Source organism: Equus quagga, chromosome 14 (genome assembly GCF_021613505.1).
Source record: "Equus quagga isolate Etosha38 chromosome 14, UCLA_HA_Equagga_1.0, whole genome shotgun sequence".
Lineage (NCBI taxonomy): Eukaryota > Metazoa > Chordata > Mammalia > Perissodactyla > Equidae > Equus > Equus quagga.
The window spans coordinates 25,698,657-25,770,745 of record NC_060280.1 but is presented as its reverse complement, the minus strand read 5'-3'; the positions used below and the strand labels follow the sequence as shown (position 1 = coordinate 25,770,745).

The window sequence follows — 72,089 nt, the reverse complement described above, 5'->3', positions numbered from 1 at the left end:
TCAAAAAAACGTGCTGACTCTTTAGCTGAATTAATAAATAAACTTACTGGAGAAATACACACAATATATGCTTAGACATTTTCTTTCTCGTTCCAAATATCAGTGAAATTAACAGACAGTGTCGTTAACTCACTGTCTACTTGAAGGTCAGATTGACTTGTGTGCAATGTTCCTCAGCTTCTGCTTTGACCATAGTCAGTGGTCCCTACATTATTCATCAAAGTGAATCAGAAGAGTCATAATAAACTTACCTGTCAGAAACAGGCTAGCTACATGGTGAGTAACAATATAGGGGCCAGCCCCATGGCTGATTGGTTAAGTTCACACTCTTCGCTTTGGCAGCCCAGGGTTTTGCTGGTTGAGATCCTGGGCGCAGACATGGCACCATTCATCAGGCCATGCTGAGGCGGCATCCCACCTGGCACAACCAGAGGGACCTGCAGCTAGAGTATACAACTATGTACTGGGGGACTTTGGGGAGAAGAAGAAGGAAAAAAAAAAGGAAGATTGGCAACAGATGTTAGCTCAGGTGCCAACCTTTAAAAAAGAAATAAAAATATAACATGAAACCTAAAGTAGAAAAATTTTTTGATATGAAAATGAAGTAGGATTATGAAAAAGAAAGAACTGTAATACCTAATGTACATCTGCTGTTTGTCATTCACTGTACCTGGAATATTGCAAAAGAAAAAGCATTTAGACCTCAGAAAAGCCTTGCAACTTAACATTATTACCTCAAATTGCAAATGAGGAGAGAGAGCCTGAGAGAATGTGCTAATGTGCCTTAAGTAATACTGCCAATCACTGGCAGAGCTAGAATTCAAACTTACATCTCTGGAGCTCCAAGACACATTGGAAAATTTGGAAACATTTAGGTTAACAAATCCAGGCAGTTTTTTTAAGTTGGAACAGCCTAAATGGGGTAGAGATTCAATGACAAATGGTGGAGAGAAATATCAGAAAGTCTTTGGTCCCCATCTTTTTGTAGCTATCAGCTTAAGAGAGATTCTCTTTGGAATCAGAGCTTGAACTTCACATTTTAAGGGAGCAGGGGAGAATGGAAATTGGAGAGAGACAATTATCAGGATAAGTTGAAGGAGGGGACATGGACATAATAGAAAATCCAGAATAGTAAAGCCAGGAGAATCTGCTTGGGAATGATCACCTTAACCTGTTGGCCAGAGAGATCTTAGTCAGAAAACTATTCTAAAGGCTTGTTATTTAAAAGTCTTCAGAGTGTCCATTGTCAGGTTTGGAGAGGATTTCACTGTTCCTGACCAGCACAAAACACAGTTATCCAGGATAGAGTGGAGTGGGAGGTTTAACAAATGGCCTTTCTGCCACGAGTTGCTGTGCTTAGAGAACACTTCCTACAGAGACCTGAGCGACTTCAATGACTGCTTCCAATTCTGTTACTCATACTTTGTAGTCACTCAGGAAAATATCCTTTTATGTCACAGACAAGATTTTCTCCCAGAGGATCGTATTACTTCCTACCCTTCTATGTTTTTTTCTTAAAAATAACTCCTGATTCTGCTAACTGTGTCTGAGGCTAAGGGGTAGAAACCGAGCCTATAATAGCTGAGCTCATCGCATCCCTGCACCTCAATTTTTCCTGCCTAACTTGCCTGTGTCCCTGGGTCTCAGCAACATTCCTACTGTTATCATGTAGGAAGAAACTCTCTGACCAGGAAACTGAGGAAGTTAACAGATGTGAGAAAGCTCTTGTCTCCTTTCTGAGCTAGTTCTACCTAGATCAGGGATCCCATGAAGTAAGCAAGATCTGACGGCAGGGGTCACCACTTTCAGGAGGCACTCTCTGCAGGCTTTCTTGTATCTCAAAGTCCCTTCTCTCCTTCTCCAAAGCTCGGGCTAAGCTTTCTGGGACATCTTCTTGGCTCCACATCTTAGCACCAAACACCTGCCCACTATATTAACTCCTCACCCACCATGGTTAGATCCAGAGGCTCCAGTCTTTACAATGAGCGATAAGGAAGGCTAAAACAAGAGGCTCTGAAGGGTACGTAGAGACTAGAAGGTGGATGTTTAACTGCCTGATTTTTATGAAACTACCTGAGGTCCACACTGTACTGTACCAGGACTGGTTCCCTGGACCTTATTATCTCAGACCCTGGGGAGAAGAGAGTGATCCTGTGAGATGTCTACATGGGAAGCAGAGAATGGCATGCACTGTAGCAACTTTTTAAAGATCTGAGGAAAGCTTTGAACAACCCCCACACCTTCAGGAAAGCGGAGTGGGTGTTGTTAATAGTGTTTCATGTATTATGTATCACAACTGTATAGTTTGTGCACACAGGATGTGACAGTGTGCATGTTGGGTATATATAATCATATGTAACATTAAAAGGGCTTTTTAATTAAATGCATTTCCCATCACTAAAGGGGAAGAAAGAAGTCAGGCCAAGTTCTTGTGAATATTGTAATAGTGTGGATGCTTACTCTTGGTGACCCAGGTAGTCCTATATGCTCCTGACTCCTGTCTACACTCAGGGACTCCGTCTCCTTGTCCTGTCTTTGATCCACTCAGAATTCAGCCCTTTGTTTTCAGATCTCAAGGAGCTAATTGGATAAACTAATCTATTTTTATAACTTTGTGGGCAACATGAGCCTCTGCAAAGGCTCCTTAAACCTGACAAGGTGTTTCATATGTTAATACAGGGATATGAAGAGTTAATCATCCATTTTGGGTCTCATAAAGCTGACAGAGAAGCACTTTAGAGATAGCAATGGAGGCCCATTTCAGTTTTCATTACCTACCTAATTAGTACCCAGCTATTTGGATCCCTTTTGGGAGTATAAATGTATAGATATTAAAGAATGTTTCAGAATCCCCAAACCAATCATAAGAGGTTATTCCAGTTCCTTGGCCTGACTGATTCCTGTGAATGTGGTGGGCTTCTTCACGTGGCGATAATCCATTAATTTTTGGTCAAACACATTGTAGACACGTTTGAGTGTTATGAAGCAGTGTTTTTCAAATGATAGTCCCCAGATAATCAGGATCAGAATCAGCTGTAATATTTGTTAATGCAGATTTCTGGGCTTGACCTGTCGTGCAGAATCAGAAACTGATCATTTGTGACAACCACAAAGGTTTAGGAATTTTCATATATTCTTGTCTTTATCATTTGTTTTCAACTCTGTTTCCAGAATTTTTTATTCCCTCTATAATTAAAAATGCTTCTTTACTTTTAACATGGATTTCATTCCAAAACACAATCATCTCTTCTATTAGTTTTCCAGGGCTACCATAACAAAAGACCAGACTGGGTGGCTTTCACAACAGAAATTTATTTTCTCACAGTTCTGGAAGCTAGCAAAGTCCAAGATCAAGGTGTTGACAGGTATGGTTTCTTCTGAGACCTCTCCCCTTGGCTTGTAGATGGCCATTTTCTTGCTGTGTCCTACATGGCCTTTCCTCTGTATGTGAGTATACTTAGTGTCTCCTCCTCGTCTTATAAGGATGCCAGTCCTATTGGAGTAAGGCCCACACTAAAGGCCTCATTTTAACTTAATTACCTCTTTAAAGACCTTATTTCCAAATACAATTACATTCTGAGGTATTGGTGTTTGGGCCTTCAACATAACAATTGGGGTCAGGAGGACCCATTCAGCCCATAATATCCGTTTATAATACATTCTATCACCCAGTTTTTCATCTATTTAACAAATATTTTATAACAGAAATAGTATCCCCCTCAACAGACACACAAGTAAAGTTATTCACAGTCTCTGAGTCCAAGCACTGGGAAGAGAGAGGTACTATTAGATATGTTCTTGCAGAAGTTAGATCTGAATCTCAGATGTTATACAGAGAAAGAAAGAGAGAGAGAGAGACTGGATGACTGGATTAATTTTTCAACAGCTTTGACTAGAAGGAACATAAAGTTTGATTGTATTATAGGGAAGATAATCCTGTCATCTTTAATCTTAGCTATTCACCTTGTGTAAGGGAAAACAGGATATGATGCAGGCAGAGACAGAACAAAACTCCCTATCTTCTAGCCCAGAAACAGGTGGGGAAGAGAAACAAGGAACAGAGAGAAAAGGCAGGATGCAAGGGAATGTCTCGTACACAAAGATGATGCCTTGAGAAGAGACAGAACTGGGAAAGAACGAAAAGATCCTAAAGGGAATATTACTGGACTGAACTGAGACAAACTGAGGCTAAGACGAGTGTTTTTAAAATTTCAGTATTGTTTTTTATTTCTTGTTATTTCAACTTTTTCATGAAAATTAGTTGGTAGAAATTTGAGGAAGACAAATGACTTAGAAAGAAAACAAGTAACAGTTTTTCCCCTGCACGTTCTCATTGTAGAGTGAGTAAAGTTGTTGCCCATCTATGTTCACCTAATGCCTGAAGTGCGTAGTTCCCAGCAACACGCCATGCTGTCTTACTTCTCTTCATCTCTACATCTCTATTGCTGCAGTAATAGATGCCCATTAATCCAAAATGTTAGCATATGTGGGAAACTAGAGTTCAGAAATTCTCAACAGCTCAAGGTCAAAAGTTCAGGTTTTGAGATCAGACAGATCTGACTGTGGCTCCAGGCTTTTCATTTGTCAGGCATGTGATATTGGTTACAGTAACTTATCTCATTGAACCTCCTATCTAAAAAGGTTACATGAGAATTGAAGAGGAAATTGACTATTTTATGATAGTAAGATGACAGTGAATAAAAATAGTTTAAGAACGTTTAAATTTTAACAAAATGACTGATGTTCGATGTCGTACAAACATTTTGACTATTTAAAAATGTATGTTATAATCACACTTTTCAATTAACATTCCAAAGTTTTTATAAGGCATATCTTTTTAATTCCTGCATGGTTTCCCTACCCTACTTAAGTAGGCCTTTCTCAGAGGCCTTTCTCTACAAATAAGCACAGGCAATTTTTAGACTGGATTCTATATTATAGTTCTATATAAGAGAAAGCTTATAACTTTGATGTACCAAGTCTTAAGTAATCACAGTATGGCAGTCACCTAGCTGCTAGCTGGAGAACTCATTTTCGTAACCGGCAAAAATCTTATTTTAAAATTTTGACTCTGCTATCTTAATTTCCAAAGGAGAGTAAAATTGAATATTTCATGTAAGTGTTTTGAGACATTTTGTAGCATATAATAAATGCTCAATAATTGTTAGGTGTTATTGCCATTATCATCACTGTTATTTTTTATTGTTATTTCCCAGCTAATCAGTAAGAAATATGGAGGTGGGGAGGGGAAGATACAGGATCTTGTATTTCTTTTGGAAGTTAAAATGCATAAATATTGAGAATGCTCCCAAACCCCCAAACCCTCCAAGGTCCTTTGACAGAATTTGACAGACAGTAAAAGAGTTATTTTCTATCCATTCTGGGTGAAAGTTACCCCCATGCTGCCTTCTGAAATTTAATTTTGTAAGAACTCTTCAATGGTTGTTAGTTCAAGTGTGGTATAAGTCTCAGGTTCTGGAAGAACATCTTCAATTTCAACTGGCTGAGGTTTAGAGGAGGACGAATCTGAGGTCCAGAGAGTGTGAGTTTCACACAGAAATAGGCTTCATTTGACGTCACAGTTCCTACTTGCTAATTGGTTCCTTTAAGGTACTAGATCAAAATGTGGGGTAGATTTGATAAAACAAAAAACTTGCTTTGAGTAGCGTGTTAGTTGGGATCCAATTAGGCGACAGAAACCACATAGTAATTTTTACAGAGAAGTTTAATAGAAAGATTTATTAACAAGAGATTATAGTAACAGGGAACCAAGTAAAAGTGGGAAAGAAAGAACTCTAAGTGATACCGCAGGGCTGAGAGGGAGTCTCCAAGGAAGGAACAACTTTTCAGGAGGAGAATCCTCCCAAGGCTGGCATTTGGATGTTGTTGGAGAGAGTGTGGTTGAAGCCCACTGAATGGCAGAGTTTACTACGTGCTTCGGGGTCAAAGCTGGTCCACAATTAGTAGGTTAAAGCTTGTGGGTAGAGAACCACTTGCTGGAAGACTGATGAACTTTTCCACGAAGCTGCCCATGGCCGGTTGCTGTTGACTTTCTAGAGAGCTGGCTGGGCGCAAGCTGGAATCATCAGAAAGTTTCCAGAAGATGCTTGAGGAGTGGGTCTGCTGTTGACTCATTGGAATGTCATCACTGAGAAACCTCCTGGGAATGAGCTGGGGCACCCCCAGTAGTCATCAGTTGCCCTTGGGAGTGCAGCTGAAACTGGGGCCCAAAGAAATACATGTGAGGTGTTGTTTGCTGCTGGCCACCAGTCACTGCTGGAAAGAGCCATGTACGCTGCAGGAACACAATTAGATGAACATAGTGGAACCAGGAAGAGAACACACCATCCTCTTCCAGTGTTCCTCCAGTGTCCTTTACTGAAGACTTATCATGAAGGCTGGCAAGAAAGAAATATTTCCAAGGCTCAGTTCTATTATACAGATCAGCAAAAATAAATTTGGAGGTAAGAGGCAATAAACTGATAGCTGGTGCAGGTAATGTGGATCAAATATTTAGACTTGCTTCAATTAAGTGTGATAGATGCTCACACATTTACACCGAAATGTTATTTTATCATAAAATAAGAAAAATATAGGGGCTAGCCCTGTGGCTGAGTGGTTAAGTTTGTGCGCTCCACTGCAGGTGGCCCAGTGTTTCATTGGTTCGAATCCTGGGCACGGACATGGCACTGCTCATCAAGCCACACTGAGGCAGCATCCCACATGCCACGACTAGAAGGACTCACAACGAAGAATATACAACTATGTAGTGGGGGGTTTTGGGAAGAAAAAGGAAAAAAGAAAAGAAAAGAAAAGAAAAATATAAATAAGTCAATGGTGTTTTAAAATTGATTAGGCTAGTCAGAGAAATAAAGTGTAGCAATAGTCAATATATGCAGAACCTAATCATGATGAACTATCTCTCTTTCTAAAATTTTTTTTAATCAGAACATACTTGCATCTCTATTATCACAGACTATATTATAACATAAGCCTGAATTTTATTTAAGATCCTAGATAAAATGGATGACAGTATTGGCTTGAGTTTTGGTGCGCTTTGAGAAGCCCATATTTTAATGTTTTCTAAATGAGTTTTAGAAAAAAGAATCTCAACGTTTTTCTCTTAACAGTCACAATCCACTCCCATGAGAAAAATAATAATTATTTGTAAAGCTTCTCTGATGATCAGTTACAGGAAGTGGTTCCTCCAAATGGGAATGTTTCTGACTATCTGCATACCTGGGGTTGTAGGATGGGCAGGTGTGCTTTATCTCTGTGGGAAATATTTCCTTCACCTCTGAGATTCAGTGTTCCTAAAATACTCTTAAATTTCCAAATTCTGCATAGTTAACTGATCTTTCCTACTGAGACATTGACCAAAGAATTGATACCTTGCTAACACATTTTTATAATTAATTATTTATTTATTTATTTATTTTTGCTGAGGAAGATTCGCCCTGAGCTAATATCTGTGCTAATTTTCCTCTATTTTGCATGTGGGTCACTGCCACAGCATGGCTGAAGTTGAGTGGTGTAGGTCTGCACCTGGGAACTGAACCTGGGCTGTTGAAACAGAGTGTGCTGAACTTCACAACTAGGCCTTGGGACCGACTCCTGAGGAACTTATTTTTAGTGTAATATAATATAATCCTTTGGTTAATGTTCAGTAGTAACATATCTAATATAGATGTGTTTCTATTATTTTATTGTGTATTATATACTGTAATTATGAATATTAATTTATCTTAACTTATACATATTACTGCTATTATTTTGTCCTAATGATTATCACCGATATTGTTGGTATTAATTAACTGACCTTTTATTTACTTTGGTACTTTCACATTGTTTACAAAAGAAACAATGAATCTGGCATATGCTGAGTTTATAAAGAAATATATCATAAAGAGATGATTGTCTCTAACAGTTTAAAATGCATTTAATCATCAGCATGGATGTGGAACTTCTTCACAACTGAATCAGTGACTTTAATGTTTTTAGTGGGACTATTCCTACCAAAAGGTGGAGAATTAGAGCCACTGCTAACACAATCTGGTTCATAATTCACTCGTTTGAGTGATCCTTACCATGCTTGGGCAGAAATGCTTCTTTGAGATACATTGGATTAGTCAGGGACGTATAGAATGCACGCCAGGTCCCTAGATTGAAAATCCAGGTAAAAACTGACACTTGAAAAAAAATGATTATACCAGTAATGAGTCAGTGGAATTGAAATTTAAAAAGGACCCATAATAGTCAACATAATATTGAAGGAGAAGAACAAATCTTGTATAAAACATTTTGTTACTATAAAGCTACAGTAATCAAGACAGTGTGGTATTGGTGAAAGAATAGACAAATAGATCAATGAAACTGAATAGAAAGCCCAGAAATAGACCCAAATAAATTTAGTCAGTTGAATTTTGACAGAGGAATAAAGACCACATAATGGAGCCAAGGCAGTCTTTCCAACAAATAACGCTAGAACAACTGAACATATGCATACAAAAAAACAAACAGGATCTAGACACAGGCTTTATACTCTTCAAAAAATTGACTTGAAATGGATCGTAGAACAAAATGCAAAATGCAAAATTAGAAAACTCCTAGAAGATAACGAAGAGAAAACTTAGATAACCTTGGGTATGGCATTGGTTTTCTTTTGATACAATACCAAAGTCATGATCCATTAAATAAATAATTGATATGCTGGAGTTCATTAAAATTGAAAACTTCTGCTCTATGAAAGATATTAAGAGAATTAGAAGACAAGCCATAGACTGGGAGACAACATTTTCAAAAGACACATCTTATAAGAAAGACACATCATTCAATGTATATCAAAGAACTCTAAAACTCAACAATGAGAAAACAATCAGAATAAAAAATGTCCCAAAGATCTTAACAGACACTTCACCAAAGAAGACATACAGACAAGTAGATGACAAAATGCTCCACATCATGTATCATCAGGGAAATTCAAATTAAAACAATGACATACCACTATATACCTATTTCAATGGCCAAAAGCAGAAACACTGACAACACCAAATTCTGGTGAGGATGGGTAGCAATAGGAACTCTCATACAGTGCTGGTAGGAATATGAAATGGTACAAAGATTTTGGAACCTAGTTTGTCATTTCTTGCAATACTAAACATACTCTTAGCATAAGATCTAGCCATTGAGCTCCTTGGTATTTACCCAAAGGAGTTGAAGAGTTATGTTTACACAAAAATCTGCACACAAATGTTTACAGCAGCTTTATTGATACTTGCCAAAACTTGGAAGCAACCAAGATGTTTTTCAGTAGGTAAATGGACAAATAAAATATGGCACATCCAGAAAATTTAATGTTATTTAACATTAAAAATAAATGAGCTATTAAGCCATGAAGAAAAAAATGGAGGAAACTTAAATGCACATTACTAAGTGAAAGAAGCCAATCTGAAAAGACTACGCACTGTATGATTCCGAATATATGACACTCTGGCAAAGGCAAAACTAGAAACAGTAAAAAGATCAGTGGTTTCCAGAGGTTGGGATTGAGGGGAGGGATGAATAGGCAGAACACAGAGGAATTTTAGAACAGTGAAAATACCCTGAAGGATATTGAAGGATACAAGAATAGTGGATACATGCAGTTACACATTTGTCCAAACTCATAAAAGGTACAACACAAGAATGGACCCTTAGGTAAACTATGGTCTTTGGGTGATTATGATGTGTTAGAGCAGATTCATCAGATGTAACAAATATACCACTCTGGGGGATGTCGATAATGGGGAGGCCAAGCATGTGTGGAGCTAGAGGGTGTATGGAAAATCTCAGTAGGTTTCTTTCATTTGTGTAAACCTAAACCTGTTCTGAAAAAACTTCTTATAAATGAAAACAGAGCCATTTAAAACAAATTTGCATGTGTTGTGGGGAAGGCATTAATGAATCAGATTATTCGGGGAATGAAAAAGAGATTTTCTGATGAGGACAAGCCTTACCTCCAGCTTCCCATAATAGTCAGGCAAACTCTCTGGATGCAGACAAGCAGCATCTACTTTTGACACATGCTTTTAGCAGAGACAGGGTTGGTGAGATAAGATGAGGGAGATATTGAGGAATAGACAAGTCAGATTGTGGAGTCAGAGAATGTGGAAATCAAAGATGACCCCAAAAGACCAGGATAGGCTTTGGAATGCATCATTAGATCCAAAGAATGACAGACCTTGCTAAAGAATCAAGTTAAAAAAGGAATAGTGCTACTTTTTGGCAGTAGAACCCTTTTTTCTTTGAAATATCACGTAAAATATGGATACAGTGATCTAATTGAAGAAAGCTCCAAAGCCCCATTAATTGTAACATCGATCACACTCACCTGCCCACCCACTATTGCTGTTAAAACCCTTCCCTGTGGTCCCAGAATATCCTGGAAAAGAGTTTTAAAAATCAATGGGCTAGGGAAACAGTTTCACTGAGGTTGGGATGGCTAAAAGTTATGGGACCTCCTTTATGAAGTAAACAATGAGGAGGACCAGGGGAAGCAAAATAAATGGTTGAAAATTTTCAGTGAGTGACTCTATAATCAAACCAGTGAGGATGTTCCTCCCACAGGGACATTTAATTCAGAATGAGAACTGGACAGGTACTTCATATGGAACGGTCACTCAGTAAATGTTTTCAGATTTGATTTTGTTATCATAAAATGTAAAAAATGGAAGAATTTTCACTTCATACTCTTGCACTCAGAATAACCCAGTATCGGGGGAGACAATCAAGATATGCTGTGCCTGGGGTGGCACCAAGGATCAGAGGGTGTACACAGGTAGCATTATCTGATTTTGAGGCCACTGGCTGACTGACCCTTGAGTGAAGGAACATAGATTCAGTGTCCAGGAATGGAGTCTACAAACATAATGGCTTCAATTTCAGTGGAAGGACTCCTGTGTATGACATGGATAGGTGAAAGTGAGAAGAAACAGGGCAAGTCAAGCTCTATAGGAACAGAAAAACTGTGTTACTTTTCCCCTTTATGGCACTCATCTTCAATGAAAGATTACGTTCAAATGGAGAAATAGTCGTTCCATAGAAAATCTGTCTGATAAAGAGGTTGCTCTGGAAGTGTTTTAGAAATGCAAAAGATCTGTCTAGATCAATCTGTCTAGAACCAATCAGCACATTCAAATGCATTTTTTGGTAACAACAAGCATTGGTGAGATGCAGAGAAACTGAACCATCATACATTGTTGGCGAGAATGTAAAATGGAATGTGATATGGAGTCTACTGCACACGCGCACACACACAGATAAACATACAAATGAGAACAAGTAAAAGTGGAAAAATCTGAAAAAGATTGGTAGATGTATCAACGTCAGTATTCTGGTTGTGATAGTATACTGTGGTTTTGTAAAATGTTCCCACTGGGGAGAAACTGGAAAAAGCATACAAAGGATCTCTCTGCATTATGTCTTATAATGGCATCTCAATTTCTACAATTATCTAATAAAAGTTTAAATAAAAATGTATTTTTGTGAAGTCTAGTGACAGAATCAGCTTTCTTTGATGTTATTTTTAAAAATCTTATTATTTATGAATTTAATTCCAGTAGCTTTTCTATGACAGCTACAAAATCAATACACGTTGAGAAAAAAGGCAATTATGGGAAATATCTACTTTCTCAGGAACTGCGTTCCCTCTTCATGGAATAATATTGTACCTTTTCCTAGGAATTCTTCATTTCCACTCAGGAGCTTATCTACACTGCTTGCAAATAGCATTGGTCTATTGCATCCTTTTAAGATTCAGGCTGATGTGACACTATAAACTATGGGATTGAACAGAGGAAGCCCCCGGCAGCCACATACCCCAGAACCAGGTGCATTACAAGAGACACCATTCTTCCAAATAGTGCAGAGCTGACAGTCCCTCTAGGAGATACAGAAGATAAGAACAGTGCAGAGGTGAGAAACACGTGCCCAGTGCCCATAGTCAGCTCCCAGGTACTCTCAGGCAGGCCACTGAATGCAAGATAAGGGCGTAAGCGGTGAGAATGAGGATAGTATCCATGTTTAAGCATGAAACCAGTTTCATTAGGCCATAAATGTAATTGATAGTTATACCAGAACAGGCCAGGTTCATTTTATTCTGATTCAGACAGAAGGATGGGTCAGAGTCTTAACCCACAATAAACAAACCATCTTAGGAGGAAGGTCAGGGGTAGGATGAGAGTCAGGTTCCTGGCCCCAAACAGCAGTTCTACCTGTTGGGCTCTGGAGACACTGAACCATGAGGTGTATCTCAGTGAGAAAGAAATGACATCCTAGTGGCCAAGGCCATGGTAAGAACTGAAGGCTCCAAGAAGGAGAAGGTATAGATGAAGAAGAGCTGATCAAATGAGTAGGTGTAGCAACATTACAGTGATTGAACCATAAGACAGTCAAGACACCAAGGAGGGTGGAAGACGTCAAACCCAACTCAGGGGAAGCCAACAGGGCCAATAGTTGGTACATGGGCTCACACAGGTGACAGTCATACCTAATAATGTATACTATCATTGAGTTGCCCATGGAAGAGAGAAGATAGGGCTGACAAGACAGGCATACAACTTATCTGGACTTCCCACTAGAATGAAAATTGTGGGTTATGTACCGCCATTCATGGAGGACTCCATGATTTTGGCTCTGGAGAGAAATCTCAGAACTATTAGCTCAACAGATGGAAGCATTGTCTGGATTTCTTCACTGGAGCATTATAATGAAGAAATGGGAAATTGAACGAAATGAAAAAACAGTCTGGAAAAAAAAGTTATACATATGTAATATTCTGTCTTTACAATCATGAACATTGTTAGCTCCTCCTTCAGAACAGATTTCCTGCCCGCTTCTGACCACCCTAATCACTCTGCTGTTTGTTTTCCTCATCAGTTCTGGGTGTTTGTTACTATGACATTCTTATTTCCTTTATAGTACTAGAATTTATACAGTCTTAGCCCATTCAGGCTGCTATAGCAGAACACCATAGACTGAGTGGCTTAAAGAAAATTTATTTCTCACAGTTCAGAAGGTCGAGAAGTCCAACTTAGGTGCCAGCTGATTGGGTTCTTGGTGAGGGCTCTCTTTCTGGTTTGCAGACAGCTATCTTCTCTCTGTGTCCTCACATGTTGAAGAGAGAGAGATCATCTCTCTTGTGGTTCTTCTTATAAGGACACTAATCCTATTCATGAGAGCTCTACCTTCATTAATTATCTCCAAAGTCTTCACTTCAACATACCATCACACTGGAGATTAGACTTCAATATATGAATTTTGGGGGGACACCTTCAGTCCATAGCATGGACTTTTATTTTTCTTCCGTGTTCTGGCAGTTGCTTGTCCTACATCTTGCTTGATGTTGTAGGAAAGAGACAATAATGAAGAGAAGAACACAAAATGAAGAGAAACTATCTCTTCTCTTCAAGGAAAAATCTTAGCTAGGAAGATAAGACTGTATCCATTAATTTATCCATTGGTTCCCAAATGTGTTGATTTATTCAAACTATTTATGTTAAACCACTTTAAGCAAATCTCTCTATATATGTATTCCTTTACATGTGTGTATGTATGCGTGTGTGTTGTTCAATATGGCTGGACACAGATATGAGAGAAACATCTTGCAAAAAATATAAAATATGCATGCTTTTCTCTCTCTTTTTTAACCTAGTAATATACAGAATAACCAAAGAAAGAAATCAACTCCCTTGACTAGTTACTCAGATGGCGAGTGATTACTCTAAACCTCAATTACCTCTTTTGAGGCTTAGCTATGATTATTGTTGTGAAGTTTTTCCAACTGAATACCTTCCCTCAAACTTCTGGGGGCATCTTCTCCTTTTCTTAACTTTGTAGCTATGTGCTTAGGAAGCACTCTCATGAAAAGTCATTAACTGGGGTGTGGGTGTGTGCATGTGTAAATCTAGAAAAATGATAATTATAATAAAGTAACATAAAATAAATAAATTTAAAAAATGTAAATCACTGATCAGATTCCACTGCCCAGAGGAATGAAAGATGAAACTTGTGTACTCTTGAATTTTTTCAAATAATAATAGTTAATATTTGCTGAGAATTGTTATGAGTCAAGCACTGTGTAAGAGATTTACATGAATTATCTCATTTAATCTTCACAATATCCCTATGAGGAAGGTGTTTTAATTATTTCCATACTCGTTCTGCAATTGAGGAAACTAAAGAACAGAGAAGTAGGTAATCTTTACCAAGGTCACACATGAAATATGTTGCATAGTTAATTGCTTTTTTGTTGATAGTTAGGAGTTTATTATTTTGCACAGCATGGCTGAAACCAAAAATATCTATGGGCTTTATGCCCAAAACTTCCTCCCTTCACCTTAAACTAATCCTGCCAAAAACACCTAAGTGATTTTATAAACTCAAACTTCTTAACGATGCGTTGGCGGATTTGCTTGGTCTTGATGCTGTAGACAATGGGGTTCATGAGAGGTGGTACCAGCAGATACACATAAGACATGAGGATGTGTACAATGTGGGGCAGATGTTCACCAAAGCGGTGCACAAGAGACAAGCCAATCATGGGGATGTAGAAGAGTAACACAGCACAGATGTGGGAGACACAGGTGTTGAGGGCCCGAAGTCGCTCCTGGCGGGAGGCAATGCTTAGTACGGTGCGGAGGATAAGAGCATAGGAGAGGAAGATGAGCAGTGAGTCCACACCTACAGTGCAGGCCACAACAAAGAGCCCATAGATGTGATTGACAATGATGCTAGAGCAGGCCAGCTTCATGATCTCTAGGTGCAGACAATATGCATGGGCCAGCACATGGGAGCGGCAGTACCGAAAACGCTTAAGAAGGAATGGCAGGGGGAGGATGAGCAGGGCACTTCTAAGCACTGAACTCAGTCCCATCTTGACAATACGTGTAGGTGTCAAGACTGTGGAGTAACGCAGTGGGTTGCAGATGGCCACATAGCGGTCAATGGACATGGACAATAGAACTGAAGACTCCACTAGAGACAAGGTATGGATGAAGAAGAGCTGAGTGAAGCAGGCAGGGATGCCAATCTCTCTGGCATCAAACCAGAAGATGCCTAGCACGGTGGGCAGTGTAGAAAGGCAAAGGCCCAAATCTGTGAGGGCCAACATGGCCAAGAAATAGTACATGGGTTCATGGAGGGTGACATCAGTACGGATGACATGAAGGATAGTAAGATTTCCTACAATAACTGTCAAGTAGATGGAGCAGAAGGGGATAGAGATCCAGCCATGGAGATCTTGAAGACCTTGAAAGCCCGTCAGGAAGAAAGTAGCTTTGTGGAGGCTGCTATTATAGAGGATTATCATAGTTTTACAATCTTGGATTCACCAATCTGCAATATACAATGGTATTCCTGGAGAGTGACAGGACTGAATTCTCATTCTTCTTCTATGTGTCCTTGGACCAGTGGAGTCATGAAGGCTCAGCAGATGAAACAAGAAAGAATCTGGGGACGTGATCTATTAGCGTTTTCTGGATGGTCTAAGAAAAGGATTTTTATAGGCGATTTCTGTCATCTGTGGATGCCACGTGATTCAGCCTTATGGTGCTATGTCCACTAGTGCTGGTCTCTCAGTGGTTTAACGAGGTAACCTCAGATGGCGCCTTTTTCACGTGTTCATTCCTGAAAAATAAATCTCCAAGTCAATCACCAAAGCATTCAGAATATATATCATATAAATGGGGAGTCAGTACTGAACACCATTTTCCTTAATTATATACTAGGATCAGGTGCATATCATGTGCCTTCAAATGTATTTGTAGGTTGGCTGGGGATTGTGTTTCATTACCCAATGCCTAGCCTGCAGGAGAATGCAGAAGAAGCATTGAGTAAATATTTGTTGAATTCTTTGAACCTGTAACTTGTGATCAGAGTGATGTCTTTCTTGAATCTACATAAAAGCTTTTGGTGGCTGAGGAGGCAGATGGTGGTGTGCAAATCTGAAGTCTGGAGCTGAGAATGTCTGAGAAGAAGCAGGGTCTTCAGAAAACAAATGATTCTGGAAAAGGGTGCTTTTAGGCTTAGTTCTGAGAGATACTAGGAGAGATGTGTGTTTCCAACATCAAGGTGGTTAAGCTGGGGCTAGATGTAGAGATGGCCATGCATAAGAGGTATTCATCAGATCTGAAACAGAAATGAGAAAGAGAAACCTAAAATGGCCAGGAAAATCCCCTAATCTTTAGCTTACAATGAGGAAATTATTCTTAAGGCTTTCAGAATGAGCTGTGCCTCTGGGACTTGGATCAATATGACACACAACAGTAGGTCTGTCCCTATAAAACCTGAACTGGGCTCTCCTTTTCTTCTGCCTTTGGAATTTTTATTCAATTATGTTTATTGCAAGCCACACTCTAATGGATTCTATGTATATTAATATGGTGTGACTAGTATAGTGTTTATCACATGCATACAAAGCTTAATATAGCCAATACTTATTTTAAATGTTATGTGCCTGTCATCTTCCTAAGTGTCTAATGTATCTTATGTCATTCAACTCTCACAATAATCAAATGAGATAGGTTCTATTCTAAGGAGCATATTACGGATGAGAAAACTGTGGCACAGAGATATTTCAGAGCAAGTAATGGTTGAAGACGGAATTCAAACCCTGGAAGCATACTCCAAAGTCTATATTATTGTCCTATGTAGTATTTCTTCCTTTTACTACATAGCATTTTAGTTCTTACAAAAGTCAGACAATTAAAAATTAATCAATTAAAAGACAAAACAAAACTGTAATTCTCATATGTTGGCACAGTTATGGATAGTTATTTCCATTATATGCATAAAAGATGGACCAGGATGGATAACAATAGAAAGAAAACACATTTTGGGGACTGAGTTCAGTTTGGGGCATGCTGAATGTAAGCTTAAAATGGGACTCCTGGGGAGAGCGTCTAGAGGATATTCTGTGTAGCGAGCTCTGGTTTGAGTGAGGGCTTGAAGTACAGGATGGCTCCCATGAATATGGAGAAACTTGCTAGTAGATGCTGTGTGATAAGGAAAGACAAGAGCTCAGTTCACAACACTGGAGAATATTTTAAATAATAGTAGAACATAAAATTAGAGCTAGAAGAGAGACAGAGAGCGGAGAATCAGAGAAACAGTATGAAAACGTAGTGTATAATATCACTAAATTCAAGTCATTAATGTTGACTACAAAAAAGAGATAAAGGAGGATGAGAGTTTATAAAAAGGCATTGCACTTATGATGCTGAGGTCATCATTGATTTTTCAAGGGACATTTTAATAGATTGGAGAAAGATTATAAGGGCTTAAATGATCAGTGGGTGAGGAGGAAAAAGAGTGTACTTTATTTGTAATTTTTCTCCAAGAGAAAATCTATATGATGAACAAGGATATCAAACATTTTAAGGACGAGAGACGGGAAGTTGAGGGTACTTTTTCAAAAGGCTTTTGTTTTCTCAGTAAGGTACAGGGACATTGAAGGACTGAGGATAAAGAAAGAAGAAAAGTCCATACCCAGCTTTTGCCATTCACACTTGAAATCAAAACAAGTAAAAATAAGAAAATAATGCAATAATTACTATAATAATAAATTCTCTCTTGTTTTATGATTCCAAAGGAGAAAGAGAAAGAGAATATAAAGAGTTGCAGCAAGAAAAGAGGGAAAATGAAGAAGAAAGGTGAAGACTTGGAAAGAAGATGGGCTGTGAAGGAAAAAAGGACTATCATAGGATTTGGAGATGCACTGTGGGTGGAATAGGCAACGATGCAATCTTGCTCTGATGTTGAGAGAGAATGGCAAGAGAACTTTGAAAAGGAATGATAACGAAAAAGGGAAACAAATCCATTGATTAAGAGGAAATGTAATCAAGAGTTTAAGTACATGTGTGGCTTCTCAGCCAGCAGACTCACAGTGAATCTGGTTTCCATCCACAGCACACTGAGCCATTTCAGAGATATTGCAGAACAGAAGAAACACTTTGAGGTCATCTATTTCACTAATCTACCTCCAGATAGGGAAGGATCATTCTTCCTGCTTAGTGGGAAGTTTCATCCATAGTACCCTATCCCAGTTATTAGCTCTCCTTCCAAGTATATTCCTCGAATATTATATTTTGGGTAGGGGTAAGAGGCAAGTGTGCCAGGTATGGAGATGCAAAAAAAGACCAAAGCAAATCATAACTAGCACTGCAGAGATGGGATTTCTGTGTCACTAGAGCCTTGCAACTCTGGCACAGATTTGGAATCTATTCGTAATAAAGTTTGCTGAACAAATGCATGAATGAAAGGATTAAAAAAAAGATGAGAAGCAGTAGAGATTAAATAAAATAATATTTAGTGCAGCAGCCCCACATTTTCTTCTCAAAGGCACTCACCTCCCGATTAATGGATCAGAGAAGTGTCGGCTGATTCCTCCACTAGACTAGGTCATACACCCTTGATCCTCCCTTCAGCTCTAATTTATTAGGATAATGGGATGTCATCCAGGTGTCTATGGCAGAAACAGAGGAGAGATGTGCTGAGCAGTGATTTCAATGACTCCCTCTGATCCTTATTCCTCATATAATTGCACACAAAGGTGCTTTAATATCCTTCACATCTACGTAGGTGACAGTCTGCAAAATTACTCCCAAGGACAATTGTGACCTTATATTAGCATAAAGCTTGATTGTTCCAAAGCACTGCTAAATCCATTTTAACATTTAATTATCATAATACAATTTAAGGCAAGAAAGGTAGAGATTACAATTTCAATTTTAAAGATAAAGAAACTAATGCTCCGAATATGAGAAAAGAGATGAGAGGCAGCAAGAATTAAACCAAGTGATTAAATTTTTTACAACATCACACACGGTGAAAAAGCTAGGACTAAAACCCCAGGCCTCCCATCCCCAGTGCATCTGCCTCTCAAAACTTCCTTAACTAATTTGAAGTGGGGATTTAGCAAGTCGCTAAGACTGAGAGCTCCGTGCGTGGTCCTGGTTATATGTACCCCAGTTATTTCTGTGTTCCTGGCTGTTTCTATGATTCTCCTTATATTGCATACCTGAGCACCAATGGCTGGAGAGAAAAGGACTTGGAGTGCATACTTCCAGTCGGAATTCAGAATAGTTGATAGCTCAGCTACAACAATATTCCCTGCTTGAAACACAGGGTCCTTTTGAAGAGCCCAACAGCTTCTCTCCAGAGGCCTCTGCTGAGGCTGAGAATTCCCTGAAGAGTTCTCAAGACTCTTAGCTGAGGAAGGAGCCCATGAGAGGCTGAGAAACCCCAATCCTGTATGTGGGCAAGGGATATCTTCAAGATATTAGGATATTTCTAGTTAAGGATTTCATTTTCTGAAACTGTACGAGAAAGGCATAGCTAGGCCTGGAGAGCAGTATTGCAAGAGAGTGTTTTGCTTCAGATTCAGATAAAAGACAAAATTGATTTCAACCTTATCTCTGATACTTTCTAACCATGTGATCATGCCAACCTAGGACGAATTACTTAATCTCTAAGAGAGATTATTTCCTTATATCTCAAAAATGGAATATCTCGACTCTATTTTTTTTTTTTAAGATTTTATTTTATTTTTTCTCCCCAAAGCCCCCCAGTACACAGTTGTATATTCTTCGTTGTGGGTCCTTGTAGCTGCGGCATGTGGGACGCCGCCTCAGCGCGGCCCAATGAGCAGTGCCATGTCCGCGCCCAGGACTCGAACCGACGAATCACTGGGCCGCCTGCAGCGGAGCGCACGAACCCAACCACTCGGCCACGGGGCCAGCCCCTCTCGACTCTATTTTTATACAGACCCTGGTACTATCAGGCATTCTCACAGGTTTGAGTCAACTGCTAGTGTAACTTGGTTTGAGTTTAGGGAGAAGGAAGGTCCTCCTTGGCCTTCAGTCTTAAACTATAGGTTTCTCAATTACTTTTAGCCATTCCTTGTGTTTTCTCCCTCGTACATATGTGGTTGGGTCATAATTCAGAAACTTGTACCCAATGCCAGTTTAATACTTTCAAATAGTTCATCAACCCATTTTAACTATCAACATCTCTATCAAGAGTTCTTCCAGAATTGGTTTAAACAACTGGAGGAGACACCTGAACCGCATAGCTGATATTTAATGGATTCTCAGTAAATACCATTATTCAAATAATTAACTGAGTGACCATGATTCTAGTTTGTCAAGAAAGGGCCTAATTTACACTTATTGTCTTGGTTTACCAACCAGTTTGGAATTGGGAACCAGTCCCCTTTTTTTTGTTTTATCACAAAGTGTTGTAAACAACTATAGTAAAATGGCTGGGATGGGTTGCTAGATCTTCACTTTGTACTTCAAGTTTCTGCTACAATTTCACCCAATGGTCTGTGTGATGCATGTGTAGTGATCACAATTCCTACTTTAACACATTTCTAAATCTGAAAGATGACCAGTAGGGTCCATCTTTCTTTTCTTGACTTTTTCCAATGCAATATTAGCAAAGTTGCAAAGACAGCAGGCAGGGTCATCACTGATAACATTAAATTCACTGGTGTACAAGCATGTAGATAGAGCTACCTCCTTCCAGGTTCTCTTGGTCTGGGAGGTGTATTTGATGATGCTACTCCTTCCAGATACTTCTTTTTTTAACCAATCACTTAGGTTTCTTCTTGTGCCAAAGCCTGTGAAGTAAAAATGAAACCACTGGCCTGCCAGTAGCCTGTGTCAATAGGAAATAATTTGATTAAGTGAACCTCCCCCAAAATGTTCAGGAAATAAAGACAGATGTATGTTTAGTGTTTATCATTTCTTATAATGGTATAATTTACTTCATTGTTTGATAGCCTTATTTTTAATAAGCCCATTGGCAGCAAATACTCTAAAAAGTGAAATTTCACAGTTTAATTTTAAATTCTCTATTTCTCTTTCTCAGGAAATTTGATAATGTATTTATAACTTGAACAAAATATTTATCAATATACACCATCCACAGGGTTGTCAAATTGATGTAATTGATCACATGACAACCAGAAGAAAAAACAATATCATTCACTTCAAAATGCTAAAAGTTGTGTGAATTCTCCTAAAAACACTGCATCTAACTGTGGTAATTTACCATACACAGTTCTTGAAGATAGATTTCAAACTATATATTCATGATTTTTCATATAGATTAAATAACTGTTCATTCAAATTGTATGTATTCCCTTTTAATTAGAAGTTGTCCAGTCATTGTGAAAAGGGAAGGGATAGCTGTGACAGTTTTGGGTCCATTAGTAGAAGGTAAATTATGTTCCTTTCAAATCACTAATCAGATGTGTCAGACAAAAAAATCAATATGTTTCCAGCTTTATGACTTTTATTTATTTTTTCCAGCTTTACTGAGATATAACTGACATAGAACATTGTGTAAGCTGCAGGTATGCAGTGTGTTGATTTGACACACTTACGTATTGCAAAATGATTACCACCACAGCGTTAGCTAATACTTTCATTATGTCACATAATTACAATTGCTTTTTTGTGGTGAGAACATTTAAGATCCTCAAAAATGTTAAGATCCTTAAATGATCCTCTCTTAAGAGCATTCAAGTTCTGATACATAATTGTTAACTGTAGTCACAGTACTGTACATTAGATCCTCAGAAATTATTCCTCTTCTAACTGGAGGTTTGTACCCTTTGACCAACATCTCCCCATTTCCCCAACCCCTACTCTAGCTCCTGGTAACCACCATTCTACTCTGTTTCTGTGAGTTCAGTTTTTTTAGATTCCACATGTATGTAATATCACACAGTATTTGCCCTTCTCTGTCTGACTTATTTCACTTAGCATAATGCCCTCAACGTCCATCCACGTTGTCACAAGTTGCAGGGTTTTCTTCTTTCTCCTGGAAGAATAATATTCCACATCTTTATCCATTCATCCATTGATGGACACTTAAGTTGCTTCCATATCTTGGCTATTGTGACTAATACTGCAATAAACATGGAAGTAGAGATGTCTCTTTGATATCCTGAAGCGGCATGCTGGATCACATGGAGTTCTATTTTTAACTATTTGAAGAAGCTCCGCACTATTTTCCATAGTGGCTGTACCAATTTACATTCTTACCAACAGTGCACAAAGGTTCCCTTTTCTTCATATCCTCACCAGCACTTATTATCTCCTGTCTTTTTGATGATAGCCATCCTAACAGGTGTGAGGTAATATCTCATGGTGGTTCTGATTGTATTTCCCTGACAATTAGTGATGCTGAGAACCTTTTCATGTACCTGTTGGACATTTGTATGTCTTCTTGGAAAAATGTTCATTCAGTTCCTCTGCCTAGTTTTTAATAAGGTAGTTTGTTTTTGTTATTGAGTTATGTGGGTTCTTTACATATTTTGGATATTAATCACTTATCAGACATATGGTTTGAAAATATTTTCTCACATTGTGGTGGCTGCCTCTCATTTGTTGATTGTCTCTTTTGCTGTGCAGAAGCTTTTTAACTTGATGTAGTCCCACTTCTTGACTTTGTTTTGTTGCCAGTTGGGGAAATCTGCAGTGATGCTTTCCCATCAGCACGTGGGCAGACTTCCTGACGGTGTTCACAATGCTGTCAGCAGGGACCGTGTCCCTTTAATGCTCTCCCAGGATTTTATCTGCCGCTTTCCTGATCTCTTCTCTCTCTCCAGTCACAGGCCTCCTTTTTTAATTTTTTAAATTTTATTTATTTATTTTATTTAGTACTCCAGATGCTATGAGAGGAATGAGTCTCTTTGGCGGAGTCCTGCACATCTGGGGAAGCTGGGCACTCACTCACCTGCTCTCCCTTCCCCCAACAGGAGAAATCAAGAACTGAAAAGGTCTCTCTTAGCCCTAAACTTTGATGCCATGGGGAGGAGTGATGAGGATAAAGTCAAGCTGTTCCTCTTCCATACTCCAGTGCTTCTAAACTCCTATTTTTTTGATGCAACAGAGTGCTGCAACTTCTCCTCTTTAAATCTACCATAAAGGCTCTTTCATCCGTGAGTGACTACCCAGTCAATGTTTTCTTAGTACTACCAGGCCAAGGCTGGGAGAGGCTGGTACTTGTTCATAGGTTCTTGCAGAGATCACAGCCAGTATCGAGGTCTGTCTACCTATTACCCGATGCACAGGTGGGCGCGACCTCTCCCATCTTCCTTGGCACATGGTGCTGGATCCCACATCTCCCACAGAGGCACTTTTGTTCATGGATGGATACTTAATTTTTGTTGTGTGTGTCGGGGGTGGGGGAAGGGTGAGAAAAAAAAGACATCTTATGCTGCCGTAAGGCTGATGTCACTCCAAAAAATCAATTATCTGTATAAGTTGTTTAATTATATTATTTCAATGCACGATTCAAAATAAAGTTTTTGAACATTTATTCTGTCCAAATTTTATTCTATAAAACTCCTGATCTTACTGTGAATGTTATTTTGACATCAGTTAAGAAGCTTAACATTAGAGATACATTTTTTTAATGCAGAGATGATATAAATTCATACTTTGTTACAAGACAGCAGTGTGGTAAAAACAATGTTCTTGTGAAATTAAGAAACTTTTTGTTCAGAAATGTACTTGGAATGATTGTGGTACAAACATAACTCATGATTCCATCCAGGCAATTATTCCTATTTTCTTTTTCCATACACATTTAGAGTAACTGAATTAGGAAATTTTTGAGACAAAGTTGATGTTTAAGTAAAAAAACTAAAACTTCAGGACTGTAGTGTGCGCTTTCTCTCCTGCTGATCATCTTCAATCAGGTTTTAGAAATAAGTAAGCCTCTAAAGGAGTGCTTAGTAAACCAGCTTAATTTGGTGTAACAGATGTGAATATACAGTTTTCAGAGCTCACTTGAAGAAGTAATTTATTCCCCAGCTGCAAGAAGTGTGGTTAGCTGAAGAGCACTTCAGGGTCTATGTCAGATTTCCAGCAAAAGTCACAATCTTCTTGGGGTGACCCAATAGTGAAGAAGTGGTGGTATAAGTACTTGGTCCTTTCTGATCGATGAAGAACTCCTCTATAGAGCAGATTTTGCTCTGGAGCTCCCATTTGGCCTGACAGGGATCTATGAATCATGAATCATGGTCAAATGACTCCCCTTACCCAATCCTGGTGTTGCCCCTTCTCCTTCACACATTCAAACTCTTTGTATACTAAATCTGTTTTAGCATCTGCTTCCCAGAGAACCCAAACTATATTTTTTTAACGTATCTTGTTCAAAGTAGGTCAGATATCTTTAATAAAAGTATTGAAAAATTGGAATATAAAACAATTCAGCTTTAGGGGCTGGCCCAGTGGTATAGTGGTTAAGGTCACATGCTCTGCTTTGGCAGCCCAGAGTGCACGGATTCAGATTCTAGGCACTCATCTACACACCGCTCATCAAGCCATGCTATGGCAGTGCCCCACATATAAAATAGAGGGAGATTGGCAACAGATGTTAGCTCAGGACCAGTCTTCCTCACACACATGCAAAAAATTATCTTTGATGTGGAAATGGAAATTATTTGCTATCCAAAGCTGGCAAATAGAGCTTGTGCATGGATATAGATTACTTCAGTGTTTGAAAATAGTTTTTGCTTAAAACTATTTTACTGGCCAATCAATATACTAAAACCATTTGCCAATTAATATATATTTCTTATGCATATGAAATATGTATATATCATTATGAAACATGTATGTAATTATGTATATAATTATGAAATATGGATATATAATGGCATTTATTTTTGCAGTTCTGTTTATCCTCAAAAGTGTCTAATTATTAACTTTGAATGTTTTAATTTAAATAAAAGTTAATGTGTTTTAATAAATTAGACAAACTAACACAAAATGTGTTTAGACAAAATTAGAAATAATTAATAAAGTGTAAGCTGAGAAATATTATCAAAAAAACATGTAGTATAAAGATAAATGGATACATATTTGCCAAAGAGAGAGAGACTATTGTATGCCTGAGTTATCTGAGAAATGTAAATGTTGTTCAATAGCAGGTATTCTATCAACATGTATGTCAGTATGACTGTATGAGTGTGGAGAGAATATGAGACAGGGTTTGAAAAGGGTTCCCAACCATTGCTGAGAGTCTGTGTGAACTATTGGCATTTAGTTTCTGGATTGTTAACAATCCTGCAATAAGCAGGCCATTCCCATCTGGTGTTTTCCTGACTCAAATGCAGGTAGCGCATCTTTTCAGAAACACTGTTCGCTGTTAGTACTAGTTGCCTGAAGGGCTAGAGGATTTACTCATGTCTGAGGAGACAACAGAGGAAGAGGAAAAGAAGATACAAGAAACAAAAGGGAAAAAAAAAAGTAACACGCATTCATGTTAAATGCATATGTGGGCTATATCACTATATGTAAGGAAATTAAATACATTATTATAATAAATCCATTAGACTGAGAAAGTTGAGGCAGCAAAGTTATGCAGCTGTTAAAATGCTTCTCTTTTAAAACAAGCACATTTACAGGCTGAGAACAGGTAGCTATTAGTATGAAGATTGAAAAAAACAGGAAAAATATAGAAGGTGCAGCAAGGTCTCCGAAAAGGCAGAAAGACATGGGATTTACTTTTTAGAGTTTGGGTTAAATTTTGATAGAGATGAGTGGCATTCTTCTTAGGTAGAGGAAGGGATAAGTTGGTAGAATATGTATAGAAGGCTTCAGGTCGGACGGTAAAAAAGGGAGTAATTCATGTTTCATTGTCTTTAAATGAAGAAACATCAAATATGGAGTAGAGCAGGAATACTAAAGAACTTGACAAATTCTTGGTATTGCCCCTGCATGGAATGAATGTGAGGGCTGAACAGAAATGTAAAACAGTAACAGCAATCCAAGTGATATTGAATGATTAGCTGAGACAGTAGTTGTTGCTGCATGAAGACCCTCATGATTGTTATCAGTGCTCAGTAGCAAGAATGCACAGATCTATATGTGAAGGCATACACTGTCTCATGATTTGCCATTAATGAAACTGATCTTTAAACTAAGGAAACAGTAATTTTAGTCTGTGGTAGGTTGAAAGCAGCTTCAAATAATTGATCACTTCTCCCATCAAGAGGTGGGGTTTATTTCCCTTTCTTTGAATCTGAGTATGCTCCATGAATGTATAACTAATAGATGCCGTGGAAGTGGCCCTGTACCTACCTGTTCCAGATATACTCCTTAACAGACTAGAAGATCCTGTCCTGCTTCCTGGAATACTCTCTTTTGCTGCTCCTTCTTTTGCTGCTCCTTCTTTTGCTGCTTTCTTCCTGCTACCCATTCAAAGTTTATTTAGTTCTCACTTATTAATGTATTCCCTTTCTCATCCCTTTGATCAACTTCTTTTTGGACAAAGTTTCCTCACAACCTTTTCTCAGATTTGATGGGTCTTCACACAGTGCACAATGGGGTTTATCAGGGGTAGCACCAGCAGGAAAACATCTGCCATGAGGATGTGGATCATAGGAGACAAATCCCTGGCAAAAAGGTGGAGCATTGCTGCACTCAACATGGGCACACAGAAGAGCAGCACAGCACAGATATGAGAGATGCAGGTGTTGAGGGCCTTAAGCTGCTCTCTGGGAGTTGCAATACCCAGTACCATCTTTAAGATCATTATGTAGGAGAAAGTAATAAACAATGAATCCAGAATAGTAGAAAGAGCAGCACAGAGTCCACAGACAACATTGACTCTGTTGTCAGAGCATGCCAGCTTCATGACATCCTGGTGGAGACAGTAGGAGTGTGAGAGGAGGTTTTGATGACAATATGTCAGCCGTTGCAACAGAAAGGGCAGTGGGAGGATCAAAATAATATTTTTGGAAGTCAATAAGACCCCTGTTTTGATGACTCTGGAGGTGGTTAAGATCGTGCTGTATCTCAGAGGGTTGTGGATGGCCACGTATTGGTCAAATGCCATTACAGAGAGCACGGAGGCTTCGGTGACTGTGAATAGATGGATAAAAAACTCCTGGGCAAAGCAAGCAGCTGCACAAATTTCATTGATACCAAACAGGAATAGTCCCAAAGTGGTGGGTAAGGAAGAGAGGGATAACCCTACGTCAGAGATAGAGAGCATTGAAAGGAAATAGTACATGGGTTCATGGAGGTTTGGCTCTGTCTTGATAAAGAAGAGGACAGTAAAATTACCCAGGAGAGAAAGAAGGTACACTGTTGAGAAAGGAATAGATACCCAGATGTGACTCTTCTCCAGTCCAGGGATCCCGATAAGGAGGAATCTAAGAACTTCAATGTTTGTGTCATTAAGACGAGACATGACACATGAAAAGATACTTAACCAGATGCTTACCTCAGCACATTTGGAATCCTCTAAATGAAGATGTGGCAGAAGCTGTCCTTTTCTGGTATAATGTGGGTCATAGATACTAAGAGGACTATCAGAGATTTCCTAAGGTAAATAGTCTATGTTTCTAGTGTCAGTTCAGGCTGTAAGAAAAGTCAAACACAGAAATCAGTGAGAAAAATCTGACTTGCTTCTTCATCCAGGCATCTGTTTCAATTTTGTTAAAGTGTCAATTATTTGAACTTTGCACATTTAACAATCCCAGACAATCCTTTGACCACGTGCAGCTCCCCATAGCCCAATCTCAGAAATCCAGGTCTTCAATTTTATGCTTCTCTTATCTCAGTTGTATAAAAACAAAATCTTCAAGGGAAAAGAAAAGTCTACTATGGATTGGAGGGGTGGTTCATAAATTATTCCATATCTATATTCAAACCTGTATATCTCTAACAGGGTAAACATTTGAAGTAATGGCAAACTGGAAGTTCATAATTATACAGTCTTGGAGTTAAAAAGGCCTTTAGAAAATAGTAGTCTTATTCTCCTGCCTTTACAGAACCGCCCTGAATGAACAGGTCACCATCAGCCAACATGTCCTAGCTTGATCCCAGTATTAGTATATGAACCACTACCTAAACCTTTCTAGTTCTTGGTTGAATACTCAGACTGCTTTTCTTCCTTGGATTGAGTTGATAAATGTTTATAAAAGTTTGCATATTCTTTTCTCTATAGACACAGAATCTAGTTCCATTTACACAAAATACCTTCTTTATTATTTCCCTCATCACTGCTTGACTGGTGTCTGCCCTCTCCCACTGCTAGAATTTAAGAGTAGGAAGTCACAGTCGCTCTATTCACTACTGCATCTCCAGTGCCTGGCATAGTAAGTGGAATATAGTTTTTGTAGCTTCATAATTATTTATTTAATTGAATATAATTTCCCCAAACTGAAGACAGTAATGATTTCCTCTGTAAGCCATCTCTTTTTCAGACTAAACTTCATCTATTCTATCAAACAGCATTGTATGTGAATTTTGATTGTTTGTTTTGCTTTAGATTCCTCATTTGGTGCTCCGCAAACAACAAAAAATATTGCGCTTCTTAACACATGAAAACACAATTCCTTGGCTGTTTCTCCAAAAGGGTGTCTATCTTCTCCAAAGTCATTACCTTTGTATGTTTTTTTTTCCATTTTCTTAATGATCTAGGAATTATTGACTCTCCGTTCAATCATTCACACAATCCCCCTTATTTTTAATTACCTGTCAGGGTTAACTCTCAGACTTTTATAGGAATATTGAGAGTATGGGAGAACCTTAGCTTTTAAGAAAGTATAATCACTTAGTGTTTCTATATCATACTGGCTGCTTCTTTGCTGGGTTTTGATCTTCTTGTCAATCTTTAGGAGGGTGAACACCCAGAGTTTCCTTTGGGATCTATGGCTTATTAAGGACAAGTGTTTGGAACTTAAGAGAAAGGCCAGGATGCAGATAACACATGATATCCATTATCTTACAAATTTACTCATCTTCTGAAACTCCTTATCTGAGGTATATAACTTGTTTTCTAACTGTGCTAGAAATGGTTAAAGTTATCTTATGTCGATAGACTGAGGATATTTGTGTTCTGGCCTTTGTCTCACCATTGTCTTGAAGACTGCATTGTTTTTTAGAGGTAGCCACTATTGAGATTTAATTTAAATGTGCAGGATAAGTACCCATAAATTTAACTATTTTATTATATATTTGTTATTATTTTAACACATATAGTAATATGATACTTGCTAAATGATTTATATAGATTTTTCTCATTTATGTTTTTATGCTATTGCATTATTCATGTTATAAATAAGAAAACAAGTCTTAGAGAGGTATAATAATTTGCCTAAGGTCAGGTATCTATCTACTAGGAGACATAAAATAAAGAATCATGTGATATTTGGGATCTAACCCTTCCTACACGTATCATCGAGACTGGGCATTTCTAAAACTTCACTGGACATATACTCTCACCAACGTACATTCTGTCTCTCCTTGGTAGTGCTATAAGATTCTCAATCTCATTGGGCAAATTCTCATTTGCTCTCATTTAACATCTCTTCAGGATCCAAAGAGATAAAAAATGAAATGCAAATTATGTCAAATATTCTGAAAGAGTAGAATTATATCTTACCTCTTTCGTGTTTTTTTTTTATACCAGTGTGACACTTCACCCAAAAGTCAATGGCAAGAAGAGATTAAAAGCAGAGAAGAATCCTTTAGACTCCTTTTGTTTGCTTTGTAAGCACCATCGTATGAAGCCCAGAGAGCCCTTGGGGAGTACTACAAGCAAGGGCTGTTTGGAGAATCACACCATACTTCAAGGAAAATCTTCTAAGAGGTTAACTCAAGGGACACAGATCGAGGACTGAACTCATAATGAAGGTTCAGACTGAAGAAATTGAGTGTGATAAGATCTTGGGAGCCGTATTCAAATTCAATAGCTAATCGTCAACTCTTGCTCTTGGCTCATTTGCCAGCACATCCTGGGATGAGTCACCTAGGTGTTCTAGAACCTCAAGTTCTGAAAGAGATCAGGCCATCAATATTGTATATTCATTTTCTTCCAACTTAAAATTATATTCCTCTTCATATGTTTATTGGTCATTTGTATTTCTTCTTTTGAAGTATCTGTTCAAGTATTTTTTCTAATTTTTATTGGATTATCTGTCTTTCTGTAATTGATTCGTGTTTTTTTATAAACATAGGCAAAGCCATTTCTTGGTTACATATAGCACATATGTCCTCCACTTTATTGCTTGCCTCTGTAGTCTCTTAGTCAATCATGGTTATCCAATCAATGGAGTCAGCCATGTTAGACTAAGTAGATTTATACTGTACTGACTTTGTGGCAGGAGATTCTTTTTGGAACAAATATGAGCAAACCATAGACCAGCAATCATGTGCAGACAGCCTTCCTTTGTAGTATAAATCATATCTACTTTATCTGATGTAACAATCTTGTGACCTAATTAAAGATACGAAAATTAGAGAGAGACAAATTCACTATGGCTTGTCACTTTTTGTCTGTAATCCTCCTAACTCTCTAACCTCCATTATTATATAATCACATATATTTGGCAATGAAAAAGGGCTTTCGTGTTTCTCTTTTTTTCTTTTATTTTTTATTGCAGTAACATTGGATTATAATATTATATAGCTTTCAGGTGTACATCATAATATGTTTCGAATTCTGTGTGGATTACATCATGTTCACCACCCAAAAACTATTATAGTCCATTACCACACATGTGAGCCTAATCACCCCTTTTGCCTTCCCCCGCTTCCCCCTTCCCCTTTGGTAACCACCAATCCAATCTCGGTTACTATGTGTTTGTTTGTCCTTGTTTTTATCTTCTACTTATGAATGAGATCATATGGTATTTGACTTTCTCCCTCTGACTTATTTCACTTAGCATAATATCCTAAAGGTCCATACATGTTGTCACAAATGGCCAGATTTCATCATTTCTTATGGCTGAGTAGTATTCCATTGTGTATATATACCACATCTTCTTTATCTGTTCATCCCTTGAGGGGCACCTAGCTTGTTTCCTAGTCTTGGCTATTGTGAATAATGTTGCAGTGAACATAGGAGCGCATGTATCTTTATGCATTTGTGTTTTCAAGTTCATTGGATAAATACCCAGCATGGAATAGCTGGATCATATGGTAGATCTATTCTTAATTTTCTGAGGATACTCCATACTGCTTTCCATAGTGGCTGCACCAGTTTGCACTCCCACCAGCAGTGTATGAGGGTTCCCTTCTCTCCAAATCCTCTCCAACACTTGTTGTTTCCTGTCTTGTTAATTATAACCATTCTGACTGGAGTGAGATGATATCTCATTGTAGGGTTTCTTAAACTTTAATATGCAGAAAAATCACTTGACAATTTTATTCAAATGAATATTTTGATTCAATATATGTTGAGTGGATCATAAGATGCTGTATTTTTAGCAAGTTCCCAGGTGATGTTTATATTGTGGGTCTGAGGAGCACACTTGGAGATGTGCTGCTCCAGTCTCGTACTGCGTGGTCTTGCTGGATAGAAGCAAATCGACCAATTACATTGGATTTGCTTAGGACTGATTAGTTTTATCTAGGGAAAAGAAAAACACATAAAGATAATATTCAACTTTTTTTGTTAATTTAAAAGCAAAACTCTAATACAATTGTGCCCAGTAGAGCAACATGGCTGACGAAGATTGGCTATTGCCAAGTTGACTAAGGAGTGCTTCTGTTGTGTGAAAATGACAGTGTAGTTTGTCTCATATTTTAAAAATTATTGGTATTTTCCTTTTCAATTATACCACATTTATTCTTTCCTTTTTTTAAAATCCTGGATTCTATTCAGGAATTCTTATATGTTTGCTCTATCTTTAAATCCTGTTATTTTTCTCTCTCATCTTTGTGGGCTAAGGTCTAAATCAAAATTGAGTAGAAATGATGATTACAGCATGTCTTTGTCTCTTTGTGAATTTTGAGGAGATATTTTGATATTTTGTCAGGGGTTTGATTTTCACTTTCTAACACTAAGGGCATTATCTTCTCCTTGGTTTCTAAGAATCTTTTAAAATCATGAATGATTATTATATTATATTGAACTATTCTTTAATTTTTATTGCAATGATATATTTTTAGTTTCTCCATGTTGTAAAGTATTTAAGTGTGTATTTTTTAAAAATCTGGTACAGTTTAAGAATGACAATGATTGCACAAAAATAAAAAAGAGAAATCTTTAATTTTAATATGTGATATGTATGGGATTTCAAATTACTGAAAAATAACCATCCATTCAATTAAATGTACTGGGTTGATTATACTCCATTAATTAAAATATATTATAGAGTATTTTCTTATGACATTAATCATTTTTTTCATAACCATTTAGTAAAGTGACTGGAACAAAGTAGGTATTTAACAAATGGCTTTTGAATAAACTAATGCCATATAATTAAATATGGATGCCCTCAATGAGCACTCTAGCAAGCACTTATGATGAGAATCTCTGCACAGCTTCTGCGAGTAAAAATTTAGCAAACAGCTTGAGATGACAAAAAGGAAATTGTAGGAAAACATTGCCAAATGAAAAATGAGAATCTCAAAAAAAATTTGAATGAGAAATGGTCATACAGACATAGAAACACAGTGTGTGTGAGAGGGAAAAAAGATATAGAAAGATTGAGAAACCGAGTACAGTGCAAAGAAACTATTCTCTAAATGTGTGCAAGAAATGGAGGCATTTATTTCTCAGTCATTCATGAAGTTAAGATTCATAAGACCCTCATATTTCTGAAAATGTCTTTAGTCAAAATGACCAGGAACAACTTCCATATATAAAGAATACTGTATTTTATGTTTTCTCAAATGGACATTCTTCACATTTTAATAGCTCTGACATTGGAATGTAGGTTGTAATCAATGGTGTCTTTGATTTGATGCAATATGGACTTGCTTCTATATATTAGAATTGGATGAAAGTCTAGAAACCAGCATGCTTCCAACTTACCTGAAGTCCTATGCTTATGAGATCATCTTTGTGGGAAATATGCTAAAGAAACGGCCTTATTAAAACTAAGATACTTAGGTTATACAGGTAAGTAGTTATCTAATTTGAAAATTACGTGAATGTACCATGTAACTTATGTATGACAAAGGCATATTCTCTCTGCCTAGTTCTCTCACATTCTATATGTAAAAAATGACAGTCTTTTTTTGTCCTTTGATTTTATACAGTGCGCCATCCCTTGCAATGTTTTCCTATAAACCTCTCACCAATGGCCAATGTCCAATGGAAAAACAAAACAAACAAAGCAATAACAACAAAAAAATCCATCATAATTTAAAATTTGTAGGCATTCCCATATGTTTTGCTGTTTTTTGCTTGTAATGAAAAACTGTTTTAACATCTTTTAAGTGGATTCTTTCACTTTTCTGGAAGTTTTCTATCAGTCTTCACTGGATGTCTTTCTGAGAGACTTCTCTGGTAGCAGACTATCCCTAGGGACTATGTTGTCTAGTTCAAGGCAATCTGGGTAACCACGGAGTTTAACTATTTCTTGTTTGACAATTACATTTAGACCAGGGTTTCTAATCATTGACACTACTGACATTTTGGGTTGGATAATTGCTTTTGAAGGGGACTTTCTGTGCATTGTAGAATGTGTCCTGTAGGATGGTTAGCAGCATCACTATTCGTTACCCAGTAGATGTCAATAACACATCTCACTTTCTGGGTCACAACAACCAAAAATGTTTCTAGATATTGCCAAATTGATGGCAAAATTTTTCCTAGTTGGGAACCATTGTTTTAGGAGGCTCAGAGTGGGACTTTCAGTACTCTGGGAACTATGATCTGCACTTCAGGAACATATGGAAATAATCATGATGACCATAAAGTTTCCCTGCCGCCACTGGCATTTTTGTGGCTTTATCTTGCTTTTCATTTTATTTTATTAAGGAGGCCAAAACAACCTAAAATGCAGGGGCTGTCCCAGTGGCATAGCAAAGTGCGCACGTTCTGTTTCAGCAGCCTGGGTTCGCCAGGTCGGATCCCAAGTGTGGACATGGCACTGCTTGACAAACCATGCTGTGGCAGGCATCCCACATATAAAGTAGAGGAAATGGGCACGGATGTTAGCTCAGGGCCAGCCTTCCTCAGCATAAAGAGGAGGATTGGCAGCAGATGTTAGCTCAGGGCTAACATTCCTTAAAAAAAAAAAAAAAGACCTAAAATGCAAATTTTCTTTGAGAATGCTGAACATGCATCTCTGTACAACGTCCTACAAGAATTAGATACCCATCAAATCCATTTAATTATCCCTCCTCTTATTAACGGAGACTGTGGAAGCTTGCACTTTGTGCTGCCTATCCTCACACTAGGAAAATATGAGTTTGCATTTCTTTCATTTGTAAAATATGTTGACTAGTGCTTGGTTGTGCTACAGCAATCAATGCCCATGGCTACATCTGTGAGGTTATGGAAAAGGCAAAAGGACGTGGTCACGCATCTCAGATGCAGTAACACTTTACTGCCCTGATATGATGATAAAATTTCCTATACTAACAAAGCATTGTGGAAACAGATGCAATCCTGCATGTGAAAGCTGAAATTTAGCCAAGAGAGTACCATCCTTGGGTATAAAAGATAAGATTTGAATCCCAGCTTTTGATTCCTCTGTGTGTGAAATTCATTGTCAATCTCTCAGAGCCTCAATCACTTCAACTGAAAAAATAGGAAGAATGCTTTATAAAGTACTGGTTTACTATGAGAATCAAAAGAGAAAAATATGTCTAAAAAGGCATAGAAGCATATCTTCCATATATTAGAGATTCAAAAATGATGCTTATATCTGTGAAAAATTTTGATTAACTGTGAAATACTATTGATTCATGGGATAATTTATTATTCTTTAAGCATTTGACACTGCTGGAAGTTGTCTCTTGATTTACCCGAAAATAATAGTACAGTACGTTAGAATTGGTGTAGTTTTTGCAATCGACTTAGGTCAAGCAGTGGGCACAAGAAAAGGCTAAAAAGTTGTTCTGTGATCTACAGGGTTTTTAGATCATACTAGGAAGGGAAATTAGACTATTTGTCACCATAAAAATCAAGACAATATATTCCTCCCTAACCCCATATTATTTTTTCCTACTTTCAAAATTTTTGAGCATCTGTAATATACCTCCCCTTGAAATAAACAACTTAAGAAAATTATGTCCCAAGTGGATGGAGTATTACTGAACTCTTCAGGAAAAACTTTCCTTTATCCAAGCATGGCCTCATTTTCACATTCATTTGTTAACAATTATTTATTGGAGATCTACTCTGCATTAGAAACATCCTCGATATTAGGCACACAGACATAAAGAAAATAGATATGGTCTCTCCCTTCATTGATAACACACTCTTTTCAGGAAGTAAAAAGAAAGGAAATAAACATAAAATATATTTGTAATTGTGAATCATCATAATAAGTATAATAAAGAATAAAAAAATAAGCAAACAATAAAAGAGATTTAAAATGGGTCATAATTTGAACTGAGGGCTTAGGTAATGTATGACAAAATTAAGTTGAAACTTTAAAAAGTGAGTAGAAATGAGTGATATGAAATAGGAGTCAAGAGCTTTGTAGGAAAAGAGGTCAGGTGTGAAAGCTTACAAGAAATAGAAAAATTTGTAAATTCAACAAATATTCAGAAGGTCGATGTAGCTGGAGTTTGATTATCTGACAATGTTGGAGAGGTAGATAGAGTCAAGGACATGTATAGTCTTACAGTATGTACTTTATTGCTTTCATTCTATTCTCAAAGAAGAGTTCATATTTAAAAGAGACATTACATCATTCAGTTTGTCTTTTAAAAAGATCACTCTCACCTTGTGTAACGAATCAGTTGGAAAGCAGCAAGAGTAGACATCTTAGAAACTAAAGAGGTTATTGCAGTATTTCACTAAAGAAATGGCGACATACTAGGATCATTAAAACAGAGATAAAGAGGAGAACAGAATGAAGATATAATTTGGATCTAGAATCAGAACTTAGTATAGATAGATTGAATGTGGAGATGAGGAATCCACATCTGTCAGCAAGATAGATAGATACCAGCTTTTGTCTGTCTAGATTGGAATTTGTTACTTTTATCAGAGATGACATCATAAGGGATCCATTTTCATTTTTGTTAACTGGGATGGAGACCCCAGGCAATTGACTTTCTGTTTCAGTTTTATGCCCATGTTCAATATGCAGTTTTAATGAAATAAGTCTGATGATAATAACAAGAAAAATATATTTATATCAAATATTGGGGTTTCTCAAACTCACCTTTAATCTCCCAAGACACTTCCACAATATGTTTTCTACCATATATGATTATTATATTTGCTTCTGACAAAATTTTGCTACAACTCTTACTCTAATCTGCTTAGTTTTCACACAGTACACAATTGGGTTCATCAGTGGAGGCACAAGTAAGAGAACATTTGCCATGAGAACATTGAAGAGGGGAGAGACATGCCGGGCAAAACGATGGACAATGGCAAGGTTGAGGATGGGCAGATAGAAGATGATCACTGCACAGATATGTGAGACACAGGTATTGAGGGCCTTGAGCTGCTCCTTTTGGGACGCAATTCCCAGTACTGTCCTGAGGATCAGGATGTAAGACACAACAATGAGCATAAAGTCTGCCATGAGGCAGAGCGCTCCAAAAAAGCCATAGATGACATCAATTCGGTTGTCAGAGCAAGCCAACTTCATGACATCCTGATGGAGGCAGTAAGAATGGGATAATCTACTTTTCTTACAATATTTCAAACTTCTCAAAGTGAAGGGGAAGGGAAGCACCAGGAGGATGCTCTTAAAGGAGAATATTATTCCTATTTGGGCAACTCTGACAGTAGTAAGAACGGAGCTGTATCTCAGAGGGTTGTGGATGGCCAGGAAGCGGTCAAATGACATGATCAAGAGTATTGAGGACTCCATTGCTGTGAATCCATGGATGAAGAATTCCTGGGCAAAGCAGGCATTGGCAGAAATTTCAGGAGCATTGAATAAAAAGATCCTCAATATGGTAGGAAGAGAGGATAAGGACAATCCCAAGTCAGACAAGGCCAACATGGAGAGGAAATAATACATGGGCTCATGCAAGGAAGACTCTGTCTTGATGACAGAAAGGATGGTGCAGTTTCCCAGAATAGCAGCAAGATACATGCAGCAGATGGGGATGGAGATCCAGATGTGTGCATATTCCAGCCCTGGAACGCCAACCAAGAAGAAGGTGGTGATTTCAACATAACGATGTGTTGATAATGAACATGATGCATTTAGAAGGCTCTGCAATGAAACAGAGATTGTTGATTGGGTTAAATATGGATATCTGAAAATGGTAGAAAAAGAAAAGAGGAGTGGTTGAAGTCTCTGGCTTCTTTTCAGCTCTCTTTTGATGGAACAAAAAATGTACGTGACTATCATATGGTGAAAAGTGGATGCCACTTTAGAATATACTGATATCATAGATTAGGAAAATCACTTTTGGATATGGTTTTCCTATAGAGAAACTAGAGATGTATTTTGCATTAAGATATGAATCTGATTTTATTTTTCCTGTAAAATATTAGTAAATCCCAGTCAGTTAATCTGGAATCCTCTACTATTTCTTGCTTTCACATTTGAAATAAGATGTTAGGTAGAAACATGATTTCTAGAATGACACTATATGAAGGGAAAAGAATCTCAGAACTCAATTTCTTCCTATCTTTTGAAACTCCCACAAAAGTATGGTCTTCTCAAAAACAAACTCTCCTTAGCTCTATCCCTTGCATCTGGAAATTTCTGGTTATTTAAACATCCTTTAAAAATCTCCACTATTTTCAAATCATTATATATGTATAAGGGAAGTCACTGCAGAGCTCACTGACATATTACGTCTCATTTTCTCCTGGCCCATAATTTGCAACCAGTTGTGTAGTGTTGACAGGAGAGTAATAACCTGAAGTGGTCGTTATCACAACTTAGGAGAACTTGAATTCTGTTGAAGGTTTATCCCTAAAAGGTAAATAATCCATTTCTATAGTCTCTGAAAGGAACAATTTTCCAAGTGATACGACTTTTGGAGCTGTCTTCCTGCTCTATATGAAATTCTATGTGGTTGATTGCCAAAAAAGAGAAGTAAAGTAAAAGCAGAAGAGATTAAAATACCTGAGTACTTACCAGAGAGTGGATATTTTGGAGAACACTTTTGAGAATAACTGAAGGATTCTAGCATAAAATCTCAGAAGTCATTGGATTTGTCTGCCACCAAAGATTCCCCGTGATGTATGAGGGCTTATCTCTTTTTCTTCCCTAATCACCTGCACTGAACTCTCTGGGGATTGCAGCCAGGCTGGATCTGTTCTGCGAATAGGAATAAACATGTTTAGACACAGTAAATCCACAGAGACAGCTAATAGGAAAGAAATGAAGTAAGTTTCTAGACCTTGAATTAGGGGCTATTTTGGTTGAAGAGAGATCCTTAATAATCAGGTATGGAAGAGACCTAGCAAATCCTGTGCAAAATCGCTGACACTTCTGTTAGGTATTTGGATCAGATATTGCCCCTCTGCCCTAGACAGAGTCAAAGGAGAGATGCTATGAGTTGAACATGTGCATTCAAGGAAGTGATGTAAGGCAAACACTCTATGATATATATTTTTAACCGAGACTTTACTTCTGAACCCTGGATCAAATCTTCCAGATATTCCTGTACATCAGTAACTAAATAGCCCTTAAAACCAACTTGTCCAAATTAGACTCCATTTCTCCCTTCCCAAATCTGCCCTTTTCTTAGGGACCCATCACCATAATACGTCTTTATGCTTAATATTTCACAAACCCCAAATCTGACATCTTTAATCTCTTCTCTCTCACACTTTCTACCTAACAGAAGTGTCAACGTTGAAGTGTTTTTCTTATAATAAAATAAAACATTATAGATTAGTTGAAGTTTCTCTTGGCCCTATAAACGAAATGTTAATGAAGATATGCATATCACACAGATGGGATGCAGCTTCGTCAGGGTCTCTATGAAAAGTATAGATGAAGATTATTTATTAGGAAAAAATAGTTGAAAACTCAGATATAACTTTCTTTTCAAGAACGTAGTAAACAAATAACAAGTTAAACCCAAAGGAAAAGGGAAAGTAACATTAGAAGTCAATAAAACAGAGGGTCAATGCTGGTGTCCTAATGGTTAAGTTCAGCTTTCTCTGCTTCAGCTGCCCAGCTTCGGTTCCCAGGTGTGGACCTACACCACTCGTCTGTCAGTGGCCATGCTGTGGTGGCAGCTCACATACAAAAAGAGGAAGATTGTCAGCTCATTTGAGCTTAGAGTGAATCTTCCTACAAAAAGGGGAAGATTGGCAGTGCATGTTAGCTCAGGGTGAACGTTCCTCAGCAAAAAAAGAAATCCTTAAAGTAGAAATCTGACATAAAACAGAAAAAGTCAATAAAACAGAAATTTGGTACTTTGTAAACTGTAAGAAAATCCATTAGAAAACTTAGCAAAACTGATCAAGAACAGAGAAAGAAAACGCAAAATGTATATTAATAATGAAAATAGGGACCATAACTGCAGATCCTACATACATTTTAAAGATAACAAGTAGATATAATGAATACAATAAACAACCTTTCTTTTTAATTTTTAATTTTTTTATGTTTTTCCTTTTTTCTCCCCAAAGCCCCCCAGTACATAGTTGTATATTCTTCGTTGTGGGTCCTTCTAGTTGTGGCATGTGGGACGCTGCCTCAGCGTGGTTTGATGAGCAGTGCCATATCCACGCCCAGGATTCGAACCAACGAAACACTGGGCCGCCTGCAGCAGAGTGCGTGAACTTAACCACTCAGCCGCGGGGCCAGCCCCAGCCTTTTACTAAAGCAAATAAATTCGACTAAATGGACAAATTCTTTGAAGAACACTCACCTCCAGAACTTAAATAAGAAGAAAGACAAAAGATGGATAGTTCTATATCTGTTGACAAAATTTAATACATTAAAAAAAGTCTTCAAAGAAATTTTAAATTGAGAGTTTCATTTGAATTTATACTATCCATCTAAGAAAGAAAGAATATGAATACTAAACATACTCTTTCAATATGTTTAGAAACTTCCTAACTGGTTTCCTGAGTGATATCTAAACCAGACAATTATATTATAAAAAAATAATTAATGGCTAGTATGTCTTATGAACATAGATCCAAACATTTAAAAATTAATAAATAGTGTATAATGATCTATAAAAAGCATAATATATAGTGACAAAGTACAGTTTATCTTCTAAGACAAAGTTTTCCAAAATCATGAATGTACTTCATTGTGACTGACAAAAGGGATAAATTCACATGATCACTTCATTAGCTAAAATTCAAACTTTTTTTAATCACAAAATCTCTAAATAAATTAGAAGTAGAAGGGTACTACATTAATTTGAAAAAGACATATGCAAAAAATACAACAGCTAAAAATATTTTAAGGAAAAAATATTGAGCATTTCCCCACTAATGTCTGGAAAAGTCAAGAATGTTTCTATCAGTATTTGTGTTCAAAATAGTTTGAGATGTCCAAGATAGTGTAATATAGGCAGAAAAAAGAAATGAAAGTATAACCATTTGAAAGAATAATAAAAATGTCTCTATTTGGAAATGATAAAAGTGTATATGTAAAATCTATAAACATTAAATATTTGATTAGAAAAGCTAGCTAAATATAAAAACAATATACAAAACTGAAATTCTGCATAATTGAAAGTGATCTGAAATTAAAATTGTAAACACCATATACGATAGGCTCAAAAACATCAAATATATACAAATAAATGTAATAAAATACTATCAAAATTCTAAATGGAGAGCTTTAACATTTTGCAGAAAATTTTAAGAAGACCTTAATAAATAGATATACCTTGTTTATTAATTAGAAAATTATAAGTTGTTAAAAAGGCAATTCTTCCCAAGATAATGTATTGACAGCACAATTGTAGTCAAATTCTAGAAGGTTTTTATTGTGAAAATTGACAAGTTGCTTATAAAATTTATATGAACATACAAAAGACCCAAGACAGGTAAAAAAAAAAGTTGGATGAGTTACACCATTAGATATCATGACTAACTCTACAGCTGCCTTTATTAAGCAGGGGAGTATTCATATGAGAATAGACTAATTAACGAAATAGAATGGAATCCAGATATTGACGCATATATATATTGTCACTTGATTTATGACATTTACACAATTCAATAGGAAAAAGAAAGTCTTTTCAAGAGAGGGAACAATTTACATGCCAATAAAGAGAAAAAAATCTTGAGCTTTATGAAAAATTAAGTTGAATAATAGACTTAACAATTAAATGTAAAAAGCAAAAGGTTTTAGAAGAGTAATTATAATAATGTCTTCATGACCTTGGGAAAACCAAGCACACAGGAAAATTAATCTCAAGCAGCAATAATTTATTACTTGCAATTAATCAAAAAAAAAGAACTTCTATTCATTGAATGACTATTTTAAGAGAGCGAAAAGACAAGCCACCTATTAGGAATAAATATTCCCCTTACACATATCTGACAAAGGATATATAAAGATCTCCTACAAATTAATAAATAAAATATCATAAAAAATAGACAGTGTGCTTGAACTGGCACTGTCCAATTTGCATTTAGGAAAATGAAAATTAGTATCACAGTGAGATGCTATAACATATGTACTAGAATGACTAACACTAAAAAGATTAATAATCCCAACTTTTGGTGAAAATATAAAGCAAGTGGAACTCTCATACTTTGCAGGTGAGAGTCTAAACTGGTACAAGTTATTTGGTGAAAAACAGCTTAGCGTTATCGTTTACTATAGATAAATATGCCTACCCTGTGATGTGAAAATTTCGTTTCTAGAGAAATTAGCTCACATTCAAACAAACATAGTTCTAAGAAGGTCCATAGAAACTTTACAGACACAATTTGGAAACAATTTTAATAGCCATCAAGGGGAGAACTGGTTAGAAATAATTCTGTATTCTGATTTAATTGGCCTGTTACCTGATGGTAACTGGCCTGATGTTACCTTATTACCCAACTTTTAAAAATCTCCCCAGACGATTCTAATGTCTTGCCAAGATTGAGAAGAGAGGTTTCCATGGTTCTTGTAAAGATGCTATCAGTCAAGATGACATATACCTTGGTGCCTGCCTGTATTCTCAAGCACAGCATTCTAAAGCTCACTGTAGTTTTCCATAATGATTCACAGGTATTAAATAAGTACATTTGTTTGCAATCACTGGTGTGGTGGAATGATGTATGTATTATCTAAGAACTACCAATAAAATCCCTACAGGCTACCATGTGAGTTGATTACTTATGTGTCTTTTAATAAAATCACTTTTTTAAAGTAATGTTCTTGATATTATTATTTCTCACTGATGTCATTCCATCTTTGGCAGTTTAAAAAATCGCTTATGCAACCAGGGCCTTTCCTGGAATGTCCTACTTGAGAATGTTGCTCATTTAATCAGGTATGACCAGTCACTTTTAGGGAACTGAGGATGACTTTATGGAGCCTAAGCTGACAAAACCCAGCCTGTTAAACTAGCTTGTCACTTGACTTACAGGTTCAGCCCTTAGAAGTGGCAAGGGAGGCCAGAATTCTGGGATGTTTGAGGGAGTTCGAGAAAATACAATATTGTCCAAATGTATAAAAATCTGAAGGAGTAACTTGATAGAGGCAATTTTTTGGTTGTCACTTCCTATCCTAGATGTAGAGTATGACAGCAGCTTTTAAATGTCCCATCTGAGATTCTGTATGGAAATCTCCAGAATTGCAAATTTAGGAAGGCCTATCTGGAAAATTAACATTCTTTCTGCCTTTTGTGTAAATAATGAGGCCAAATCTAATGAGGAGAGCCGTATTTTTCAATCAAGAACAATCTCTCTTTGAAATTAGATTCTATTAAAATGAGGGAGAGTATATGGAAAAATAAGTACTTCAGTGGAAAACTCTGCATTGTCTAAGCACTCCCTTATGAGTTGTTTGATTCTGATTATTTGGGAGCTTTGTATTTTCAATCTTTGAGCTATTTTCCAATGCTGAACATTGTGGATACTAATAGCAATCAAAGTAATTTATGTTGATAGACTTGTAAATAAATTCTGCATGGTGGAGGGTCAATTTGCATCTGTCCCTCAAGATGGAAAAATACATATTTTTACTCATTTGCAAATTAATGTCGACATTCTGATTTATAAATGTATCTTTTGTATGGGTTCACCTTTGAACTGGTTATATTATTTACCTAGTTCTTTCATTAAAAATTAGATGGGGGCTGGCTCTACAGCTGAGGAGTGTTTGCCTGCTCCGCTCCAGTGGCCCAGAATTTCGCTGGTTTGGATGCTGTGCGTGGACCTAGCACTGCTCGTCAAACCATGCTGAGGAGATGTCCAATGTAGCACAGCCAGAAGGACCTACAGCTAGAATATACAACTATGTACTGTAGGCCTCTGAGGAGCAGGAGGAGGAGGAGGAGGAGAAGAAGAAGAAATATTGGCAAGAGATGTTAGCTCAGGTGCCAATCTTAAGGGAAAAAAAAAGCAGACTTAAATGTTAAAAAAAATATGAGATGAGATCTTTAGTGAATGTTCATTTTATGTCTTTGTGAGAGCTGTAATTTTGCTTTTTTTGAAAGTTAGTCTTTTTCAGGATTGACCTTTTTGCATGGGAGAGAGAGAAATATGTTATATAGAGTATAATGACTTGTGGAATTAAGTAGAAGTCCCATAGAAACCTGAAAGACAGCAAACTTTCTAGCCTGTGTAACTTAGAAGGTGATATTTTAATGCTTAGGAAGGAAATATTGAAACAAATGAAAGAAGGAAATTCTTCTTATATTTTGTGAGCTCTGCATTTATGAATATTTGTATGTTTGCTGGTTGTGTGTGTGTGTGTGTCATTGCCCATCTCAGTTTCAGTTCCTGAGTGCACAGATATATCTCATAAAAGCAAAAACTATATATTGAAGAGGGATAATTTAAATGAAGAGGCAATCCTTTGTCACTTCTGATCACTATCCAGTTGTTCTATATGTGTATACTGTAAATTCTCAAATGAACACATGGACTATTCCTTTAAGCATGATGAAAATCACAAGCATATGTTGTGTTCATAAGGCTGATAAAGCAAGCTGGGTGAAAGCCAAACCTTAAAATACATTTTATGTTTATTCTACACAAGGACCTCAGCCTAAATCCCAAAGCAACAAATTTGCAGGCTGCTTCTTCAATCTTAACAAACATGTTGAGACATGATATTATAAAGTAATTAGTATATGGTGAGATTCCTTATTGATTCATTCTGCTCGTTCAATGTTGTTTACTGATTGGGTTTTCATTGTGGTTAACCATCCTTGTCAGTCTTGCTTCTGACATAGTTTCCCTAAAACCATGTTTCTTATCTGCTGGCTCTTCACACAGTATACAATGGGGTTCATCAGTGGAGGTACCAGCAGGAAAACATCAGCCATGAGGATCCTAATGATTGGGGAACTGTGTTTGGCAAACCGGTAGATGGCAGCTAAGGAGATAATGGGAACATAGAAAATGAGCACGGCACAGATGTGGGAAACACACGTATTGAGGACCTTGAGCCTTTCCCTCTGTGATGCTATGCTCAACACTGCTTTCAATATCATCATGTAGGAGGTGAAAATAAATGTTAAGTCTAGGACGCCTGTGAGTGCCACAAATAAGCCATAGATGACATTGACCTTGTTGTCAGAGCAGGCCAGCTTCATGACATCCTGATGGAGGCAGTATGAGTGGGAAAGGAGGTTCTTCTTACAGTATTTTAGATGTTTTAGAGTGAAAGGGAAAGGAAGGATCAACAAAACATTTTTGAGAGAAAAAGCAAGCCCAATTTTGGTGACTTTAGCACTTGTCAGGATAGAGGTGTATCTCAGAGGATTGCAGATGGCAATAAAGCGATCAAAGGACATGAGGAGAAGTACTGATGACTCCATAGCTGAGAATCCATGAATGAAAAACTCTTGGGCAATGCAGGCATCCGGGGAAATTCCTGGAGCATTGAACAAGAATATCCTTAGCATGGTAGGGAGAGAGGAGAGGGACAATCCCAGGTCAGAGAGAGCCAACATGGAGAGAAAATAGTACATGGGTTCATGCAAAGAAGGCTCTGTTTTTATAAAAAACAGGATGGTGCAGTTCCCCAGTATGGCAACAAGGTACATGAGGCAAATGGGGATGGAGACCCAAATTTTATCAGACTCCATCCCTGGGATCCCAATGAGGAAGAAGTTAGAGATTTCAGTTTCAGAGGTGTTGACGGTGGACATGCCAGGTATACGAAGAAATCAAGATGAGAGGCTTCCTGCAATAGTGCAAATAGATTGGCTCAAATAACCGACTCTATCTTAAGGCAATCATTGAAGAATGTGAATACACACAATTCGTAGATGCAAACCTAAATGGATAAAAATAGATAGATAGAGAAGTAAATATTATTATTCAACTAAAGTGAAAACAGAGAAAAGTAAAACAGATATCAAAATTGAATTTAAACAGATGCAGATTATAACACGCAAGCTCTATACAAGGACTGACTGGTCAAGTAATTATACAGATGCCTATTTCCCCATTCAGGGACTTAAGACTTTTGTCTTTTTTATGTAAATATTTTAGTCTAGGTACTGTTAAGAATTTCTTTAAAATTTCAATGAATTTACATAAATTTCAGAGAAAAGTAACGTATTTTTGTGCAACATCTTCTACTGTAAACATGGGTTTCATTTTCTTTTCCTCATGTCTTCTTTTATGTCTCTCAAAAATATGTGGCCATTTTCTCCACAGAGGGTTTTACACATTTTGTAAAATTTATTTCTAGAATCTTTGTGATGTTAATGCTATTACTTATAGGATCATTTATTCTGTATTATTTTTCTTAATGATTACTAGTCATACAGAAGAGTATTACAGATTTTTGTTGTAGAAGCCTGTTATCAGTCCATGTGGGTCTTTTCGTCTCCTCTCTTCCTCCCATAGATTCCTGAGTGCTTCTTCATCTTCTTTTGTCTCCTTAACCATGTAAAGAAATCCTTCAATAAACACTGATCAATTGACTCTTCGTGTGCATCTATTTCTTACTGGCACATGGTCTTCATTCCTTTTAGTTAAGATTGTCTTTCCCCTGTCTAGTCTTTAGGATGTTCTCTTTATCATTGTTGTTCTGCAATTCAAAATGTGGTACACAGGTGGAGATTTACAATGAACTTGTCTTACTTGGAACTTAGTATTTCAACCTGAAAAGTCATGCATTTCTTCAATTTTGAATATCCTCTATCATTATGACTTTCAACACTTTCTATTCAGCAATATATGTGTTCAACAATAAAGGTTCAATACTGAACCTTCTCAGTCTAACTTCCTAGTTAGATTGCTTCATATTTTCAAGCTTTTCATTTATTTTTGTTCCATTTTAGTGCATTCTTTAGCACTACCTTCAATTTACTAATTCTGTCTTGATTTGTTTCTGGTCTCAAATGTATTTCAACTACTGAGTTCTATTTTAATTATTGTTATTTTCTAATGAGGTTATTTTAATAACTTGCAATTTCAATTTATACCTGCCAATTACCCCACAATTTTTCATTTATTTTATTGTTATTATATTGCCTTTAAGTTTTGAGGATCTTAAGCATACTTAGTTCAAAATTCATTTTAAGTTGTTTTTCTTTTCTCATGAGTGCCTTTTTTTTTTTAAATTTATATTATAAGGTTTCTTTTGCAGTGTTAGGCTTCATATTTGTTTTGGAATTTTGCTTGTAATCTCATCTTGAGTGGAAATTTCCTTGTTTGCTCGATGAATTATTTTGTTCATGGCCCATGACTGGATGTGGTACTTGGCTCTTCCTCACTTCCTGAAGTTTGTCAATTGTGGTAATTTTTTTTTTTATAATGGAAGGCAATGTTGTTTCAAAGGAGAGCTGAGTACAGTTTTTCCCATTTTTTCTCAGCTATCTCAAGACCTAGCTTGTTATAAGGAGCAGACTTGGGCTATGACAACAGCTATTTCCACCTTCCCTGTGGGTTAACAGCTTCAGGTTCCAAGTCGGAACTGGTGCCTTGTCAAACATGGAGCACTATCGTGCAGAGTCCCATATCGGTGCTGAACTGCCAACTACCAACATGTCTCTAGATCAGGAGCCAAGTGCGTTGTGGATTTAACTTCAACACACAACACAATTATGATTTTTTACACTGCATCTCATATCTATCTATCTATTACGTATTTTCTATCTGTCTAAGAAGCATGGTAATGTCCTTTTATCATTTTTATATTGTATCTATTATTGCTACGTGTTTGGTCTGGAGTAGAAATTAATATATCTGATTTGGCTTACTCCACCATATTGAATGAAATTCTCCATCAAAACTTAGGTGTAGTTCTAGAAATATAACCTATTAGACCTTATGTTCAAGAAAAGTTGATTTTGTTGAGAATTGTTTGATCATATGTTCTTTGTAAAATAATGAATTAATATAACAATTTATTCAATAATTCACTGGAGCTAATTGCAGGTTTCATCATCCATCCTGGTCATGAGGGATTTGATAATATCTCTCAGATCGGAAGTATTTAGGCAGTTTCTTACTATTACTATTTTTATCTTTAGTTACATATTCAACAAGTTTGTAACTATGATCCTGTTGTCATGACAGAGAATTCTCAAAAGCTCATGTTCCCTTCTTTATTAACTATTTCATTTCTGCAATGTTTCTCTCTTGCAATCTTAAACTTTAATCACCACAATCTACCCTTAATTGTTTCTGAGCTGTTGCTGTTGCTTCCTGAACTTTCTTTGCCTTCCGAACGAATTTTCTGGGCTGAATCTCACCTCAAACCCCCTATACTCATTTTCCTCTTCCCAAACTTCCATTTCTGACTTGTCTGTAAACATCTTAGAGACATTTATTCCCCTTAAAAAGGAGAAAATTAGAAAGAAATGCCTAGAAAATCCTCAATTATATATGAGATTATATGCAAAAAAGGAAAAGAAAACAAGGAAAAATGCATGGCAGGTGTTTGGATAATGTTCACCTTAGAGGTTGGAAGACTCTCATACAAATTCATAGGAAGGCAATGAATAAACTGTTGCTGCTGTGACTAGTACCACTGGGATATCTGTCTGCCTAAACACTAATCTAGTTGTGTCAAGAAATACAACTACCAATAGAGGTCTATCTGCTGGACATTGCGTCTTCCAAATTCCAAAACTTGCTTCTGATACTAATCAGAAAGGAGTGAAATAGGTTTTCAATGGAAAATTGAAGTTTAACTCCAACAGGGATTGTGCAAGAGTTTTGTTTGTTTGGTCTGTGTAGCTATACAGTTAAACAGAATTATTGGAAGTTCTATTCTTCCAGAACAGATGGCGTCAAATTGTGTTTAATGTTAAATTTGTTTAGCTAACTGAGATGTTTGAGAAAATGCTGCCTGGGATCTCTTTTCTGCCTGGCTTGTCTGTTGAACTTACCCTGTTCAGGCTTCACTTCACCAGCTTTCCTTGACAATGTCTCCACCCCCACTCCAAGCAATTCCTCCTTGGCTTTGCAGAGACTCTGCACCTCTTTCCATTTTCTCTCAGATGTTATCTAGCAAACTTTTTTCGAAACTTCATAGGTTGCCAATAGCTTGCTCTTGTTTTTGACATACAGTAATCTCTTTAATAGTTAACCTTTTAATCAATTTAAACATTTTGAGATCTGAGTTATAAGTCCCTCCTTTCTAAATCTTATTAATGACTTTGTATTTATATCAGTTCTCTAAATAGAATAAAAAATTACTTGTTTACTGACCAATCAAGAAAAATGGAGTAATGAGAAAATGTTCAACCAGTACATTATTTACTCTTCACTATAAACCTCTAGTTCTCCTGAACTACAATATACGTATACAACATCTTTCTTTAGAAAATGCTATATCTCTCCAGAAGAGCTATTTTATTTGCATTAAAGTATGACATTTTTAGAGTCTAGAGGAAAGCAGAACACTGTACAGAAAACTTTCCAGTATGTTGTTTTCATCTTAGAAGGGCCTATCCAACCCAATTCTCTAGTTCATGAAAATGTAAAAAATGCAGTTTGAGTAACAGATACGTGTCTTTTTAAAGGATGAAGTTAGAATAAAGTTTACTATTTATAAGGAAGTTGTTAAATGAGGTTATTAATCATGTTCTTTATATTAAAAGGAGAGTGATGTTTAATGTAGTCAGGATGGTGTTATCAGGACTGTTTCAGATCTTGAGTATATCCTGAGATTGAAGTAGGTATTAAACAGTAAAATCATGCCTGCTTATCTTAATGTTTTTGATTGATGAGATCCACAATTACAGCATGAGAGTTTTCAGGTACTTACCCAGGTGTTGGTCACTGTATTTACATTTCATAGTCAAAAAAGTAATGAACTCATGATGAAGCCACCTCAATCCAAGTCGTAGGCAGAAGGGTTGATCATGACTTTCTGATTCTAGTCCTACTGGGATGTCTTTTTGTATAACAAAGGCCTCTGGGGATCACAACTCAAGTTGTACCCAGAGGGACTAAAAAGCCCAAGGGTAAGTCCTTAAGTGAGTGAATTCAAGAAGAGTTTGCCTGAATCCCAATTATGCATATGAATTAGTCATTTATGGTTAATGCCTTATGAGGCCTGCTCTGTTCCATCGAGCAGAGTTAATTGCTCTATCACTCCCGATTTCAGAGCACCGGTATGTGGCTCTTCTGGAAGAGTTGTAACATTTTATTTTTCTAGATTACTATGTCTGTGCCACTATAATTGAGTTTTCAGATTCGGTTTTGCTACTTGCTGATAAATGCAATTTATACCCTATAAAATGAATGATGTTAGTCTTCTTTTCGTGTCAAGATCATTTGAATTTCTTCTTAGAGGTGAGTCAAGTATCCTCTTTTAAAAATATAGATATATAGTTATTGGTTTGTGGGAGTGCTTTGTATGTTAAAGAATATAGCCTTTTGTTGTGATGTGCCTTGCAAATAATTTTTCTTCTCATGTCACTTGTATTTGTCTTTGTTAATGATCATGTCACAGGTTGGGCTCCCTTTGAATTAAATACAGAGGTGAACATTTGTGGGCAGAAGTTTATTTGGACAGTACTCTTAGGTTAAATACCTATGAGGAAATGAGGAAAAAATGAAAAAGAACTAGTAGAGGGAGAAGTTGAACTCCATGCAATTGTAACAAAGGCTACTTTCAATCCTGCGGAGACCTCTGAAACTAAGATGACTCTAGAATTGTCCTGAGTTGAAGAAAGGGTCTGAGCCTTTTTAACCACCCATCAGTTTTTGGATGTGGTCTGCCCACGAAGAAAAGATGTAACCTTGGGTGAGCTGTCTCCGTTCAGAAGACAGTAATTCACAAGAAGTACTCAAATCAGATCTGTCAGCCCTTCTACTCCTGGGAGAGGAATGAGTTCTTCAGACCTGGCAGGACAAGGGTGATGTACCACAGTATCACTACAGTTCACCCCTTTTGTGCTTGGATCCACGTGCTTCAGTAATACATTTTGGAAGCAGCTTTTCCAGAATTCATGTAGGCTTCTTTTTATTGGGAACTAACAAGAGGATGGTTATTGGGATGATCTATACTCCTTACAACTGCAGCTGTCCTGGGGCGACAACTGTCACATATTACTTCCCTCCTCTACTATACATTTTTGATTCCTGCTATACTCAGCTAGCACTTTATCCTCCATCACCATAAATTTCTCAAACTGTGGCTTTTGCAACTGTTTATTTATCATCTGTCTAGTCCATTTGGGCTGCTATAATAAAAATACCATAGACTCTGTGGCTTAAACAACAATTTATTTCCCACAGTTCTGGAGACTGGGAAGTCCAAAATCAAGGTGCTAGTAAATTGGGGGCCTGGTGAGGACCCTCTTCCTGGTGCACAGACAGCAGTCTTTGTGCTGTATCATCATGTGGCAGAAAGAGAATTAGAGAGGTCTTTGTGATCTCTTTCCTAAAAGCACTAATCTTATTCATGAGGGCTCTACCCTCATGATATAATCACCTCCAAAGCCCCCACATCCTAATACCATCACACTGGGGGTTAGAATTTTAACATATGAATATGAGCATTCTGTCTGTTGCACCATCAAAACTGAGCACGTGTGAAGGGGTACCCAAAAACTACCTACCATCAAACATATTTTTATCTGGTATATTAGCCAAAGTTCTCCAGAGAAACAGAATCAGTAGGATGTATACATATATACACAGACTCTTATTATAAGGAATTCGGTTATGTTTATGGAGACTGAGAAGTCCTAAGACCTGCAGTCAGCAAACTGGAGACCCGGGATGGCTGATGGTCTAGTCCTAGTCCAAGACCATAGACCCAAGAACAAGGAGAGTCAATAGTATAAGGTCTAGTCCAAAAGTAAGCAAGTTCAAGACCCAAGAAGAGCCAGTGGTTCAGCTGGAGTCTGAAAGAAGGAAAAGATCTATGTCCTAGCTTAAGATAGTCAGGCAGCAGGAGTTCCCTCTTACTCCTCCTGGGTAAGGAGAGTCAGCCTTTTTGTTCTATTTGGGTCTTCAACTGATTGCATGAGGACCATCCACATTAGAGAAAGCAATTTGCTTTAGTCAGCCTACTGATTCATGTAAATGTCATCTGAAAACACCCTTCCAGACACACCCAGAATAATATTTGATCAAATATCTGGGCACCTCATGGCCCAGTCAAGTTGACACATAAAATTAAATGTCACACTTGGCCACATTGAGGAAGAGCAGTTCTTACTCATTCTGATTTTTAAAATCAATTAATTCCTTTTCTTGCTTGTTGATATCTTAGAAGTGACAAGGAGGTATCTCTTACTGAAAGTTTAACAGGATTCTATGTCTCTGGTGTATTCTTTCTACCTCTTGAAACAGGACATCTAAAAAACAATGCCCGGCATTATGGGGCTGGAAAACGCAGATTACCTGAGCAGGAACACGAAGTGATTTTTAGTGATGATGCTAAAGGATTGGACAGAGGGAGAAGTAGAATAGAAATATCACCTTGATAAAGCTCTGACCAACCCAGAGGAGAGCTCTGCATTAAGTATTGCCCATTAAAATAGTTCCTGGCAGAGTTCAAACACCTGGCTCTTTCATTTATGTAACTAAAGCTTTACCTTTTCCTGGGTCCAGGGTCAGTTATCCCTGACGAGATGATAAGTTCTTTCTTTAGCTCCTGGTTCCTGAGCATAAGGAACTCAAAGTTCCCAAATGGTAGCTGCAGTTATGATCCAATGGGAATCTTGCTTTGCCCCTTGGAAGAGTACGCCACTTTTGAGTACCAGTACCTCTAATCCTGCAGAGTCCACAGTGTGAGGGCAGAGGCACAATACCCCCTGGGACCCATATACTCTTTCTTTTGGGGTTGCAATACATATACAGGTCCTTGATTCAATGTTTATAGTGAATATTTGAGAAAATATCCTCCAGCAAAGAACAAAATATAAGGATGGAAAACAGAAGAAAAGAAAAAATTCTTAAAAAGTTAAAAAAATACTAAAATGTCCCTCAATTCAAATGGTCCTACTTGTTCTTCAACTTGAAGTTCTTCAGCTTTAACAACTTAAAGCAATTTTTGTAAGTAAGGTGTAGTGGTGATGAACTCCTTTCTTGTCTTGGAAAGTCTTTATCTGTCCTTCATTCTTAAAGAACAAATTTGCTGAGTAAAGTACTCTTGGTTGGCAGATTTTCTTTTCTCTCAGTACTTAGTATATATCATCCCGTTCTCTTCTGGACTGCAAGGTTAGAAATCTGCTGATAGGCTTATGGGGGTTCTCATATACGTAAAAATTCACTTTTTTCTTGGTGTTTTAAAATTTTCTCTTTGCTCTTGACTTTGGATATTTTAATTATAATTTGTCTCATTGTAGACCTTTTGGGATGCAACCTATTTATGTTCCTTTGGGATTTATGAACCTGGATGTCAATAACCTTCCTAAATTTGAGAAGTTTCAGTAATTATATCTTTAAATAATCTTTCTGCCCATTTATTTGTCTCTTTTCCTTCTAGGACTTCTATAATGTGTATATTGGTTCACTCGAAAGTATTGTATAATTCCTGTAGGCTTTCTTTTTTATTCTTTTTGTTGTTATTGTTCCTCTAACTGTATAATTTCAAATGACCTCTATTTGGGTTCACTGACTCTTTTGTTTGATCGGGTCTGCCGTTGAAGCTCTCCATTGAATGTTCAGCTCAGTAATTGCGTTCTTCAGCTATAGGATTTCTCGTTCTTTTTTTATTGTTTCTGTTTCTTCATTGAATTTATTATTTTGCTTGTCTATTGTTTTCCTGATCTTGTTTCATTATCTCACTTCTCTTGTAGCTAGCTCATTGAGTTGCTTTAAGATGATTATTTTGAATTCTTTGTCAAGTAGTTCATAGATCTCCATTTCTTTAGGGTTAGTTACTGTTGCTTTATTAGTTTCATTTGTTAGTGTCATGTTTGCTTGATTCTTCATGTTCCTTATGGTTTTTCATCGGTAATTGTGCCTTTTGAGAAATTGTCACATCTTCCAGTCTTTACAAACTAGTTTCAACAGGTAAATACTTTCTCCTGCCAGGTCCCTGGACATAAAGGACTATTGGGACTGTGGTTGAGTGGAGCTGGATCCAGGTCACAAGGCTGCTTCTGAGTCTGCAGTCATGTCTATAGTTGGCCAGCCTGTTACCAGGTGTGTGGACAGGCATGATTCCTGCTGGGTCCCCAGGCAGACAGGATTACCTCTGGGACCATGGTAGAACAAGGTTGAAGCTGAGTCATGGAGCTGCTTCAGAGTCTACAGTCAGGTCCATGTTTGGTGAAGTATGTGCAATTTTTACAAAGAATATATGTATGTATTTGTGTGTGTGCTTTTCTGTGTATGTGTTATGTGTGCCTGTACTATAGGTAAAAATTTGAGGCTCTGAGCTTAAATAAAGCTTTCCAACTTTAGGCAAGTTATTTAATTCTCTCAACTTTAATTCCCTGTAACATGAGGGTTAAATCCGATAATTCATGCCAATAGCTTGAGACAATCAGTAAAAGTTGGCTGCTTTTATTATGGTAGGTATTATTTTATAACATTATTATACTTATTTAAATAAACATTGATAAATAAATATGTATTTCAAAAATATAAATAGTATAAATTATTTTACGTTGCTTCTAAAGCCCTAGAGAATCTGTTTCTTATCTCTTTCTACACTTGTATCTCTATGAAAGAGATTTGCTCAATACAAACCTATACTGCAAGGAAAAATAATGAAAAGTAATGACCTAGGGTTCTAGGATTTTTCTCTGAGTTTCTACAATAAGTTGTAAACCTAAGACCCAGGTTACTTCATTTCCTCTATTTACTTTCTCTGACCAATCCAGGCAGGTTAACATATCACTGCAGTTAGTCCCTAGTCTAATTTGTATACATACATATTCAAGGCTTATCTGCATCCACAATTGTATGTTTAATTTACAGATAATTCTGTGAGGTGGTAAAGTAATTTAAGGCAGGCTCTGTATCTTAACAACCTTTGTATCACAAATGACATGACATTCTCTGGACAGAAAAAATAAATTGTCAATGGAGAATAGTTTCAGGGGAGAAAATATACGTTGATAATAATTAAATAAACATGACGTTAATCAAACATTCCTGTTGTTCTGTACTACCACAAGAATATTGATGACTCTTTGCAGCCTGCCCAATTCCCTTGTTCCCATCTCTCATTATCCCTTATGCAATCAGTGATTCTTTTCTCAGTCTAAACCCAAAGTCGAGTTCCGTTGTGGAAACATTTCTTCTACCTGAAGATGAATTAGATATGGAGTCACTCTTTGCCAGAAGAGTCTCCAGTGTCATGACAAAGGCAATAGTTTCCTAGCTCTGGAAAATGTGTCCCCAAACCCTCCTCCCCCATCTCATGACCTCAATCACAGAAACAGAGGTCACGCATTCCTGTGCTTCAAAAGTGCTTTTTCTCCTGCTACCAAGAAAGTTTACCCAGAAAGAGTTGAGAACCAATCCATATTCTGCTGGGAAAGGTTTTGAGCATAAGCCAGATTTTTCAGCCCCAGGCATCTGATGCCGTGGGAATGATGAAGAGGGTGAAAGTACAGCTGGAGATGAGAGAGATGGGTTCCTGTTTCTCATAGCTCCTCATCTGTTAAGTAAGATGGAGAAGCTAGTATCAACTCTTGAAATTTTCTGGTTCAATTCACAGCTTGTACATTGCCTGCATTCTCAACACCCCTAGCAACATTGGTATCACCTAAAAGCTTGTTAGAAATTCAAAACATCAGGCCCCTCTAAGACCTATGGAATCAAAATCTGTATTTTTAACTACATCCCAGATGATTAGTATTCACATTACATTTTGAGAAACGCTGTTATACTTCAAACACATACTTTTACTTATCTGTGACCACATCATTAATAAGTCACTCATTTACTTTCTTAGGTAAGCTAGGTCTCAGCACCCGGCACTCATTTACTTGAGTACTGGGTCAGTCTTACAAGCGGCTGCTCATCTGAGTCGGCCCTATCAGATTGCAGGGCACACACTGGGAGCAACAGAAACAGCATCACAGCAACGTGTGGCACCACAAGAGATGAAGCAATCTCTCTGAAAGTGGCAGACCATTTCAGTGATTAAAAGTTCTACCTTTAGAGTAAAACAATCTTTGTTTATAACTTCTACATATCACTTTGAGCATTGTGACTGTCCAGACGACAGTCGAATGACGTAAAATCTCATTTTCTTAACCTGTAAAATGGAAATAATGAAGTTCCTACTTCACAAATGGTTGTGTTGATGAAGCAAGATAGTGCATTCTTGACACAGCATATGTGCTCAATAAATTATTATAATTATCATCTGCCCTAGGTGAAGAGATGTGAGTTATACGCTCATGTTTACCACTAGCAAAATAGATACAAACAACTCACTTCCAGTCTCATTGGTAGCTGTGAGATTCTTTTACTGAATGCTCTTATTTATCTAATAAATAATGAGTTTCTTGTGGGTTCCAAAGACTGTGCTATATCTATCAATGCAAATTGAACACGTACCTGTCCTCAGTGCGTCATGGGCCTGTAAACATAAAGGGATTTCACTTAACAATTTGGCACGAGAATTTCAAGTCAGAGTAATCGAAGAATTATCCTTTACAGGGGACTCTGGTCATGTCCCTCCAAGGGTACAGGAGGGATCAGATCTCTAATCATCCTAGACAGGTCTAGCCTAGATGGAGGAAGATGAACTCCAATTGCCACTTCTGATGGACAGGAGAGTAATCACGAAACTAGGGATGAAGAAAAGAGAAGAACTGACAAGGAAAGGGTGCAGGAGCATTTCAGAGATTGAGTGCAAGGGGGTTTAGAAAGTGAGATGTTTCAGAGTGCCTGAGGTGACTTAGGAGATTCAAAAAGAAGGTTTTTGCTTCTCTTTTCCCAACATTACCGTGGGTTTTGAATAACTTTTGGCAGTTATGCATTGTTTCCTTCATTGTGACTCCACTGAGCTTAGGCTCCAAGTTTTGTGAATTTATTTAAATTAAAAGAACATCAAGGATATATTGATGGTATAATGATGGATATCTGCCAGTAAAGACAAGTAGTATGACTCATTTAATAAAATCTCCTTTAGAGTTAAGCAGATGTAGATGCAAATCTCATCGTTTTTACCATCTCCATGAAAAGGTTTTATTACTTCCCAAGCCTCAGTTTATTGATTTGGGAAATGAGGATTAAATAAGGCTTATACCACTGTGAGGTTTCAGTGAACAAACTCATTATTTCACAGAGTTGAAAGAGGCTACAAGGAATACCCTGTCTTTACACCATACCTGTCTGACAATAAACATCTCTGGTTCCAGAGGCAATTTTAACTCTACCTTGCCTTTTTCAGATTTAAGATATTCTCTCTTCCAAGTTTATCACAAATACCTTGGATCTTATTAATTCTTATGGTTGATTGTCCATTTATGTCCCTGTATTTTTAGAATATAACTTCCTTCTTTTAGAACATAAACTAGTTTAGAGCACTTCCACATTAAGATAACACCACCAACATAATTATATATATGCTCATTCGATCACATATGTTACCATTTATATTATAGTCCTCTATGCCTCATGGAGAAATGGGTGTAGCTTTTGGTAACTTATTCATCTACATTTTTATTTTATTAATTTTTTATGGAGGTATAATTACCATATGATAAATGCATAGATATTAGGTATATGGTTTAATGACTTTTGAAAAGTGAATCCATTTGTATCAGTCAGACTCAAGTCAAGAAATGGGAGGTGTCGTCACCTGAGAAATTTCCTTTGTGCTCCTTTACCACCAATCCTCTCTCCCGTCCACAACAAAGGCAATCACTGTTGTGGTTTCTTTCCATAAATTAGTCTGTCTTTTCTTGAACTTTATATAAATGTAACCATAATCTCACATCTTTAACCCAATATAATGTTTTTGATGTTGTCTGTTTTGTTGCGTGTATCAGTAATTGGTTCCCTGTTGTTGCTGGGTAATAGTTTGCTACCTATCTATCTACCATATATAAATATATTCCATATATATTTCTATACCATATATATTTCTATACCATATATATTTCTGATTTCTATCACCTCTTGAAACCAGGCTAAAGCTTAAATAAATTGTGAACCTGTTCTTACGCCAAAATCGTGGTTGGCACAGTCTTCACCTCTTCTTTTTCATCACTCCTCAATGCCAAATATTGCCAGGACAGAGAAGCCTCAATCAAATATAGTGTCTTTCCCAGACATGAAGAAGACAGGGGTGGGCATGCAGAGCAGAGGGCTACAATGCTTCATAGGACTCACAGGTGGAAGTTTCATTACCCTTGAAGGGTGTGGTATGTTTTCAAAGTATAGGAGAAGGCCAACCAATTTGACTTATTGAGGCTGTGTTTGCAGGGACAATAACGCTTGATGGTCCCATGCTTAGTGAATAGGGGCTCCTGGAAGAAGGAAAAAAAGAAATTTGATTAACATCAACTGTTGAGAGAGAACTGCTGTGGAGGTGGGGATCTAAAGACTTTGGGGTGAGTCAAAAGTAGTGAATAGCCCTGCATGTCCCATCCATTGTATATCCATTTCCACACTCTTCCCAGAGCCATTTTATCCCGTTTAGTTTATCGGGAGGAATTGGCAGGGAGGCATGGTACATTGGCAGGCTCTGCACTCCGAGGACAGTGTAACAGCTGTCCCTGTGGTTGCCACAGGATGAGCTCCTGGAGGGCAAGAAATGGAACCACATCCATCCACTCTGGTCTTCCTCATTGGAGAGGAAATTTCGGGTCTGGGTACATGGAAGGTGCTCAGTAAAATCGGATATTTGATTCACTTTCTATCAGTGTCTCTAGATCTTTGTTTCTGCTTCAATTTTTGTGTGTAATAATAATTATAAAACAGCTCTTATCAATTGTGATTTACTGTTTACCAGGCCCAGTGCTCAGTTTCCACCTCCACTACTATCATATTATAAGAATATGATTAGTTTTCTTAATTTACAGATAGATAGTTAAATAACTTGCTTAAAACAGATCAGTTTTTAAGTAGCAGAGTTAATATTCTTACCCATATTTGTGTGATTTCAAAGACTCAGCTGAAATCTGCTGTGTGTGTCTATCTCGTGTCTCTCTCAACTTATTATCAATGATTTATTTTCTGAAACATTCTTTTAGTATACTTTTAGTATCAAAACTAAAAAATCATTACTTCTCTTTCTGTGTATTTTTACATCTCCCTATATGGGTCTCAGAGACTTTTCATATTCTGATCTGGGGCCTCACTACAGTGGATGCTATTTCCTTCCTCACATCCTCTCTTTTTTCTTTAGTTTCTGGAGCAAGATAGTATTTGTCTGTGACTAGTAAGAAATTGTTCCATAAAGCTGTAATAAATTGTTCTTGTGTCTCCTGTGTCTGTTTCTTTTCTTCCATTTTTAATAATAACATCCCCTATATCCTGAGCTATACCAGTATTTCCTTAGCCAACGCTATGGCCAGGTATCCTGAGGGATATCAGGCGTGAAACAAACATGCAAATAAATCCCATGGCTGCTGTCATCACCCTGGCAGGCTGACCACTCTACTTTCAACCCAGAATGGGCAATGACGACACTAACCAATGCAAAGAAAAGGCATGAGTCACTAGACATTGCTGGCACGGTTATAAAGGCCTCGTGATCTGTGTTAGGTGAATTCAGGCAGAGGGAGAAATGAGCATTTGCCATGCGGCCTGCCACCTTAATAGCTACTATTTTCCTGCCTTGGTGCCTGCCTTTCCCTGTACCCCCTGCTACAGACCGTAGAGGATTGGACTTTGTTACGGTAAGTGAGCTATCAGGACCACATTGTCACATTATGACTATGGTGGGCTCTGCTTCCATATATGTGTTATATGCATACACGTTACTGCATAGTATAAAGATAAATACATTCATATTACATATTAAATTGTTTTTTTCAACTCTAAGCTCATTTTTTTTCTTCTGATTTTAAAAGAAATGAAATTATCTTTGGGCCCCTAAAATCATTGTGCTTATTGTAGCTAAGGAATAAATCAGTGCCAGTGTTTGTCTCTCACACTCTAGCCTTCTGTAGGTCATAGAGTGAACACTCGGGTGTCAGGATCTCTGAGCCAGTGAGGTGGCGAAGGGTCAGGGGAGGTAATTCAAAGGGCCTGATATGTCCTTTCTATTGACTGAAAAATCTCTCAAACTATCTACCACACACTTTCAAATTTTTCAAGAAAATGCAAATTTGTTCCTCCAATGTTTTAAGCATCCAAAATGCCTAAAACACCTTATAACTGATTTTAGTCATGTACTTTATAATTGTTCAGGGACCTGGTAAAATTTCCTGCTAATACTTAGCCCAGAAAAATATGGTAAATCATGTGCCTCTGAGTGCCCAGTCAAGTTCACAATAAAATAAAGCCATAAAAATGCAATTTTAATAGAATACATAAATCAATCATGGGTTTATATCAAGTACTATCATAAGAACTGTAGTGTAGACCAAGTCGTATTATACATGAGCATTGCCCTTAAAGTACTTTCAGTCCAGCTAGGGTTCAAATATAGATATAGAAAGCCTGACTATAATACAAGGTGCTATTTTTTTTTCCTCCAGAAGTTGAGATTCTTTACACTGGACTGCTATGAAAGTCAATGGAGCCTTTGGAGAGTCTCCCAAAGTAGGCAGTATGTAGAGAATGAGTTTTCTAAAAGTACTTTAATGGAATGGAATATGTAAAAGCACATGGACGGGATGTGCAAAACCAACCAAATTCTATGTCCTAAGAGTCATAGATTCTGTCCTCACTGAGAAAACCTCAATTGTCAGAAAGACCAGAGACCATCTTGCCGGGCAATTCCCATCTAATACCTGCGTGACCTTTATTCCTGGGCCTCTCTAACCTGAAACTTGGATGCTTTATTTTTGGAGAATTTTTAACAGGTTATCTAAATTACTTTTTATTTTCTCACCTGTGTTTAATATTATCTACCCAGTGACAGGAGAATCAGGGAGAGTTGGCATCATTTGACTGAGAACAGGAGGTTGAAGAGGACCAGATAGGCAATGCACCATGCTTCCCAGGCCCTCAAATGAGGCTACGCTCTGGGTAACTGATCCTGTGAGCCTGTCCTCACTGTCTCTAAGTATTCATCCCTTCCGGGTCTCTCACCCAGGACTATTTCCACCAGTTTTTCCTGCCCACGAAAGAGTCACCAATCCTCACCCAGAGGAGAGAGATACAGCTCCTGCAGCAGTTCCCTCTGAATGAGACAGACATACAAAACGAGCAGATGCTGGCTACGCAGCATCGGCCTCGCTGTGGAGTAACTGAGGTGGCCAACAGCTCCGTCTTCCCAGGAAGTTCCAAATGGAATAAGCACACTCTGACCTATAGGTACTTGCTGTTAAGGCCTGGAGGAATGAGTGGGGTGATTACCTCAAAGGATTTCCTACAATATCTCTCCTGCCGGCACCTCTACTGTCTCCTGCATTCCCTATTCTCTCCAAAGCCCCAAATCTCCCTCAGAGAAGGCAATTCTACTTGCTCTCATTCTAGCTTCCTCAGATCATCTCTTTAGGAACTGGAGCCTAACCTCTATCCTTTGACCATGAACCTACTATTCTTTCCTTAGTTAAATCTATTTTTTTTTTTCTATGTGCATCTGTGTGTGGTGTTGGGGGGTGTATATAGGATATAATTTTGAAATATTTTTGCTCCTTGTCTAGGCTACTTTTTCCCTTAGGGATCCTAAACATACAGAATAGATCCAAAGCAAAGCAGTACCTAACTATATAGAACACTGTACATTTCAGTTGAATTGACACTGATTTTTTTCTTTCCCCCAATTACCCTGTAGGGCTGTGGTTCTCAGACTTTAGTTTACATAAGAATAATGTGGAGAATTTGCTAAATTCTTAGAAATCTATATTTTGCAGGTTTAATTTCTTATTTTCTTTTCAATTTTCTGATTCAGTTAGTCTGGGATTTACTCTATTTTACAGATGAGCAAAATGAGTCCCAGAATATTAAATAATTTGCCCCACAGCAGAGTCATTCTTTTTTAGAGCTAGGATAATTCTCATACCTCTGAGCTATTCCACTTAAAGATTTCTTGTTTCAGGATTATCAATTACCCAAGAGACATGAAGCGAGACACAGTGAAAGACATCATACTTGATGCGGTTTCCATCTGGAGTAACGTGACCTCCTTGATCTTCCAGGAGGCAAAAAGCCAAGATGCAGACATCACGCTTTCTTTCTGGGACTTGGGTAAGAAACTGACATGGGAGGAAGAGTATGGGGTCCCAGGTAAAAGGCTAATGGTCTCAGTCTGTAGACAAAAACCCAGTCCAGCTAATCCAACTTCTGAGAAAAAAAATCCGGCAAAATCCTAATGGAAATCAAAAAGCTATAATACAGGTAAGACATTTTTGGTGCAATGAAACAGCAGATAGGGGAGCGGAGGCACTGTGAACAGGGTAAGGAGGGGTTGCACATTTTCATGTCAAAGGGAGTTGTGTAGCCATCCAATCTGTTGAACTGCTATTCAAAGTTGGTCCAATCTATTTACGAAAACTGCAGTCTAAGTTTCCTCCTTCCTTTCCCCCTCATATTGGGAAGAGGCTTTTGTGTCTAACTTATAACCTTCACTCAGTGTTTGCCATCTTTCCTTTTCCTCTTTTACCAAAAGAGATAGGCAGTAGCTAGATTTTTGGCCCCGCCCTATTCCTCTGCATAAATTGTGTCTTAGCCCTCTCATACCTCCAGCTGTACCCAGCTGCAAGGTATCCTAAGGCACTGAGGCTTACCTAAGACCATTTCTGCCCTTTCCCCAGACCCCCTGTTTTGACAATAGCTTCTATCATCATCCACAGCCCATGGAGATGATTGGCCCTTTGATGGGCCAGGAGGTATCCTAGGCCATGCCTTTTTACCAGATTCTGATGCTCCAGGAGTTATCCACTTTGACAAAGGAGAACACTGGTCAAATTCATACAAAGGTAAAGACCTTACTTGGCGGGAGTGATAGAACTCTCTGGGAGCTTGGGGGTTGGTATTAATGGTCTCCATTTGGGCCTGGAATAAAGTAAAGAGGATAGAGGGAAGGATTCAGAGTGGCCAGGATGAGGCGAGAAGATTTGGCTGAAGAATTGGGTCTCCTATTTGAGTGGGGGAGATGAGATAATTTCTGAATAAAGATGCTCCTATAATAAACACATTGTCATATTGTGCTTTTCTCTCTCCCTATCTCTTTCTTTCCATTTATCGGTCTCTCAATTTTCCTCATGCTTCTTTTTCACTTCCAGTTTATCTGTCTATATATTTTGCCATTTTGTGTCCCACCTAGAATTCTTCCTTCTCTGCCTGCCTTTTTCTTGCATTTTTATATCTGTTCTTTTCTCCTTTTCTGCTCTCTCCTTTTTTTCCTCCCATCTTTTTCACACACTTTCTGCCTTCCATATGAATATTTAATTTTTATCCTTTTGCCTATTCCTTTTCAGGGTTTAATCTGTTCCTGGTTGCCATTCATGAGCTAGGTCATTCTCTGGGCCTGAGGCACTCTGGAAGTCAGAACTCTATCATGTATCCTAGCTATGTGTATCATGACCCTAGAACCTTCCACCTTGGTGTTGATGACATCCAGAGAATCCAGCAACTGTATGGTATGTGTCTGCTGGAAGGGAGAGGGATCTGGGGAGGAAATTCCAATGGAAGTTTGCTGTTTTCTTCTTTCTCCACCAGGAAAAAGATGTTCATCTGAAATGTCCTAATGCTGGCATAGAAGAATCATTCAATATGGCTTTTCAGTGGCTTCACTGAAGAATCAAACAGGTCAAAGTACTGAAGCAGCCTTGGGGACTGCTTGAACTAACCCCTAAAGAGTGGAACCTAGTCAGAGCAGCTGAGTCAAAACTCAGAACACTTCTGTGTCACAATTACGATAGTTTTTAAGAATAAAATTTTGTTTTTACAATTTGGTATGTCTCAGCATTTGATATGTCCAATCACTGAGATCCAGGCATGGGGGAGAGAAGAGTATAGTAGAGTGGAGAACTCTGGAAGAGATGGCCACGAACTCTCAAATTATGTGGAAAGGTAAGAAAAAATGAGATTAAATAAACATTTCGGATGCTACTACATGGTAGAGTTTGAGGAATATCATTTATGCTATATTGAAGATTGCAACTATACAGACCAACTGTTGAGATGGTGGCTTACCCACTTATTAGCTCTGAGACTTTGGGCAAGTTATTTAACCTCTTTATGGTTCAGTTTCACATTTGTTAAATAATTGTAATCAGTTTACTGTCATAGGGCTAAGTGATATAATAAATGCAAACCTCTTTCATCAGTGCTTGGCAGCACAAGTTTTAGGTATTATTAATATTGCTGTTGAGATATTAGATAAAAATATGTACTGCTAAGTCTGTATCCTGAGGCCTACATTTAGAAGAAGAAATCCTGGATGGAGAATATGGACTAGGTAGGGCAGCAGCATGTAATCAGACACATGTAATCAGTAGTAGAAGATATGAGGAGATATGCAAGGTATTAGACTGAAAGTCTATCCCACTCACCTGGCCAACATAAGCCTTATCTTCCTATTTTAGAATCAAGACAACTGGGGGAACCTTCTGATACCCCAAGGGGTTGTTCTGCCTCACACAATATCCCCTTGGTAATGAAAAGCCTGAAGTGAGGAAACTGAGTTTTAGGTAGTAAGCTGAAGTAAAGACATCTGCAGGGGGAAGAGAGGATAGTGCATTATATACATTATTTCAAAAATGATTAGGAAAGATTGTACTAAGGGGATACAAAAATGGGAGAAAAAAGGAAGTCATGTGAAAGGAAGATTTCATAGACAAACTATTTTAATGTCAGAGTTTTCATTATAAAATAATATAGCTAATATACTAGGATAATGTATATATTTTTTTGAAAATATAAAGCATATTTGGGAGTGACTTCTGAAAAACTCAAGTTACTCTGCATAAAATGCTAATTTTGAGCTCCCAACAGCAATGGGAGGAAAGTAGATGAGAAAGAAGGCAATAAAATTGATGAGAATCCTTTGTGTTATGGGTTGTGACATGTACAGATTCTCTGTGGTTTGCTCAATTTCAGAAAGCCATTTCCCAGAGGTCTTACCCTTCTCAGGGCATCCCATATTAGATGAATGGGTGAAGCTGGAATATAAATACCCCGGCATTTTCATCTGTCACAGGGAAATTCTTTTGAGTAATGCATTAGAGAGCCCCACTGTGTTGGGCAAGAAATTGTCAGGCGTGTGTTGCAATTCAGCTTTTCTCTTTGTTCAGTCCTGCTTCCTCCCTCTTCCCCTCATAGGTGATGATTCCTAATAAGTGCTTTGCATCCTGAATTCTGCCATAGTATCTATTTCTGGAGAACCCAACCTCTGACAACTGACTTTTCTAAAAGTCAGTGAAATTATTTCTCTATTGTATGACTGGTAAGTGTAAAAGAGAGAATGCATATAAAACCAAAATCAGCAATGGAAAAAGGTGGTATCTTGACACTCCTGTCAACAAATAAGATGCATAAACTGCAAGAGTAGCAAAAAGTTTACTTGGGTTCTCAAGAATCGCAATTTCAGAAGCACACATTTCAGTAGAAACCCAAATAGTGTCCTACTAAGGAGTAAAAAGAGGGGTTTCTAGAGGCAAAGAAGGCAGATTGTATTACAAAAGATTTTAATTGGAGTTGGAGGCAGAGAGTTAGGGTTGTCTAAACATTGATTGACTGTTGATTCTATCTTCAGAAAGTCTACAGTCCTCATTCTTTGTGATCAGGATGTTAGTTCTCCTGCTGACTTCTTAAACAATTGTTTATGAAACAATTGCCATTTTGGCCCAGTCCAAAGGTTTGGCTCAGTCCAAAGTTCAAGAGAGCAAAGTAGTTTGTCTGGAAAGGCAGCTCTGACTCTATTCTAAAATGGCTCCACTATAGTCAACTGTGTTTGACACTCTTGAAGACACTGAAAAATCATATGATATATAATGGGTAACTTTTACCCAATAAATATTAAAATATATGACAAATAGAAATGGAAAGCAATAGGATATATTGGAGTATATGAGGAAGACATTTGGTGTAAACCTAATTCGGCCTGACTTTGTTTTTTCCAAAAGGGACTGACAATGGCCATTGAGCACGCATTGTATATCTGCTTTAAACATTTACTATGGCAAGAACAAATGCCCTTAAGATAAAGGTGGAACTTCCCCTTACATTGGCATTTCCTGAAGGATAAGCATCTTTCCTTAGGCTAGGAACTGATTGCTGTGCTCACCTTTGACCACCCAGCTTGAGACAACAGACCTGCCGCATTGCTGTGTTTACGGAGACAGCAGACCTACCTGCTGTGTACATCAATAGCTGTGCCAACAGAGCAGTCTCACGACAATTGTAAAAGGGACATTTCAATCATAATGTGAAACATCCTGTTTGGGGGTATATAAACACTCTGTGCACCCCACTTCTTTGGTGCCCTTTCTTCCTTTGGGAAGAAAGGCCCCAGGCCAAGGTCCTCAGATTTTAGCTCAGAATAAACTCTTCCAAATTTTCATTTGGTTATGGTTATGGATTATTTTCATTGACATATATATCCAAAATACACATGTTTAGATAAACACAACTTACAAAAATATGCAAAAGGAGAAACAGAAAATCCGAATAGCACTATTAATGTTTAAAAATATCATCCATAATTATATCTTTCCACAAGCAGTTTCAAAACTGACAAAGGAGAAAATATAAACTGTCTTTTGACTATTATCTATCAAAACTATAATTGAAAATTATCCCCAGATAGCTATTTAATAAAGAAACCATACCAATTATACACAAAATCTTCTAGTTGGGGAAAAAGAAAGGACTATTTCCTAAGTTATTTTTGAGCTATGCATAATTCTGTAGCAAAACATGACACAGATATTATAAGTAAGGAAAATTTCAGGTCACTCTCAGTGATGAACATAGATATAAAACCCCTAAACAAAATGTTAACAAATCGAATCTAGCAATAAATAAAGGAAGATAAAGTGACACATTAAACTTGGGTTTATTCCAGAAATATAAAGTTGATATTTAAAAATCAATTGATATAATTAATCACATTAATAGGATAATTGTGGAAAATCAAATAAATCATAAAAATCATAAATTTCAATGGACACAGAAGATAATTTTATGAAATTCAGCATCCAGTCTTTATAAAACACTCATCAAATGAACAATAGAAGGTGTGCTTTTTTTGAGGAAGATTAGCCCTGAGCTAACATCTGCTGCCAATCCTCCTCTTTTTGCTGAGGAAGACTGGCCTTGAGCTAACATCCGTGCCCATCTTCCTCTACTTTTTATGTGGGACACATGCCACAGCATGGCTTGCTAAGCAGTGCGGTAGATCGACGCCCGGGATCCAAACCGTGAACCCTGTCCAAAGAGGGATGTGTGAACTTAACTGCTGTGTCACCAGGCCAGGCCCAGAAAGTACGTTTTGTGATAAAGGTAGTTGCCAAAAATCCTAGCAAACGTATTTCAGTGGTGAAAAGTTGAGAATGTTACCTGTGAGATCTACAAAGAAAAAGCATAAGTTTCCTTACTTCTGTCCAAAATCGTGCCAGAGGTCTTAACCAGCGCGATGTCAATTGTAGTGTAAGCCCTGACAGGTGGTCTTTCGTTTTTGTAATGCAAGTGAATTAAACTTTGATTGCTGAGGCATCCACTTCAAAGATGGCTGTCGCAAGTACACTGTAAACACAGTGCCAGCCACACAGCTGAAGAACCAGCCACAGCCGCCCCCGGGCTCCTAACATAACTGATCATTTGAGCCAATTGTTTTTTCTCTCCCTGAGCTTTAAATTCCCACTGTTAGGTTTTAAATTCACCAAGAAAGGGTAAGCCCTCAAAACCATGGGCCTCTACCCTCAACCCCGGAAAAAGCAGAAACCCAGGTCTGCACTATCTTTACCTGCAGCCTGGCTGTGTGGCCCCAGGTGTGCCATGTAATTTCAAGGACTTTTTTTTCAAAGTTTCTTGATGGTTATTGCTGAGGGTCTCTTGCAGTCATAACAAGAATTGCAAGGGCCACAAGACTCCTTATGGATAGGCTGAGGTTGGCACAAAACATCGATAAATACAAGATATAAGGATTAAAAATAAAGGATAAAGAAGCTGGCATTACTCACGGAGGTAAGATTGGTACAAAATAAGGCCTAAAGACTATACAGATTAGTTATTAGAAATAGAAGTAAGCTTAGCAGTTTTTCAGAAAAAAGAACAAATATAAATTGATTTTATTTTTCTATATCAGTACCAAACATTTAGTTGAAGAGAGTTTATAAGTACTATTCACATTTAGAGTAAATTAATGTCAAATACTTTAGAATAAATCTAATATATAATAGATATATAAAAGATATATAATATCTCTCAACAGAAAAGTATAAGATAATATTGAGAAAAAATAAAGACCTTAATTAATTGAAGTCCTTGTTCTTGAATTGGAAGATCTTGTAATCTAAATATTTCAATTCTCCCAAAATTCATCTATAGATTCAATAAAATAAAAGTTCTAATATATATCTTGCTGAAAATTGATAAGCCATTTCTAAAATTTATAAATAAATGCAAAGAGGTAGATAATCAAGATATAAGCTGAGAAAAAGAATAAAATAATGCCTTGAGAAGCCACACTCCATACTGTGGAAACAGTGATGAACCAGATAATGAATGATTTTTGCCTTTACAGAGCTTAATATAGAAGCTTGAATCCTGCTGTTGCTTAACAAATGATTATTAAATACATAACTAATGAACAACCCTGTTCAGTGAGAAGCGTTTTAGAGCAGAAGAACCTATCACTGTACTTAATTACCGTGGCTCTATATGGATGCCCCTAACAAAGCTGAAATTTCAATATTCAGTTATTATGCCTTCACTCTCATACGCTCATTAGAGAAGAGAAAACTACCACATTTGAAAGAAAGGACTGGGAGTAGTAGATAGAAATAGAGACATATTTCTACAATTTCCAAGATCATAGTCATATGCTCTTTGCACATTGGGATTAAGGGCTGTTTATATTACTTTCTCCTCTGGGGATCCAGCACACTCTGACACCAATCCCTAATTGTCTACCCCAGTAGAAATCAGGAGTATTTATAAAGATGGTGGAAGCATTCCAGCCTCACTATTCACGGAATCAGAGGTTTTCAAGACCTGAGGTCCATGGAGAATCAAAATTGTAGCATCTATAATCAGAAAAAGTTTGACCTTCAGATAAAGATGAGAACTCTTCACAGGTGAGGGATAAACTAAAGAGAGCAAGAACTAAAAGCACAGAAATACAGAGAGAACTGAGAAGAAAGATAGAGGCAGTAAAAGGACTGGGAAAAAAAGAGAATTACATGCAGAAAAGACACACATTTAAGCAAAGCAAAATAGAAGGAAATGGCAGCAGGAAGCAGAATAGGGAGGATAAAGATGTTCAGAGTAAATTAAGTGACAGAGAGAGAGAAAGCCACAGAAATAGAAAGAAAATATGATTTTACCTACAACAGAGGAAAGTTTAGGCAGAGAAAGACAAAATGAAACTGAATGATTTGGGAAATAGACTACTGGTTGTGTGATTAAGCATTCATACTGATGTAACTGGCTTATATGTGAATTTCAAGGGTGTTAATTTTTAATTACAAACAAATAGTGGGAAGATTTTGGCACAGCTTGTGTTAAGATACGAGGGCTAAAGATAGTAAAATCATTAGAAAGACAGTATACAATTTACACAGGAGGGGAAAATGGGTGTCATTCTCTTTGTGAACAATTTTGAAATTTATGGCATATCGTAATGTCCTGCTATAGGCTGGTCAGTAGAAGATAGTTTTTGAGGACTGCAGGTAAGATGCCGGAGAGGCTGTGATAAAATGGTGTTATCCTCAGTGGTTCTCCCTGAATTACTCGGAATAGGTTAGTGCGTGACAGCAGTCTTTTCATGCCTATGCCCATTGAAACAGTTTGTCCTTAGTCCCAGTTTCTTCTCACTACTTCTTCTCTCCTCACTATGAATAAATTGTGTTAAAATAAACAAAGAACTGAAAGAATCATTGTTAATGACTTAAAAGTAGAGTCAGAAGAAAATGAACAGAGAAGGGACAATAGAGGGACTGAGAAAAAGCGAAAGATGTGACAGATGAGTCAGTGAGAAAGAAAGACAAGACAGAAAGAGCCTAAGTAGGGATGTTCTTGCCTATCCTACCTTTAAATCTATGGGCAGTCCCACAATGAAGTTTTCTAAACACTTCAATCTGCACTCAGAGAACTCAGAGCAGAGAGAAAGACATTCCTAAGGAACAGTGATCCATTTTATTTCCTACAACTTCTCTGAGAATTGAAGAAAGTGTGATTTATATCAAGATTGAAGGAATTAAAGGAGAAAGCACAGAATAATTTCCTTACATGGGGTACAAGAAACTCTCCCTCTCTTGTGGTCACAATATAATCTTTGTGTGTGTGTGTGTGTGTGTGTGCACACGCGTGTGTGTGTGTGCTCTATATATTTCAGTGTTAATGTCTAGAATGTTTTGATGAGCTGAACTTTAGAACAAGATTTAAAACAAAAGTTTTTGCCAGAGGAAGAGAAAAAAAAGAAAGTCAGGAGGGACTTCAGCAGATTGTGGAGACTAGAGAGAAAAATGCTGCTTGGAGGTAAAGAAAATAAATGTGTAAGTATTCTGCCCACTAGATGTAGAACATGATGAGTAGCTGACTGCTTTATCCAAGACAAGGGACCTGATGAAAGCTCCACTTAGAGGTCTCACTTGGTACTGGAGAAGAAGACCAGGGAGGTGTCTGACTCATAGGGAATGGGGGGATGCCTGGACTTGAGGATAAAGGGAGAAAGAGAAGGACATTTCTTATTATGTGGAGAAGATAGCTTGGTATTTATTTCTGTACCTAACATATAGATTTTAATCCAAAATCCTCTTTGGAATTAGAGATTATTCAGCCTGACAACTCTTAGTATTCACACTATAAAATTGATATAAGAATCAGCCAAGAAGGGAAAATTTGAAAAAAAAATGAAGCTTTTATAAAATAAAATAGTGGCAATAAAAGGTCAGTGCTAGTCAGAACCTATGCTAAATAAGAGGCTACATTTGGAAAGATCTTCACTTCAAGCCAGGGTTGAAATCTGTGATAGACTTTTAAGAGGCCAGAGACCAAGGGTCTGTAAGGAAGGATGAAAGAGATGCTGAGATGTTGCAGCGGAGATGTCTGAAATCGAGGAACCCTAGACTCTTAATGACTAAGTGAAGAATTTTCTCAAGGGCAGTTAGACAGTGCTAACATAAGGAACCAGAGGACTGAAGGGACAAGAGAGTCCTGCAGAGTTAGCTGCTACGCCCAATGCCATCAACCCAGGCTATAGCAAGGGCAGCATTAACAGAGGCAATCACCATGAAGATTGCTCAGAGAAAGTAAAGCCAGACATTAGAATTACATTTTGAAAAGGGAAAATTAACTTGGTTGTTCTTAAGAGGCACTAATGGTGAGTACTCAGAACTGCATTTCTGAGATTGCTATGGGTTCATGGAGGTAGGTGCAAATGGGTCATAAAATTGGAAAAACATTTAACGTTTAGGTTTAATATTTTTAAAAATGTGATTATAAGCATCATTTTGAGAGGAAAAAACAAGCAAGAAATGATGAATAGAAATGATGTGGATATTCCCCATTGTTACTAATGTAAGATATACAGTATATGACAGATTGAGCTAAATATATTGTTTTAATTTTATTTTGTGAGTAGGCATACAGGAAGAGCTTTAATAGTTATGTTATGACCTTATGATATATATATAATATATGTATATATTTTTCTTGCTATGAGGAGTTTAGGTTGCAGAAGAGTTATCATATTAAACAGTCAAAAATAGGCAAGTGTATCAGAATTATGGAGTTTTTTACCCTTTTTCATGCTGCTTTTTTTTTTTTTTGGTGAGGGTGTTGGCCCTGAGCTAACATCTGTGCCAATCTTCCTCTATTTTGTGTGTGGGATGCCACCACAGCATGGCTTGATGAGTGGTGTGTAGGTCCATGCCTGGGATCCAAAACACAAACCTTGAACCCTGGGCTGCTGAAGTGGAGCATGCAAACTTAACCACTACCCCATGGGGATGACTCCTATGCCTTCTTTTCATATAATGGGGTGTTTATTTTTTATTATTAAAGCATTGAATATTTTTAAGTTTTAAATATTATAAATTGTTAGATAAAAATAAATATGAAGGGATCCTATGTTGAGTTCTTGGGACCAATTCAGTTTTCAGGATAGCCTAGAAGCAATAAATGATTAACTCAAGAACGTTACTGGCAGGAAGCTTATGCAAATCCAGACATTTACTCTGACTTTTCTCCCTTTTCCTTTCTATAATGTATGGTAAAGATTTATTTCTCTGCTGTTTTGCTGCTTAAAGGTTTTAGTGTCTTCAGTGCAAATCCATCAAAGTTCTTGTCAGAGATGACCAGACTCATGTAGTACACAGCTTTGTTCCAGAATTTGGTGCTTTTTACTACTAGGAAATGTTTCTTGCATGAGAACC

The 72,089-nt window shown here is 37.4% G+C and overlaps 5 protein-coding genes across 5 annotated transcripts; 1 reads left to right on the top strand and 4 right to left on the bottom strand.

Annotated features, from left to right (window-relative positions):
- Window positions 1–14,380: 14,380 nt before the first annotated feature.
- LOC124225435 (olfactory receptor 51G1) lies at window positions 14,381–15,346 on the bottom strand. Its single transcript, XM_046638103.1, has one exon. The coding sequence runs from the start codon at window positions 15,344–15,346 to the stop codon at window positions 14,381–14,383; it is 966 nt and encodes a 321-aa protein (XP_046494059.1).
- Window positions 15,347–26,349: 11,003 nt separating this feature from the next.
- On the bottom strand, window positions 26,350–27,252 carry LOC124225876 (olfactory receptor 51A4-like). Its single transcript, XM_046638642.1, has one exon. The coding sequence runs from the start codon at window positions 27,250–27,252 to the stop codon at window positions 26,350–26,352; it is 903 nt and encodes a 300-aa protein (XP_046494598.1).
- An 8,941-nt stretch (window positions 27,253–36,193) lies between these two features.
- LOC124225727 (olfactory receptor 51A4) lies at window positions 36,194–37,111 on the bottom strand. Its single transcript, XM_046638360.1, has one exon. The coding sequence runs from the start codon at window positions 37,028–37,030 to the stop codon at window positions 36,194–36,196; it is 837 nt and encodes a 278-aa protein (XP_046494316.1). The 5' UTR covers window positions 37,031–37,111.
- A 7,135-nt stretch (window positions 37,112–44,246) lies between these two features.
- On the bottom strand, window positions 44,247–45,188 carry LOC124225528 (olfactory receptor 51A4-like). Its single transcript, XM_046638212.1, has one exon. It carries the CDS (start codon window positions 45,186–45,188, stop codon window positions 44,247–44,249), a length of 942 nt encoding a protein of 313 aa, XP_046494168.1.
- Window positions 45,189–59,174: 13,986 nt separating this feature from the next.
- MMP26 (matrix metallopeptidase 26) lies at window positions 59,175–63,236 on the top strand. The gene is made up of 6 exons (XM_046638210.1): window positions 59,175–59,273; window positions 60,638–60,858; window positions 61,586–61,734; window positions 62,340–62,465; window positions 62,967–63,128; window positions 63,208–63,236. The coding sequence occupies exons 1-6, from the start codon at window positions 59,175–59,177 to the stop codon at window positions 63,234–63,236; spliced, it is 786 nt and encodes a 261-aa protein (XP_046494166.1).
- Window positions 63,237–72,089: the final 8,853 nt, after the last annotated feature.

Excerpts from the sequence above, each read along its gene's own strand:
- LOC124225727 (XM_046638360.1), bottom strand. The coding sequence starts at position 37,030 with ATGTATCTTGCTGCTATTCTGGGAAACTGCACCATCCTTTCTGTCATC.
- LOC124225876 (XM_046638642.1), bottom strand. The coding sequence starts at position 27,252 with ATGTCTCGTCTTAATGACACAAACATTGAAGTTCTTAGATTCCTCCTT.
- LOC124225528 (XM_046638212.1), bottom strand. The coding sequence starts at position 45,188 with ATGTCCACCGTCAACACCTCTGAAACTGAAATCTCTAACTTCTTCCTC.
- MMP26 (XM_046638210.1), top strand. The coding sequence starts at position 59,175 with ATGCGGCCTGCCACCTTAATAGCTACTATTTTCCTGCCTTGGTGCCTG. Across the intron at positions 62,466-62,966 it reads CTGGTCAAATTCATACAAAG|GGTTTAATCTGTTCCTGGTT; the intron begins GTAAAGACCTTA and ends ATTCCTTTTCAG. Across the intron at positions 63,129-63,207 it reads GAGAATCCAGCAACTGTATG|GAAAAAGATGTTCATCTGAA; the intron begins GTATGTGTCTGC and ends TTTCTCCACCAG.
- LOC124225435 (XM_046638103.1), bottom strand. The coding sequence starts at position 15,346 with ATGATAATCCTCTATAATAGCAGCCTCCACAAAGCTACTTTCTTCCTG.